Source organism: Cryptomeria japonica, chromosome 1 (assembly GCF_030272615.1).
Source record: "Cryptomeria japonica chromosome 1, Sugi_1.0, whole genome shotgun sequence".
Taxonomy (NCBI): domain Eukaryota; kingdom Viridiplantae; phylum Streptophyta; class Pinopsida; order Cupressales; family Cupressaceae; genus Cryptomeria; species Cryptomeria japonica.
The window spans coordinates 80,603,705-80,675,793 of record NC_081405.1 but is presented as its reverse complement, the minus strand read 5'-3'; the positions used below and the strand labels follow the sequence as shown (position 1 = coordinate 80,675,793).

Here is a 72,089-nt window from a genome sequence, read left to right as displayed (position 1 = left end):
TTTCATGTCGGTCCAATAGGATTACATTACAATTTCCTAGGTTCAATTAACCTGGACATACTTGGTAACACGACCCAAAAAGCACCGTTAAGGTGTCAGCACCATCAAACAATCGGTGGATGGTAACTCATCACAAAATGTCGGTTGGTAACTCATCACAGAGTATTACCCGTTCATACAAAATGCCGGTTGTCGGTTTGACAAAAATGAAGACTGGTAAAAATGTGTTATGTCGCTTTAATCCCTCGTACTGCTTGGGATCCACAAACCGCTTGGGGTCAACATGCCGCTTCAGACCGGGAAACACATTCTGCAAAACACCAATAGTCTAAAGACTATAATACAACATACCGGTTGTGCTCTAACTCATACATATAAAGGGGATCTCAATGCAAGTGTGTGTCCATCAATGAAAATCACAACATAAACATAAAAAATGCCAACAATCTCCCCCTTTGGCATTGATGGCAACACTTAGGAAAATAAAATTTTGACATCTAAGTGTTTTACAACAAAATCATGCCATTAGCAAAATTGCTCCCCCTAAGCATATACACTATCCCTTTGACAATACAATGTATAACAATTTTGCATATAGAGCAAAAACATTGAGATATTCAAAGCATATATCAAAATTTTGATTACCAGATACTTCTCTCAAATAGAATTCTTCTCCCCCTTTTCCAACAATGACAAAGTACAACTAAGCAACCCTGTTTTCATTTGATATTAAAATAATTAAATTTAATGACAATAAGGAATAATACTTGTCAAAAATAGATTTAAAGTCCTGCAAGAATTGTTTCATCGATAAAGACTAGGACTCAAGTAGGGAGGTGGCTACTTCTTTCTCTGTCTGCATCTGGGAGACCTGTTCTTCCATGGCATCAATTGTGCTCATCTCCTATGTCACTGTTAAGGCATCCAGGTTTAGATAGCACTTCTGAAGAATTTGCAATCGTGGGAGTAGAACCAATTGTAGCTCCTGCAAATCTCTAGATCGGGTGTTGATCTCTTGCTCCATTTTTGTTGACTGGATGTGAAACCAATGAACGGTTTGTCCATAAGTTGTAAAGGAATCATAAGGTGGCTTGAATGTGCTCATGTAGGACTGCAAGTCTGTTTGAAGCTTTTGCTTCTGAGGTAGCACATCATCATAGAACAGATGGGGTTAGCAGATCTTGTTGAGTAGCAGATTCCCCTCATCCAGGGTTTCCTTCATCATCAAATGCTTCATCCGGTTTTGTTATTACCGGTTCTTGCTCAGTCTTCCGGTTGGCTTCAGCCACTCGATGCATTTTCAGAGCTTCTAGAGCAAGGGTGTGTGTGTTCTTGAGTACTTCTTTACCCTTCCCTTCAAGTAACAAGAGTCTTCTTCTTCTCATGAAGAAGAGGCCTTTGTATTTGTTCATCACTTCGAACAGTTCCGAATTTGATACGTCCGGAAAATGTTCAACAAAATTTTTTTCTCTCATTTCCTATTCTTGCTCTATGGCAATGCACCATTTATTGTCTAAGGATTTATACAAAGAATCTAGTGTCTTAGATCTAATTTCTGAAGGCGACCGGTCATTAACACATAAATATTGAATTATTTATTTTTCCACCGCTTCCTTTTCATCATCATTAAAGTTGTCAAAACAATCAATTAAATCATTCAATACTTTTCTCCTAATGTTTTTGATAGTTCTTTGACAATGTGTGAAAGGTTTGTAGGAGGAGATATCAATATTTACCGGTGCTGATGATGTCGGTTCATTCTTTGTCTTTCTCTTTGCTTGACGTGTTTTCTTTGGTTTTTCCTCAAACACAGTTTCTTGTGAGTCTGGAGAGGTATTCCTTGTCTTCCTCTTTCTCTCGAACACTTTAGCCAGTGCCGCTTCAGGTTTCTTCTTAGCCGGTGACCGCTTGGTCACTGCAGGATTGGCTGTAGTAGTTGGTGCCGATGCTAAAGGCACTGATTTTGCCTTCTTCACTAAAGGTTCTTTTCCTTTCTTCGTTGGTGGTTCCTCAACCGGTGTTATCCTTTCTAGGTAGGTGCCAGTTCTTTTTGCCTTTGGATCAATCGGTGAGGCAATAAGGGTAGAGGCATATCCTTCCAGCATATCATTCATTACCTTATAGCCCATAGGCTCCACCTTCCTCCTGTCTAGGCTCAATAGCCTCCATTATGCATTGATCCACTTTGATGGTAAAACAAATATCATCTTCATATTTCTTGACAATATCACCTGATATTATCACTCTTTGGCTCATTTTCCGTCTGAACTCATCAAAATACTTGTTCAGAACTTCAGGGTAACCGGTTCCCACTGCTTGCAAACTTTCCTTTATCTGTTTGGTAACCGGTTGGTCCACGGACCACTGAATGTCACCCACTCCTAGGAAGTATCATTGAAAGTAAAAGAACAACCCAACCAATAGTTGTCCAAAATTGAACCTTAAAGCATTATCCTATTTGATAGATTTTAGATTCAATAGGAGTTGCCTTTGCATACTGGTGCATAGGTCAAATGATGCATCCTCCTTGATCATCCGGTAAGCAGCATTTACCGCTGCAGTAGATACAGAGTTAATTCTGCTGGCTGAGAATGTCCGGTATCGAATCACCATACATGCATACTTCACCAGATCATCCTTGATAGAATTGACGGTCATACCTCATGAGTCACTCACTGAACAGGTGAGCTTGGACATTTCAGTTTTGCTTACCGTCCTTAGGGCTGGCACATCCCCTATATTGCAGAAACCGGTGACGACATGAATTGCTTGTGGTGTTATATCATGCGTTCTTTCCAAGTACATCTTGTCACCATGAACTCTGCTCAGAATGATCCTAATGTGATCATCTGTGAAATCCTCTAGGAAATAAATAGCATTGTGGAGCTTCTTCTTCTCCAAGATACTATACTCTGATTTGATCTTTTTATCTTGTCCACAGAACAAACCTAGCTGGGAGTGGATAGCAAGAGACCCTAGGTCTTCGAGTTTACAATCAATATAATATGAGATTCCCTCTTCTACTATAACACCAGCCGGTACTTAAGACAAGGCATTATACTTAGACTTGCGTTGAATAAAACTTGCAAACTCGACAAATGCACTAGAACTGGTATGAGATGTGGAAGCCATGATAGAAACTTAAAAACTCAAGAAATACCTTTTGAAACACGTGAAATTAGGACTTTCAGATTCTTCTTCACCTTGCACTCTGTTGGTTGCAGAATCATCGCTTTGCGTTCTTCACTTAACCATTTGCAATTTGAACTTGAATCCCCTTCAAGGTTTCTTAAATTCTCAGAATCGCAGCACAAATCACTTTGTCATCATTCTGCACTCGAAAACCTCCTTCGCTTCGAAAACTGGTAGTGAGAAATGATTTGAAAAATCCTTTTAAGCATATTCCTCACCTACCGCAATTAATGCTCCTCCATTAGGGCGTAAACCCTAATTTGCCTTTCACCATTTCCGGTCTTCCGCCAACTGACAGGTATCACATGCCGGTTAAGGTCTTTTACTGGGGGTTCAAAACATTTCGTCGTTTACTCCCCCTAAGCTTTTCTAAAGCTTACTTTGCTGGTTCCGTGATTTCCAGACTAGGTGCAGAAACCGGTTCCTCTTGTAACACCATTGGTTTCTTCTTCCAGGTTTTGTTCATGTCCACTTGAATAGTGTCAACATCAATGTTTCCTTCCAGAGTGACCAGTATATCATCAGATATGTTCTTTCTTGATCTACAAAATCTGGCAATGTGACCCGGTTTGTTGCAGTGATAGCATACCAATCCAGGTGCTCTCCAAGGTCCATTGTTCATGTTTCCATTCTTCCTTCTGCATGTTGCAGCAGTGTGACCATGACCATGATAGGCCATACAGTTTGCTCTCCATCCGGTTGCCACTTGATAGCCACCACTTCTTGGTTGATGATTGAAGGCATTAAACTGGTTGTGATTCCGGTTCACAAAAGGTTCAGGACCAACTCCTTGGGTCCTCTGAGGATATCTTCTAGTGTTATTCATAACAAACCTGCATTTAGGTGCTTTATGCCCATACTTGTTGCGTGCATAACAGTTACCATCAAATCTATAGGATCTAGGCTTATCATTTAGGAAATAAGGAAAATTGTTGTAAGCCTTACTCCTACACACATTTGCAGTATGTCCTTCTTTAAGACAGTTAAAGCAAACAGGTTTAAACTTTTGCTTACCTTTATCCTTTAATGTTCCAACATTTGTACCAGAGGTCTCACCTTCCTCATGACCGGAATAACCAAGTCCATTGGTATTCTTAACTGGTTTGGCAGATTTAAGCTTTTTCTCTAGCTTGACAGTACTCTTGTTGAACTTAGCGAGTATTTCCTTTGACTCGGAGAGTTCTTTGGAAATAGCAGCATTTGTTTCCAATGAGTTTTTATTCTCAGAGATGGCAATGTTCAGTTCTCCTTGCATGAATTCCTTTTCCACTTTGCTTGCATGGAGTTGAGCAGTTAGGGCACTGATCTCTTGTTTCAGCTTGGAGATCTCATGATCTCTTTCTTTCACCAGATCTTCATCTTTCCTCCGGTTCTCAAGCTCTTGACACATTCGGATAGTCAGTCCTTCCAACTCCTTTCTCAGGTTGGAGTTTGATTCATTCAACTTATTTACTTCTACAATTAGGGCTTCCATGTCTGCTTCATCTGAAGAACTATTTTCAGATAGCTCCATCAGCTTTTCAGCATGTTCTCTCCTTTTTTCTTGAGATGCCTTGTATTTGACCATAAGATCATCATAGGCTTGCTCAGACTGAGTGAGCCGATGAGTAAGTTCCCTTATAGAGTATTCCCCCATATCTCTTTCCGAGTGGTTAAACTTATAGAAAGGTAGGCTCTAATACCAATTGATGAATACTAAGAGGGGGGGTGAATTAGTATGCCAAAAATCTTTGCACTTAAACACTTTACAAGACTGACAGTAAACCAGCAAACTAGTTTAGCAGACAAACCGATTAGCACACATGCAAACCAAATAGCAAATAATGCATTCACCCACAAAAGCACAAACACCATAACACATGAGATTTTGACATGGAAACCCAAATGGGAAAAAAACCACAATGAGATGGAACTCGCAAGTAACTATCTGCAGAATAGGAACCAAACCGATTAAGGTTAGACCGGTTAAGGTCTTACAATGTTCTTTACCAGAATAGATCCTATTAGGAATCTCAATCTTTGTTAGGAGATAAGTTTGAATAAAGACTACCTTGCTAGAGGATTTTAAATCCATAGATGTGAACCACCTTGTTAGAGGATTTACAAAAGGCTTTTGGGCCTACCCGGTTAAGCGCTATAGACTTGTCAAAGATGTGAGTAATCAACAAGTGTTTGATCTAGCTAATAGCACAAACTGCTTGGTTAGATCCTTGATAGGTCGTTCCTAATGCATTCCAGCATTACTTTAGTCTTCTGCACATTCATATTCTCTCCAACTCCTCAACCACCTTAAACCCTAGCAACAACATAAACTTTCGCTACAACCACATCAACAACCTAAAACCCTAGACATGATGTCCTTATAAAGGAATATGATTTCATGTCGGTCCAATAGGATTACATTACAATTTCCTAGGTTCAATGAACCTGGACATACTTGGTAACATGACACAAAAAGCACCGTTAAGGTGTCAGCACCGTCAAACAATCGGTGGATGGTAACTCATCAAAAAATTCCGGTTGGTAACTCATCACAGAGTATTACTGGTTCATACAAAATGTCAGTTGTCGGTTTGACAAAAATAAAGACTGGTAAAAATGTGTTATGCCACTTTAATCCCTCATACCGCTTGGGATCCACGAACCGCTTGGGGTCAACATGTCGCTTCAGACCGGGAAACACATTCTGCAAAACACTAATATTCTAAAGACTATAATACAACATACCGGTTGGAACAAATATTGGTTGTGCTCTAACTCATACATATAAAGGGGATCTCAATGCAAGTGTGTGTCCATCAATGACAATCACAACATAAACATAAAAAATGCCAACAGCTCCATCTACCGTGTTTGAATTTGATCCTATTGCATATTGTCCACCTTCCCAAAATAATGTTGAGCAAGATTGGGAGGCAGATGATGTCATAGATTCTCTCTCTCTCTCTCTCTCTCTCTCTCTCTCTCTCTCTCTCTCTCTCTCTCTCTCTCTCTCTCTCTCTCTCCTCTTTTGCTTGTTCATAACCTTCTTCTATTTTTTTCTCAATTCTTTTATTTGGTGTCCTTGGCGTTGTCTACTTGGGGATGATGCAAAGTGTTGAGATCTCTTTTGGTCTCTCCCATGTTAACTTACAAGACATATGTGCCCTTCTTCCATTGTGGTTCTACTTTCTTTGGGGGATGAGGACAATTCAATATAAATATACTTTATGATATACATTATTTATCATAAGAGCATACTGACCCCAGAGTTAAGTAGAACGTGAGTAGAACCCTTATGTACTTTTTGTTTTGTGATCATTATCCTTTGATTTGTTCTCTCTTGGGGGCATATCGTTGTGATAATGTGTGTGTCTCTTGATTGAATTTATAATACCTTAAAGCAATTGCTCCCATTGTGGTGTACGCAATTGCTTTAACGTGGGGGCATATACTCTACTCAATGCTTCTCTCTTTGCATATCTCTATACTCAAGTTACTTTGTGAACTTAACCTTTTGATTGGTAATTTTGGTATTTTTATTTTCATGACTCATAGTAAGTGAATCTTACTAGTCTAAGTAGTCATGGTTCTCTTTTCTCTCTCTTTCTTATGATGTCCCTTTTATCTTGATCTTGAAGTAGTGAGATACCTAAAGTCCATTGGTGACTTGGTGTGTCTTGCCTCCTTAGCATCTTTATGGAAGCCTTCAATGTGAACCTTTGTACTTTATCAAGAGTATGCTTAGTCTCATACTCTCACTAAAGTGAGGGCTAAATATAGCATACTAAATTGTACTCCCTTACAATTTTGTCTGCGTTTGCATCCTCACCTTGGCGTTCGTGCTCCAAGGATTGAATGGGACCTGATTCCGCTCATACTATGCAAATTCGTCACCATTTTCATCATACTTCATCCTCCCCTTGATTCTTGGTTTCTGATTGGGTAGGACTAGAGCACACAGTGCCCTATTCCTCCCTATTAGGACCCAATTTTGGGCCCCTTAACGGTCATGTGATTTGAGCAGAAATTTTGGCTCTATGTCAGCTCATGTAGGAAAATTAAGTTGTTTTTCATTGAGCAAGTATAAAGGAGGTCCACCCCTCTCATTTTGACATACAATCGGAACCTGACAATAATATTTATCAATCAATTCAAGCAATCAAGCATTCAAATTCAAGTGAGCAAGCAATTAGTCTTCTTTCAAGCATTGGAGTAGAGATAAAGTCAAGATTCAAGCATTGGAGTTGACATTCATGTTCTATGTTATTGAAGACTTCATGAAACCCTAATTACATATGGAGACAAACAAAACTTCACAAGGAGGTATAGCATTTGTGTTCCAGTCATTATTCAACATCTCTCTCAAAAAGAGAACATTTTCATTGTTGCAATTCAATCATGTTTCATTTCTATTTCATGGTTAATTCCAAAAATGGGGTTTGACCTAAGAAAAAACTTTATTCCCAACCTATTCACTTCTCTACTGTGTGCAGGAATAGGTATGGAGCTGTGATATTCAAAATTGGATTTATTTATAGTGATGAATCATTCACCCATTGGAGTGTGAAAAGTGTGGAGGACCAAAGTGATCACCATCCTGATCCTGACAAATAAGGAGCTCCTTTTGGAAACAAATTCAAATACATTTACATTTCTCAAATCCGAGTTTGTGTCTCGATCTGACAACTATAGCTTACGATTCATTCATTTTTACATCAGTTACAACACATTTACCCTAATTTCAACATTTTCACAATTCAACTTAAAAGAGGGCAATTCAATTCACATTGTGGTAAACCCAATAAAATTCACAACCCTTATCTTTGTTGATTTGTGGCTAGATCCATTAGATTTACATCCCTCTTTTAATTTAATGGTCTCTAATTCTAAATATTAGCGCTTTTCATACATTTAATGGTGGAAACCCTCTTATTTTCACCATTACACTTATAAATTTGGTTTTTGGTCAAAATCTTAAAATAAGTTTTATTTGTGAAAGGATTGGACATGATGTTTAGAATTGTAGGTGCAACTCAATCGTAAAAATATTATCCAAAAATAATGTTTCTCAAAAGAAGTAATTTTAAAGTGGTAATACATGATATGATTAGAAGAACGAGCAACAACAACATGGCAATATTGCTAAAGAAGATGACTCCTGAGAAGAGGAGCATATTTCTACCCACACTTCTAAAGATAGTTCACAATCAAATTTTATTTGGTTCATGGACTTGGGTGCTACAATGCATATGACTAAAAATGAGGAGTGATTTATCACACTAAAATGCCATCATGGTAAAGTTTCTCTTGGATATGATGTACAACTTATGACATCTGAGGTATTGCTGAAATCTCCTTATAGTTTAACATACATTGTTGTAGGCTCATTGAAGTATTCTATATGTCGGGACTTACCAAATAACTTTTATTTGTCAATCAACATTTTTACCATAATTTGAGGAATGAATTTGAAAAAAGTGATGATAAAAAGGTATGCCTCATTGCAAAGATTGTCACAGTTACTTCTAAAATTGGTAAAATGTTAAGGCTTGATACAGATGACAATAACCAAACCTTGGTGACTAAGACTAATAATCTTGTTATGTTATGGCACCATCAATTTGATAACTTGCACACTATTTATTTTCTTGCTCTTAATAATAAAGGCATGGTCAAAGCACTTAGATCACACTTGAGAAGATGAGTGTTATTTTTCAGGTAGTTGTCTCACTAAAAACACATCAAGCACTTTTTTATACTAGTGAACATCAGGAAATCCAACCTTTGCAACCAATACATACTAAGCTATGCGAACCCATAACACCTATTCATAATGGTTTCAAATAATTTTAAATTTTTGTTGATGATTACACAAGAAAAATGTGTGTTTATTTCTTGTTGAACAAAGATGAAGCTTTTTCCTACGTCAAAAAGTTTTGAACCCTTGTGGAGATATAAACGAATTATAGTTTCATTTCCTCTATTTAGATTGAGGGGGGAATATACCATCATAGAATTCTCCACATGCTTGAAGGTAAATGGAATTTGTTGTCAACTAATTCCAACTTACACACCTCAACAAAATGGAGTTGTTGAACAATGTAACTACATCATCATTGAGATGGTAAATAGCATGTTGAAGTATTCTCCTTTGGGACATGCATATTGGTTTGAAGTTGTGCATGTAATAGTTTATCTTTTGAAATGTGCACCAACCAAAGTACTTGATGGCATCACACCAAAAGAATATTGGATGGGGGTTAAGTTGTCTATCTTTCATCTTCGTGTAATTTTTCATAGCATACATTCACATTCCGTGGAGTTATTTTTTAATTAACAATTGTATTTGCTTAATTTACCTAGAGACTTTTAAAAGAACTCTCATGCACCCAAATTAAGTTTAACCCTAATATAATTTAAATGTTCATATCGAATTTCCTTGCAATGAACTTTGAAGTCTGAAGGGACTTATGAAAAAATGAATCCATCAAAATTCTTTATCTTGGTCTAAATTTATTTTGTATCTAGAATTTAAAACTAGATAAATGGCAAATGACTTTGTCTTCAAATGAACTCTTAGTGACAATAGCTTGATGAGTTGGATTAGTCAAAATATGTCACTTGCAAAACTCACCTTAGACCCTATAACATTAACCCCAACTACCTTGATGACATGGCTAAAATTGATTGATCCTTAGGCTAATGATCCACTATATTGTATCCCTTGATTTCATGCCACAAAGGATTGCTCTTAAGAATTAGATGGTGCCTAATTTTCATGAATTTATCAAGTGATAAACTCAATACAAAAGAATCAACCCAAGAAAATAAGCGTAAATTATAGCTTGTTGATTATTTTCATATTGATAGGGATGTATTTATTATTAATCAGATTACAAGTTAGAGGAATTCAATGGATTTTACTCAATATATGGTATTTCATGAAACTAACATTTGATGATTTTATAAATCTAGCCATTATAATAAAATCTAAGGTTGGATAGAAGAATCAAATTACTGAAGCAACAATGTCCACCTCTAGGAATTGATTATTTTTATTGTGTACAAGATTTTGAAATCTAGGAAATTCTGATTAGATTCCATTGATAGGGGAACTCATCCTCAAAAGTAATATCAACTTTCAATTATTGATTGTTAAGAAAGATCATGGTGAACAACTAGAATTTTTACTCCAGTGATCATTTTGGAGCTCAAGGACATTATTGTTCACTAAGATTGCAAATGAATTCATATAATGAGTCAACTTCTTTAAGAATCAATAAGAGGATCACTTATACCAAAGTAGGAGAACGAGGTGACAAGACTACCAAGTTGCAATAAATATTTAAATAAAATCAAGGTCATCAAGTGCAAGCCAACAAGGTAGCTTTGGAGGTGGCCCATTACTAGACTTTGCTAGATCATTGAGGCAACACACATCATAAAGTTACTCATATTTCATACCTTGCCACTTTATGTTTACCCTATTGATAGTTGTCCATATAGGGGTTAAAGGTGAGGTTGCAACAACTCTTCTCATTGTACTCTTATAGCCATGTAGGGTGGTCTCGTCTATTCAAATTCCATCCTTCTTTTGTGTCTTCTCAACAATGTGGTCGAGCTCATCCAAATGTGTTAGACAAATATCCATTCCTCACTTTTACTATTTCAACTTGTTAAGGCAATGACCAACAACCTATGAAAAAAAATGAATGAATCAATGTGAATAAAAGTTGTAAACTCATTCCAAACTAGATAACCATGATCCACCATCTACTACTTCTTATTAAAAAAATTAATAATAAATTTTTTAAACAATTGATCTTTTGAATCTCATCAACCACTTACTATTTCAAACTAATTATTTATTATAAACTATATATTTAAAAAGTATACTTAACCATTTCACGTCCCAAATTCAAACCAACAAAATAAAGTCAAATAAACTACTTATTTTCTTAAACTTAATCTAGGGGAAGGGGTCCAATTATCATCTATGTTCCATTAATCGTTCACTCCTTGCTCACCCAACCCCCCAATGACTAACATTAAAGAAATCAAAACAATGATAATTAAAAGCTCACTAAAATATTTCACATGTACCAATAGTCGCTAACTTGTAACCTCAGAAGTCAAAATTTTTATTATTTATTTGGAGGAGTTGTGCAACTGTATGGGTACCCATAGCACATGATTACTGGGGCACTTGTGGATAAATATAGGTAAAAAATAGTTATTAGAGGAAAATGTATTGGTTCTGAAAGGAAAATGCATTGGATTAGTTGTGCAAATTTTTGAAGTGGTTGTAGTGCACAGTTATTGGGGTATCTTTAAGTAGGTATTAGACGACACTTTGAAATGACCACTTTTTGGCTCTTGTGTACATAAAGGATTCTAAAACGTCCGACTTTACTACCCAAAGGCCAGAATAGTAGCTATAAACAGTTAAGTCATATACGAAGACAGTCAAAAAAATCAATTGAAATTCGATTTAATATTTAAGAACTTAAGATATATGAAATTAACTATAATAACTATTGGTGATCTTCCCCTACAAAACTTTGAGATAGAATCCATATTATCCATTCCTATGTTCATAAAAAGCAACAGTACCATGCACACATACACATAACACTCAAAGCGTACCCCCACACTCATTAGAGGTCCCCTCATTTTGTATTCATTATTCATCATTTTTTACAAGAGACATGCACTATATTACACGATTTACTAATCTATATGATTTCATTCTCGTTATCATTATCTAATTAAAATCCCTTGAGAATATGGTAAAATGACAATGATTCATACATATAATAGGAAATGTACTACACAATAACAAGTGCAAATTGCTTTCACATTGGAAAACCATATAAATAGTAATAATAATAAAAACTATTGATTAGGATGACATTACACGGGACTGCAAAACCATTATTTAATGCAATACTTAAATGTAAATTATTTTTCAAGGCTTATGGGGTAATTTTGTTCACTAAACCTTAAATTTTAGTTATTTTTTACATCTACTTCATTGGGTTTATATTAGAGAAAAAAAAAAGCAAATAAGATATATTAATTTATATATATTTTTTAATGTTAAAGAAATTTTGTAATGATAATGAAGTATAAGATAATATATTTGTTTAAATTTATAAAAGATATTTTGTTATGGGTAATAAATTTGGTTTTTGGGTAACATCTTTCTTTTTATTTCAACCATCTCTCAACCTGATGTTTATTTTACTCCACTGCATATTTATTTTATATAAATGCAAAACTAATCATCCAACAATTTAGATAATATTATAAACATGAATTTAAATAAGTTATAAATTATTTATATCAATGTTCAGTTATAATTAAAATATAATATAAAATTAGTGAGATTCTTTTTTATTTCGTAATTAATTTGAAATTTGGATAGAATAGTTTTTGCATGTAGATTGATACATACACACAACATCTTTTAATTTTTTATTGCTAATCTTTCTATTTCAAGATATAATACTCCAAATTCTTCATGCCAGAAGTTCACTAAATTTTATTGGTTGTTTGTTAAGTGCAACTTTTCACCTATTTTTTACTTAAAATAGAATCTACTCTCGTCATTAGATCTTTTGTTTGTTAGGATTTTTACAAGAAAACATTCTAGAGATCTAAATGCTCGAACTTAATATGTAATTGTTGAATTCACTTCAAGAATTCTCATACCTTTGACTTGAAAAAATACATGATTTTCAAATCATGTGTAGGATGTAATGAAATAATACAACATAGTGTAAGAATAAGGAATCATTGTATAATGTGTTGTTTTTGTGTTTCAAACTAGTTGAAACCTTAATGGGTTGTACCACTACCTTTTATCTCCTCTGCAACTACAATATACGCCAAATGAAATATAAAAAAAAAAAACATGATTCAAATCTCAAAGAATTCATTTCTAGAGCTTTGTTGGCCTTCTTATGATATGAAACAAAGCAATCTTGCAAAATGATAACCAATTACTAAGATAATATATATTCATAGAAATTCAAAAATGTTTATATAAAAGATAACTTGTTGCATATAACAAGCTTGGTCTTAAAAGCTCTCAACAATTTTTATTTTATCTCAACTATCCCTCAACCACAAACATGTTCTACTTAAATGTAAAATTAATCATCCAACAACTTAAACACCATATAAACATATTAAATCATTTGCATTGCCAAACAAATACTATGTTATAATATATTTATATTATTATATAGTATTTACATGAAAAAATTATGGTAAAGTGGTGTACTTCATTTTGGAGGTTGTATGTGAAGGAGGATTATGATTTCAATGAAGAATATATAAAGGGATTAAAAATGGCATCTCATAATGGAATATTTATATAAGAAGCTATTATACACCAACACAAGGTGTAGTAATAAACATTATTAAATAGTATGTAAGGTGTATAATGGAGATCTTATGCATACAATAAAGTAAAATTGTATAATATTCATGAATATTATATAATTAGCTAATAGGCATTTTGTTTGAGTTTCAAGTCCAAAAAATTATTAGTCTTGTGTATTGGTCAATGTTGAAAAAAGAATAAAAAAAAAACATAAAAGTTGAACTTCACATATGAAATAGTATGTTATAGTTTCACTTTTGCATGCAACAAATATCTCACTTTTGTTGCTCCTTAAATACAATAAATATATCGCATGCATGCACTCTTATATTCTATCACAAATATTTTATGACATTTTAGATAGTATAGGCTTTTTGCTTGCAAGTATAGTTATTGTTAACTATTAACACCTTTTACCTAGTTATATGAATATGAAATGGAAAGAAAAATGATTTAAAAAATCCCAATAATTTTTTTAAAATACGATAATAAAATTTTAAAATAAAAGACAATATTTAAAAATATACATTTATATCAAAATTATATTAGTTTTAATAAAGATTGCTATAATCATAACAAGCAAAGGTATGCCAAAAAAAATTTAAAGTGTAATTGGCATCAAATAGTGTTGCTCACTTTTTCCCACTTTGTTTGAGTTAGACATTGATAGCCTAGAAGATTGGCTAAACCAAGTCTTTTGTGGCAGACATTCAACTTGTTTGGTATGTTGTTGAGTAACTCATATGCTAACAATCCCATCCTTTTCAAAAAATAACTCACAATTGAGAGAAAACCATTTAAGGCTTTGCAATTCTTATGTTAGCATGTTAGTATGCAAATGAACACTAACAAAACAAAAGCCATGATCTTTTCTCCAAGAAGAAAAAAATAACTTAACTTTATTTTCTAAGGAATCCTAGTAAAAATAGTAAAAGAGTACAAGTACACATCAAGCATGTTTGAAAGACATGCAAATAAAAATAATATAACGATGAAAAAAATTATAATCACTACAAAACAAGCTCAATAATGTCAAATTTTGTGACTAGAAAACCCCCCAAAAAACTTTTCAACTAACTAGTCACACATACAGTCCTTTATAAGTGTGAAGTTTAGGGTGCCAATATGTCAAATCACAAATGAATGTAAATATAAAGAATCCATAAGAATTGATCATAAGAAACTTCAAAAATAAAACTCTGGTTTCATATAATTGCAAGTTAAAAGGGGCAAATGTAGTCACATAAATCTGTCCACTTAATTAAATGAATACTTAGTATTTATTTGATTATTTAACCATCAATTAATGAATTAATTAAATTAATATTTAATTAATTCATCTTAACCCTCTTCTCCTATTAATTAAATAAATTATTCAATTTATTTGATTTAATTCACTTAACCAAATTTAGACCATTAATTAAATAAATAAATCATATTTGTTTAATTAAATCTTCTCTCACATTTAAATAAATCAATATTTATTTAAATCCCCCAAAATCCCACCTCTCACATTTAAATAAATTAACATTTATTTAAATCACCTTTATCCTCTACCCACTTGCATTTTCCTACAAATGCAAGTTGCACAACTATTTTAAATAAATCATTTATTTAAATCACCTTTATCCTCCACCCACTTGCATTTTCCTACAAATGCAAGTTGCACAACTATTTTAAATAAATAATTTATTTAAATCACCTTTATCCTCCACCCACTTGTATTTTCCTACAAAAGCAAGTTGCACAACTATTTTAAATAAATTATTTATTTAAAATCCTATTTATCCTCACCCACTTGAAACCTTTAATAGTTTCCCTTAAAGTATTCAAACTTGATGGCTTTAAAGTCTTCAAACTTGATGGCTTCCTTCTATAGTCTTCTTAAGACTTTAATGGTTTTCCTTAAAGTCTTCAAGCCTTTAATGGTTTCCCTCAAAGTCTTCAAGCATTTTAATGCTTTATCTTCATTTTTCTCATTTAAATAAATTAATATTTATTTGAATATTTATCCAAATGCAAATTACACCATTTAATTGAAATAAATGATTTTATTTTAATTGAAAATACCAAAATTTCTCCCACTTGCATTTTCCTACAAAATCCACTTGCATGCCTAAACCCCTTCTAGAATTTTCTAATCACTTCTAAATAACCTAACCCCTTCTCTAAACTTTGTCACATTCTTAAGCAAAAGGGAAGTCACTTCTCAAACCCTCAAAGTCTTTGATAACCATTAAAGGCTTTCAACCTTCAACCACTAAATGGCTCAAAGTCTTTGATAACCATTGAAGGCTTTCAACCTTCAACCACTTAATCCCCAAAGTCTCCAATAACCATTAATGGTTACCTCAAACCCTCCCACATGGTTAAAACATTTGTTTTGACTCAACCTCTACCCAACCCAAAGGTCTCATCAGGCCATTAATGCTTTGACCATGATTATCTCTTAAACATTTGCACAAAGGTTTATCCTTGGATTAACTCTTAATCCAGTGGGTAATCTTAATTTGGACTTGACCCTTAGCCTCTAGATAACCATGAGGTCTTCTCAGGCCTTTAATGCCTCCAACCTCTTCTCTCAACCCAATCCTATGTTGACACTTGTCACCATTTTATTGGTGCCAATTGTGCACATGGATCCCCAACTTTCAAACTTGGCCCTTGATTAAACCATTCAATCTTAACCCTTCATTTCCCCATTTCTTCTATAAATAGAACCCTTCTCCTCAAGCAAAAAGAAAGAAGCATTAGAGTATTGTTGTTATACTGGTATTAGCATAGAGCTTTCTCATAGCATCACTATCTACACTTGCATAGCATTTGCTTATCATATTCAACCATCTTAAATCTCCATATGGCATCCATGGCTAGTGCTAAAAGCTGAGAGCTACACTCATTTGGGACTTGGAGAGGAGAGGAACAAGGGAGGAGCAACTATGAGCATCTTGATTAGCTATTTTATTCTATGTTTATATGCTTTCTATTTCATGCTTAATATCTCTCTTGATATGCCTGTTTAGGATAATCTTTTGTTGATAACACTAACGTTTGTTTCTTGTGCTCTTGTGTGTGTTGCCATCAAACAGATTTTCTAATCCTTTTTGCAGAGCATCAGATACTTTTCCATTGGAAGCATTTATGATGGCTCAAAGGTTAAGTTACCTAAAAAACTCAAAATATAGAGACTCGTTGTTGGCCCAAAATGGTGTTAGATGAGGAACTAAGGAAGAAATTATGGATGAATCAAAATAATATATGTATGAGTAGATGAGATTTTATCTTGCACGAGTGCTTAAACACTGGTGAGGAAATAAAGAAGCATATAAGAAAAATTAGGATTATATTTGAATAAAAAAAATTGGCTAGAAGAAATAACACCATGTCAAAGAGTTTAATTCTATATGGTAACATGATGAAAAATCCTATATAGAGGAAAACATTACGGGGAACCTTGATGAAGATACTAATTTCCTAGTTGAGAATAATATTGTATCATCTCAGATGCAAGACTAATAGATGGGCTATACCTTAAAAAGTTTTGAAATGTGAACCTTCTTGTTTTGCAATAAGGGGTGGTAGAGATAGAATGTCCTTGATCGTGGTGTACAACATGTTATGACATTCATATCAAGTGCAAATACAAATTTAAAGTGAATGATCTAACCACCTTATTTAAGGAGGTAACAATAAGAAAAACAATAAGATTTTTTTTATTAAGATCTACAATAAAATATCTAACATTGAAAATGGGTTAAAAATTGTGTATGTATTTCCCTTTCTTTGCTAGAGTTCTTGGTCCCATAGACTATTGTGTCTCATTGATACTATTTAAATATTTCATTCATTCATTTGTGCTTAAATAAGCTCAATTATTTTGTTAGATATTTTATAGAGGATAGTGTAAATGCACTTCAAACTATGCGGGATGGAATCAAAGCTTTATGGAATGAATATGCACTTTACATGTATATGAATTTGAGATCCTTTTGTGAACATTGAGCTAGCTATTACATCCTCTTTTATTTGACATAACTTTTTTTTGTTTTGATCTTTTCTTTTTTAGAGGAGAATTGGTAGCTTCAAATTTTAAAAGGCTACCTTCATAACTCTTCACTACCTTAGTAAATTCAATTAGATTGTCTACAAACGACACCCAATTAGATGTAAGTACTCATTTTCCCCTTGTTTACAATCTTTATTATGACATTTCATACTATTTATTAATGTATTTATTCTAGCCAGTGGAATGGTTGGAAGTGTAGAACACAGGATAAAACTTGGCAATGAAAATATACTATATATTCTAAGTGTCTAAGTAAATAGATAGTGATAAATCAGAGATGCACAAAAAAATAATTACAAAAATATATGCAAACCATAACTCAAGAATTACATGGAGAAACCCTTGCGAGAAATAACTCAACACCCAAAGAAATCCAAGGCTCAAAATCCTTCAAATGAACTTTACACCAATACAAATTCTCTCTCTAAATCTATACAACACTTCATTACTTCACCAACATGCAAAATAACTTATATTTTCTTTAACTCAAGAACTTAAAATAAAGGTACAAGAAAAACCAAAAATCGTAAATGGTTTCTAAAACCATGTGATATAATCCATTAGTTAATTTAGGAATGCTTATCCATGCACAAATTACAATACCTAAATTAGGTTTAGTTAAATAAAAAAATTCTTGTTCCGACTTGTGATTTTATCCACCTTTTTGGTAGTGCAAATGTGAACTAAAATATCTTTCTTGTCTTCTTCAATTTCACATTTCAATTCCCCCTTTTAAGCTCTTTCTAACTCAATGACTAAAAAGAAACTTACAAGTTGTCGTAGTTGTATTTAGCAACTGTCATGACAACTTTAAGTGATAATTACAATTCCTAAAATACACTTAACTACAAATATGGAAAACGTAGGCCTCATATTTTTTTATTAGTATTTGCCCACTTGTTGAGCACCTGGCAAGAGCGTATGAGGAAACTAAAAGAATAAATTAAGCTCTATTCAAGGTAAGGTTCATGGCCTATTTGCACCAACTAAACTTATTTATGCTTATTGACTTGGTGAGAGATATATAGCATCATTCAAAGTGTCCACTTTATATAACATGACTCTACCACTCTCAATCATTTCTTGAGCAAAGTGATATTAAATATCTATGTGATTTGTGCTTAAGCATGATACATTGGGTTTTATCCAAATAGGTGGCACTCTAACAATCGCATCTAATTTTTATTTTTTTTACACTAAAGTCTAATACTTGGACATAATCTATCTACCTCACTACCTCCCTAGAAGAATGCATTGCATCAATGTGCTATGATTCATTGGGTTTCAACCAAATAGGGGGCACTCTAACTGTCACATCTAGTTCTAAAATTTTTACAAGCATATGTTGTACCCATATCATATGATTATGTAGTGGACAATGTAGTTGTCAGTTATCTTTTTCTCATCCACCTAATTGGTCCTCCAAATAAAGTAAAGACATAACCACTCGTGGACCTCCTACAATAAAGATCACCAACCCAATTTGAATCCACAAATCCTTGCAAATCAATCATACTACTCACATCATTAAATTCATGATAACAAATGCAATGGTTAGAAGTCCCACATAGACATCTAAAAACTCTTTTTACATAATTCCAGTGTTCTTTAGTAGGATTTGTCATAAATCTACTAAAAACTCTTGCTACTTGGGCAATATCAAGTCTTGTACAAACCACGACATACATAAAAGCATCCTATAGTACTAGCTATAATAATTTATACATATCTTCAAGTTTATTATCCATGTTAAGATATTGTACTAGAAATGGTGTATTACCAACCAAGAAAGGAATATTAACTAGTTTAAAATCATGCTTGGCAAAAGGCTACAAAAAATTGTTAGCATATATTTAACCATAATTTTATGTTGGTTTGATCCCTATTGATTTTCATACCCAATAAATATATTGCATCCTCTAAATATTTCATGTCAAATGTACTAGATAATCAACCCTTATGTTTCCTACTCATTCTAATATTATTTCCAATAAATAACATATAACCAACATATAGGAAAATATTTGTAAACAATCCTAAATTTATTTAAAATAAACACAATGATCTTCTTCACTTATAATAACTTCATCATTAAATGCAAAAACATCAAATTATGATACCAAATTCTTGGTGATTGCTTAAAACCGTACAAATATCTCTTTAACTTGCAAGCCAATTATTTTCATCCCTTCATAATAAAATTATCAAGTTGTTTCATAAATATTTCCTTATCAAGATCCCACTAAAAAAAAGCTTCTTTAAGATCCATTTGATCTACTTCTAAACCTCAAAAATAGTAGCAATAGATAAAAGGGATCTAATAGAGATTAGCTTACTCATAGACGAAAAAATCTCATCAAAATCCACTCCCTCAACCTAGGAGTAACCTTTCTCCATTGAACAAGCCTCATAGAGCTCCAACTTAGAATTTTCTTTAAATTTATTTTAAATACCCATTTGTATCTAATGGCTTTCATCCCCTCAAGCAGATTAACTAGATCACATGTGTCACATTTGTTCAAAGCCTTTATTGCATCTTTGATAGCCTTTAACCAAGACTTGTTCTTATTTGAAGACAACATCTCTTTCATAGATCTAAGTTCAATGCTAATAACAAGATAAAACAAAAAAGCAATAATATTAGATGGACTGTTTTCACACTTATCAATGGTTTTATGTTGTCGAGTGAATCTTCTTATAGATGTAACAATATTCTCTAGTTGCCCTCTTCAAAAATATCTTCTAGGCCTCTTTTTCCTCTTCATGCCCATCATGTTGTTGTTCTACATTTGCATCTTTTTGTGGTTGTTCTACATGTGGATTTTTTGTGGTTCAACCTTAATGTCAAAATGCACTATTCTATTAGGCTTTATATGAGGTTGTTCATCGTTTTTAAATTGCCTAAGCTCCCGGAGAATAACATCCTTATAATATAACATTTTCATTTCTACAAGATCTAAAATATTATAACCATTAATGTTCTAGCCATAACCAACAAAAACACATCTATTAGCCCTTAGGTCAAGATGAGAACAATTTTCTTTAGGAACATGAACATATGTCTCACTATCAAAACTCTAAATGAGAAATCAATGGTTGTTCACTTGTTCGTACCTCATTGGGAATTTTTATCAACAAGAGTAGATGTATGTGACCTATTAACCAAATAACAAGAAATGTGAACTACTTTGACCCAAAAATGTTGTTCAAACTTTACACTATTCAAGATGCTTCTAGCTCTATTCATTAAAGTTTTATTCATCCTCTTTGCCACTCGATTTTTTTGTGGGGCATATGGAGTCATTTTTTGTCTAACAATTCTTGCATGTCAATAGTAGTCATCAAAGGCCCTAGAGAAAAACTCACCAACATTATCCATTCTTTAAAAAAAAATAAAAATTATCTATCTATTTCTCAACAATTCTTTTAAATTATTTAAACACAAAAAATGTACAACAAACTTTCCTTTAGAAAATAAGATCATCAATATCTAGATTAGTCATCAATAAAGGAGGCATAGTAGGGAAACTTTCCAATAGAAAGCACATCAACATGACTAAAAACATCACTACGAATAGCCTCTAAAAAAAATCAGCCCTAGTATTTCCTTATTTATGATACTTTGTGTTGTTTTTCATGCACATGGTGTTCACAAAATCAAAATTGTCAAAATAACTAGACAAAATATCAACCATAGTTTTATCTGTGTGCGTTTTGAGACCCTTCTCACAACCATCTTATATTTCCATGGGTCACAAGATATGTCGTTATAAGTTATATTAACAAAGTCACAAAATGTAGATTCATTAAGACTAAACAAGGTGCCACACATAGTGCCCCTAACTAACACTAAATTCTTGTTGATTAACCTAGAACTATTCTTCTCAAAAGTAAAGTACAATCATTCATTTTAGAAACAAAAAATAAATTCCTAGCTAAACCAAGGATATGCAATACATTTTTAAGAGTTTTAACCCTTTATCACTAAAAACAATTTTACCTCCCCACAACTTACAATTTTTTGTGTATTGTTGTCCTCAAGGAAAACTTCTTGACCATCATAAGTTGAATGTGCTTAAAACCACTACTTATGAGGAAGCATGTGGTAGGATGAAATTGAACCTATCAACCAAGAGTTATCAAAATTCATGTTAGTCGAAATAATAAAAGCCTCAGTAGCTTCATTATTAGAGGATTTATCTATAGAATAATCATCACAACACCTAAATCAAGAATAGTTGAAAAAGAAACTTCCTCTTTAAAATTGTGATTTTACTCGCATTTTTGGCAACATGCAAATGCAAACTAAAGATCTTCCTTATCCTCTCCAAGTTCACATTTAACTTTCCCTTTTCACACTCTTTCTATTATGACGATGAAAGAACAACTTACAATTTGTCATAATTGCATTTAACAACTTTCATGACAACTAAGTGATAATTACAAATTTTCAAAATACATATATGGAAAAAAAAAACAAGCTTGAGAGATTTAAATGTGGGGAAAAGAGTATAAATAAATAAATAAACTTTACTTGGGTCAGTGAAAGAGTCCACAAAAGTACAATTTAGTAGAATATATATTTATTTGATAGATAGTCTTTTGATAAAACTTAATATACTAGCAATTGCACCTTAGTGTGCAATGGGTATGCTGAAGAGGTGTGGAAAGTCAATTAGGGCTAAATTTGTGTAGTATATGAGATCAATTGGTAGGCCAAATTTAGAAAATAATGTTGCTTGTGAAAGAAAGGTCTCAATGGAGAAGTGATAGTTTCAAATCCACTTTGCATCCTCTTACAAGGTTCCAGTTATAACTGAAACAAAACTTTTCAATTAGGAAGATAATCAAGTTCCATAACCAACAAGCTCATGTTATGTTTGCAATCAAGTGAGAAGAAGAGAGAGTTAGAGGGGAGGAAAGCAAGATATATATATATATATATGGAGAGAGAGAGAGGGGGGAAGGAGAGAGAAGATATAGGATTAGATACGTGTGGAAGCTTAAAAATAGTTTTTGTGTGTGTGTGTGTGTGTGTGTGAGAGAGAGAGAGAGAGAGAGAGAGAGAGAGAGAGAGAGAGAGAGAGAGAGATGGATATATAGAGGGAGACATGTATATAGATAGAGGGAGGAGAGAAATATAGAGGTCGAACGGAAGATAGAGTGAGAGAGGAAGAGAATAAAATAGATAGAGATATAAAGAGATGTAGAGTGAGAGATAAAGATATTAAGATAGGGAGATAAAGAGGTTTGTAGAGGAATATGGAGAGATAAAGAGATATATAGATTGAGAGAGAGAGAGAGAGAGAGAGAGAGAGAGAGAGAGAGAGAGAGAGAGAGAGAGAGAGAGAGAGAGAGAGAGAGAGATTGATAAATAGATATATAGATAGAACTAGAGCTAGACAAATAGATATGAAGGGCGAGGGAGAGAAATATGGGGTGATAGAGGAAGAGATAGACATATATTGGAAGAGGAGCAAGAGATAGATATATACAAGAAGAGAAAGGGAGAGAGAGGTAATGATAAAGAGAGAGATAGTGGGATATAGAGGGAATGAGGGAGGGAGAGATAGGGAGAAATAGAGAGAGAGGGAGAGATATAGATAGAGAGAAATATAAAGAAATAAAGACGGATAGGGAGAGAGATAGAGATAGAGAAAATGAGAGAGAAACAAGGAGTGTGTTTTATGAGTTAGAGAGAGAATAAGTAGAGAAAGATATAAAAACTAAAAATTTAAAGATAATTAAATTCTACAAAATTAAAATTTAAAAAGACAAATGTATAAATTAAATTAATTCCAATATCTTTTAAAATTATTATTTGTAACTTCATAAGACAAAAATAATTAAAATTAAATTTTAACTTAATGTAAATTAAACCTTAAAAGAAGAAGATAATGATTACAATAATTTAATAAAAAATAAGATAGAATATCCTAATAAAAGAAGATAAACTAAACTATATTCTTATCAAAGGAAGATAGAAATAAAGGATAGATTTCTAATTCAAATAATAAGTATTCTACAATAATTAAAATTTTAATAGGACAAATAACTATAAATTAAATGAATTCTAATAATTTGGAATTATTATCTGGAATTTCATCAAAAATAAAAAATAATTAAAATAAGATTTTTATTTTTTTTATCGGTAAATTTTTTTCATTCTATTGATTCAGAGATTCCAAAATACAAAAATTGCAGTCATTCACCATGCATAAACACAGACATAGAGAAATCCATACTGCCCACAGTCCAAACTTGTAAATTATCCTACCCTACAACTTGTAGCAGTAAATGAAAAAACCAGTCCGTTGCTGGTTATCCAAAACAAATGTTCCAGCAGTGATAAAAGTTTTAGAATTAAAAACTAACAGTTGAAATCATTTGGAAGCAAATTAAAAAAACACTGGCCGATAGGCCGCTCACTCACTATCCCCTTGGGTCGCCTCCTCCCTTCCCTCCTCGGAGGTCGATGCTTTCTCTTTTGTCGCTTCAACTTTCATTTTTGGAATGCAGTCTAGGCACCTGAAGTCGAGATGGCCCTCCAAGCTAGCAATTCCTCCTGGTCATCCCCTTCCTTAATTTGAATGCCAACTCACGACACCACCCACTCCAAGATTGAGTCCAGGTTAATCAAAAAATCCCCATCTATCAATTTGACCAATGTGAGTTTCACCTTTTTCACCTCCAGTTCGAATTCACAGGCCCACCCCAGAATCAGAGAGTATACCTCCATGTTAGTTCAATATCGGTGACGGATATGTGCCACCTCCTTCGCAAGCATCAAACGAGTTCCCACCCACAACTTCTCCTCCTTAAACCGAAACAATCCTTGCATTCGTTTATCCGATACTTTGCCCAAAAAGGGCATTGACTTCTTGTCTGTTTGTAGCATGAAATTGGCCTCCATGGTCACCTGCAATTTCAAAAAACACTTCCTGCAAAACAATGTCATACAGAAGCTACAAGATACAAATTTGTTCTTCTTCAAAATAAACCCTGGCACGTAGATCAAAAGGTAATAAATTCTGCCTCCATCGTATAGGACGAGTAATGAGTGTGGAGGATAAGGCATTAATGCCATGAGATCAAGAAAAGGATTTCCTGCCATCCTCCCCTCCCTCCGTTCGTGTGACCTACCACAGACAACTGCTTCTGCAACAAACAGTCGCCACCTTGGCAGTTGTACTTGCCAAATTTACTCGCTTAACAAGTTGAGGACTGCACATTTTGTAAAAGACTACACTTAGTACCACTCCCACATGCGACCATTGCCTTTCCACCATTTGGTCGCGCAACTATCCAATTCACTTCCAATGTTTGACAACACATTTGCCACTGCATTTGCTCCCCTCCTAATATGTGTGACACGGAACTCCACGAATGTGTTGAGTTTCTCTCGGATCATCGCCACCCACCTGTTTAGCTTCCAACATGACGTGTTGCCTTTAGCTATTGCATTAATCACTATCTAAGAGTCCCCTTCTAAGTGAAGCCTTTGGACTTTCATGTTTGAGGCTAGTTATGTTGCTAGAAAGGCCGCCTGGACCTCTGCTTCATTGTTGGTGTCATCCTACAATTGTTGAGCTCCTTTGAATAGGATAAATCCATTATCGTCTCTCGCCACCACCCCCGCACCTGAGGTTCCCGGGTTTCCTTTTGATGCACCATCGAAATTGATCTTTATCCATTGTTGGCTCAGTGGTTCCCATTTAACCTTCTCTATAGAAAGAGTTGGATCAACCCCCGAAGACCCATTAACAGGTTATTAAAATAAGATTTTCACTTAATGAAAAAGTAATCATTTAAAAAAGTAGGAAAAATAGGCAATTCTTTCTTTTTTAATAATTTTGTCTTCTCTACTTTTAAAACTTAAAAAAAAAAATGGAATATTCAAATAAAAGAAGATATTATTACTAAAAACAGAAAATAATAGATTTTTCTTTTGTACACATTCTTTTTCTAAATAATCATATTAAAATATGTTTTTTTGGTTTTTTATCATTTAAAAAAAAAATTAATAGTAATGTAAACATACGATTGAGATCAATTCAATTGTCTTGCATCCTTCTAGTCAATTTTGAACCATTGATTTCAATAAGTAAGTTCAAAACTTCATATAGGGTATGCCTTCGCCTTCGGCATAATAATTCAACTCCACCAAATATATTCCTTACCGTAGCTTGTCTTAGAAGTTTTGTGACAATCATGATGAGGGGTGAAGAGGGATTACCAATTGAATATTTTTGTTTTTATTTTAATTGACAAAATCTCATATACAAGAAGAAAAAAGATAGACATGAAAAACGCAAATTCAAACTAACAATTCATATGATGACCATACTAAAAACCAATGCAAATAAAATAGATATTACATTTGACTCAAAATCAAAATATTCACTTCAAAATCCTAGATTTAAAACATTAACACAAAAACTTTGACCTAACAACACTTACTTCTAGAACTATTTAACATAGCTTTCTTCATGGGACAAACCCATTGCACCTTCTAGAGGTACAAAGTGCTACCTACTAATAGGACAAATAGAAAAACATTCCCCAACACCACCAATGACCACATAAAAAGCTCCATGTATCACTTTATTATTAAATTAAACATTATTATACTATTAATTTATTTAAATGTCTTCCAATTTATGTTGTGACTATACTAGCATATATATATATACAATGCACCAAGAGATTTTAAAAATAGGCACCTCGAGAAAGATATCTCTCAATGTGATAGGACAAATACAAAAACAATCCCCAACACCAACAATGCTCACATAAAAAGCTCCATACATCACTTTTTCAAGTTTACATTAAATGGCTCCAAATGAGCCCACCACATATCAACAAGTCTTGTTGGGTGCAAAGCTCCGATATCACAAGTCACGATCGTGCCCTATCGAATTTCGCGGAATGAATATCTCCAATCATTAGCTCTTAATCAAAGAGGTTTTAGTCTATAGGCTCGTGCCCCATATTGGATGAGTGAAGGCCCTTGCTGAACTTATGTGCTCGTGAATTTCGTGTCCTTGCTAGACTGTCGTGCTCGCAAATCTAAACCTCCATAAAAAAAAAGCACATTAAATTAAACATATAATACACAACAAAACCAATAAGAATCCATCTGACCAGCTGTATACCTCAACAATGGCAGCCCAATAAAACACACATAAAAAACCAGCACTTCAAAAAGTTCCAAACAAACCAATTGCTTTGTGTTGTTCTTCGAAAAACTTTCCCTTCCCGCCTGATTCTTTTCAGAAAATCATATAAACTACAATGAATTCTTTCTACTTCCCGCCATTAACATAAAAATTTTGTTGGGTAGTGCAGACTGAAGAACAAATCCCCATGATTATATCATAAATAAGCCTGGTTTTTTCAGATAATACATGTTTGGAATTTGGACCCTGAAACTCTCAACTGAATAAGACACATAAATGCAATAAAACAAGAAATCAAACTATCCCATAAAGAAAAGCTGCCGGCCTTTAATTAAAAAAAAACGCTGATATTTTTCATGAAAAGAGCAAAACACGGACAACAATACAGGACAAAACAGAAAAAAAAAAACAGTTGTACAGGACAAGTTTTAGGAGGAGTTGTCGGCGGTACGCCGTTGACTCAGTCAACGGTGCACTGTTGACTCGGTCAACTTGCTGTCGGTCTCTTGACGGAGTCTGGTTTCCCGGCGGGATTCACGGGCCGGTTTTTTCATTGGCGGGCGCGGTGAAAATAATCCCGGCGCGGTCAAAATTGAATTTTGCCGGGAATGGTAAACAGTTCAAAAGTGAAAAACTTTTTGCCTTGAACTTTGGTTTGAAAAGAGGAGCCCTTATTTCGAAGGATTCGTGTGCGTAAAGCGCCCCCCTCAAGATAGAGGTTGAAATGTCTATTTTGTTTTTAGTATTTTGTTGATGTTTTTTAATATTTGAGATTATTTTTTTTAATTTATGTTTTCGTGTATGATATGATGAATAAGTATATATGTTTAAATTCGAAGAATTTTTAATTGTGATAGCAAATGTTTTTAAGGATGATGGTATTATTGGATGCAGATTACAATACTACGAGTAAGCATATATATACATCAAAGGAATTTTTAATTATAATAAAAAGTATTTTTATTTTTGATGTTATTGTCATGTGCGGATTACAATATGATGGGTAAGCATATATATACATCAAAAGAATTTTTAGTTATAATAAAAAATATTTTTAAAGATGTTATTGTCAGATGCGGATTACAATATGATGAGTAGGGGTGCATATAAATCAAAAGACTGTTAAGTTATTATATAAAATATTTTATATATGATGTCACTTGATAGATACTTTCACCAAATTTGTCTATATGTTTTTGTATGTTTTTGTTTTATATATTTAAATAATTGAGTTTGGCAATGTTCATGACTTTTATTTTTATTTTTTTAAATGGATTATTATTACATTTAGACTTTGTATTAATGGTTGAAATTAATAGCTAATACAAGTCAAGAATAACAAGTTATTAATCATACATGAGATAGAATAAGAAGATAACCCATTTCTCAATAATTCATGTGGAATATTCCAAGTTTCTCTTGATTGTAATCCTTTGCATTGTTTAATGTATATTAAATATGTATTGGATGCTTGTTCGATTTGTCTTTCCTTCATCTTTAATTTGTTTGGTGTTAATAACAATGTGCTATTTTAGTTTGTTATTTTTATATTCAATTAATTTAATATGCTTTTTGTTAATGGTTGAAATTAATATGTAATATAAGTCAAAATTAGCAACAAATTTATTATAATATGAGATGGAATAAGAAGACCAAATATTTGTCAATATCTCATGTGAAATATTCCATATTTCTCTTGATAGTAATCATTTAAATTGTTTAATGTATATTAAATATGCATTGGATGCTTGTTTGGTTGATCTTTCCTTCATCCTTAATTTGTTTGGTGTTAATGGCAGTGCGATTCCTGATCATTTATGAAAATAATAATGTACTTCTATTTTAATTGCTCTTTGTTAGGACTTGTCATTCAAAAGTAATTTAGATGTGTAGACAAGAAATGCATACATTCTAACACTATTATAGTCTTGTTCCATGTCATTTCTTATTGATGTTTTCAATTTGTGATTCTTGTGTATAATTTAATTATTTTGGTTCACTCACTAACTCAAGGCCCGTTCCTAAACTCAAACATTCCACAATTCTCTATTCAAAACCTATTTGACTCGATTCCTAGGAATTGAATCACCTTAGACATGATTGCATTAGTCTTCTTATCCCTTAGATAGGATCATTGGTGCAATATCATCTCTTGCTCTCATTTTCTTATATTTTAAGATTGACATTCTTGATCTACCTAACCATTACCCATTATTGCGGGCACCAAATTTTGCAATCATGTGTCTAGGGTTATGTGTTTAAAGACACCATTCTAGATCATATGCACATTAGAGGATCATTGAATAAGCATGTTCAAATGCATACTTTTGTAGGTATTTTAGTCATTGACATTTTTCTCTATTAAGCATATGCAAAATTAATTTTTTCCACACGTTCAATCAAGTAACATTCATGTCAAAGTACACTCTAAGGACACTTGTTGAGACAATTGCTTATAGATTTGCATCAATAAATCATAAAATCAGCAATCAACACAACTTATTCATAAACCACGGGGTTGATAATCCTAATGGTGCATCAATCAAGGATTCCTAAGTTAACTCCTTCAATATATCTCTCAAACCTACTCCGTTATTTTAATCTACTTGTAGCAATATGAAAATTTATAGAAAAAGCATGGAAATAATTAAACAAAAGAATACATCAAACATTACACAAGACATGGTGTTTCATCTAGCTCAAAAATTTGAAAAGGTGAAAAATAGAAGAAGGTAATGCTAATAATTATTACTTGCATACCATTTTAATGGTCTATTGGATATGTATAAAAACATTACCATCTCCCTTCTCCCCCACTCCACTTTTGTTATTACAATAACTCTAATACAACTTATTTATGTTTATGAATGTACAATGAGAACCTTTTAAACCCAAGCCAACTAAATTCTAGAATGACTTAACATTTATCTTTTATCCCCTCTTTAGCTACACCACACGAGGGGAAGATGGGCAATTGCATTGGAATGTGATTAACTATACATTTACAATAATCCAACTACTAATTACCCTTGTTTCTACCCAAAATACCAACCAACAACAAGAGACAAAAATAATCACCGAAGGCCTTCTACCCTGGTGTCATCTACCATGTAGAATCAACCAAAATTAAATTGAAACAAACATTGAATGAATAATCATCCCCAAGACTCCATGTTGTATTTCTTTCAATTGCCAAGATGCCATCAAACCTATAAACTATAACCACTTTTTTATTGTCCACATTTTTACATGCAAAAATTACTTAGAAAGTAATATAGATTATTCAACTAATGACCCAAGAAAAATATTAACTCTAAATAAATTGTAACATGTTACTAATTCAATTGCAACAATATTAAAGATATTCTTCTTTGTTGCAAGTGAACTTATAACAATATAAAATACTCTTTAAGTCACCACAAGTGATATTCCTTTTGTTGCAAGTGTGCTTGTAGAATGTCCTAGATTATAGAACCAACTTGATCTAACTATTCAAACCAAAATTTGGATCAACAATATTTATTACTACTTGACATTGATGTTCATTTCCACCCAATCATCTCTTTTACTTTTATTGTTAGTTCAAATGTGCAAGTAAGTCTCATCCTTCAACACTTACATAGCAATTTCCATGGTCCTTTTTAGCACCAACCTTACTTTTGGTACTTAAAATATTATCAGAAAACATCCCTTGTATGTGTTGAATACCATTTCTATAAAGGATAAGATCATAGCTTATAAAGGATAATTCTTGTGGTTATGTCACAAACACTTAAATTCTCAAGATTTAGTCATCTCATCCTTCTACTCAATAATCAATTTATGTCATATGTATTTTGTTGTGCTACAATTGGTACCATATAGGTTCAACACATAGGTTCATCATGTCTACATGTAAATAATGCCATACACATGTAACACATGTTATCATATTATTGAAAACCTCACTGATAGTCTATTTGCATAAATATTTGCATTATACAAGGTGCATGTAGAGAAGAACTTTAAACTAATAACTCTATTGCATACATTTCATTATAAATATATTCTCCTATATAATATATTTATCTTTAAAGTATTTCAAACCTATCAGATGTTCATTTTCATTCTAGGTCAAGGTTTCATTTGCATATTCTACAATGTTAATATATTGCTAGTTGATTTGTATTTTCACTTATCTACATAGGAATTTGATCATTGGTATTAAAGTGTAATTTTTTTTCTTTCTAGCCTAGAGGTGCTATTTGATCATTCATGTAGGCACCATGAAAAAAAAAAAAGAAAAAAAAATGCACCCACCTATTTAGCAGATGTTCAACACATAATAAATTTAGTCTTAGAAACACAATACCAAGAAATATTTATCTCAATCCACAATCTCGTGATTCAACTTGGTCTATTATCATCACATCTCAATTACCAAGCTATAACACATCACCACAATACCTTTACAATTTAGTTCAAATTTGACATTCTATTATTTAAAGAAAATATTGCCAATTCAATTGGTACTTCTTTGTCAAAAAATGCATTGATATTGAGAAGATTTATTGGTGACAAACATTTAACACGTGATGTAGTGAATAGAAATAGTTAGTCAAGACTTAGAATATAAATATTAGTGCCCTACATAATGAATATTATTCCATCAAACCATATAAGAATGAGCATATTAAAATCTAACAATTGCACCACAAAGAGAAAACCTTATAATCTTGAAGACCAATGACTTTCATGACTACTCATCAAACTTATAGGAGGATAGGCCTACATACTTCTAATTCCTTAAATATATTAATAAACACTCTTCTCTTATTCAAGTTAAAATGGAAATCATTAAGCAAGATATTTTGGGCCAATAATTTTTCATGCATTAAAAGTTCAGGTCAAGACAAAGAAAATTTAGTATATTTATTAGTATGAGAGAAAACCCACGTAGGGGAAAAACTTATTGCCTTATATGTCATTCCAAAATGCGCCAACATAAAACCACAAAAAAATAGCTACCTTAACCAAACTCCAAGTTCCCCAAAATGTTTGCACCAAACATGGTCAAAGGGAAGTGAACTATAGTGCAACCTTCACCACTTTATCTCTCATAGAGATGTTGACTACCACACTCAAATAAATCTTATCACATTAACACCATTAGATCTTGATGACAACGGGGAGAATAATTAAGAAGGATCATTCCTCTATACAAATACTCTAATAAATATTTCAAGAGAACATGAATAATTCTTGCACATAAAATGTTGGGTTTATAAAAAGTTTGCAATGTCATCATTGACAATGATAGAAATATTATAATATCATTGTAAAAAATACAATGTAAACACTTGGGATTATCCATCAACATACATTGAACTCCATAGTATTTAGGATGGCTACAAGAAGGAAAACACATTCAAGTAAGTTTCTAACATGTAATTTCAACTATATTGTTAAACCTAGATGCACAACATAATCACTTTTGAACATAACCATCTTAGATATATATGACATATTGATTGGTAGACCCTTTGTATATGATCATAAAGGTATCTACAATGCAAAATCACAATGTCAGAATTCATGGTAATAACAAGTACTTCAACCTATGTGAAAATTTGTCATAATCAAAACTTACTCTACTTTAAACAAAACAATGTCATTAAATATTTGTGCACCCTCAAAATATCATTTATAATTATAATGGTTTTTGTAGACACACATACATAATTGAAAAAGAATGCTCTAAAAACACTTGATTTCTTGCATAGTCTATCACCACATTGTTAACTCAACACTATAATTTGCCAATATGATGAAGTCTTTATTTATCATGTGGGGCTTCTAACACAATACACAATATACAATATTAAAATTAACATGGTTTAAAAACACCCCTTCCTCATGGTACCCTATTTCAAATGTCCATTTGGAAGAATGATGAAATTTGATGCTAACTATAATATTTTCTTAATCAAGAAATTATTAGACCAAGTTCTTCTCCTTGTGGTAATTCAATTATTCCAACACCTAAGTAATATGGAACCTAGTGACCCTACATTGATAACCACACACTCAATAAGATCTTTATGGTAATAGGTGTCCTTTATCACATATTGATGACAAATTGGATCAATTCGTCTTAGGTTGAGATATCATCAAGTTCTAGTGCAATATATAGAGATTTGCAAAATGCATATAAAACATAGGAAGGACCCTACAAGTGGATATTTATGGTTTTAATAATGACCAATTCTCTTACAACATTTATATGATTGATGAATCAAATCCTACACGCATTCACCAATTTCATCATCTTATACTTATATTGCATATTCACATTTAGCCAGACCTAAGAGGAGCATGTGTAGCATATTTCTTAAGTGCTAGATAGTTTGCACCGGCACAAGCCAAAAGTCAACCTTGGCAAGTTTACTTTTGGATCTATGTAAATCCATAACCTTATCTATGTCATCCAAACATCCATGTTGATTCAAAATAGATAAAGGTGATTTACAAATAATCCATTAAATGTAACCTCACAGTTGTGTAGCTTTCTCAAATTCATTAATTTATAGTAAAGCTTTTCTCTTTGGTTCTTATATTACTTGGCCCCTAAACTAGATTATGCATTCCAAATCAATATTCTAATGGAATCCCACATAGTTGTTTACCTTTAACAAGCTCAAAGATACATTGGAAAATATCATCTCATAAAACTCTTTAAAATGTAAATCAACACTTGTTTCTTGATCTAGGACATCATATGCTTCATGGTACTTGTTCATGCCTTCTAAAATGTGAGGCTTCATACCTATCTCTTTATTAATTGTATCTTATTCCTCTCTTTGAAAGAATTTGGCTTGAAACGTCTTTTCAAGTGGTCAAATGGAAACCCTCTCATTGGCTAAATTACTCCCTTTACCTACTATATTTTAAATTTTATTGGATGAACTCAAATAATTCTTTAACTACCTCAATGTTTTATCCATATCTTAACATGGCTCACCTCTCATAGAACTTTGGATCTCTCTAGTTAAATGCTTGGTGCTTTAGTCAATGATCTCTTGAATATTCATCTCATCTCTCTATTCACCCATGGTTTCCTCTTTCCTTCTTTCCGTCTACTAATATCTCATTTTTCTTTCACTGTCTTGCATCAGATTCACATCACAAATTTATATTTGGATAAGTTGGCAATATTTATTGCTCTAATAGAACTATAATGTCCCCTATTTGGGTAAAAGCACAAAACTGTGTCACGTTTCAGGCCAACTTATCAACACAAGTAAATTTAAGAAATTTTAACTAAAAAATAATTTTAGTCAAACATATGGTCTAGAGAGATTCATTATAGCTGTATTATATATGGGCCACAACTTTTCCAATTAGAATTGTCTACTAAATGCATATTTTATACCACTTTGGGTCTAATTACCAATTTATTTATTTTCTTTTGAAAAACTCGATGTTTCAACAACTCCCACTCTTATAAATATTTTTTTTTTTTAAATGTAAAACTACCCTTTTGTAGATATATAAGTGACTTTTCAAAAATATATATCTTTTAATATTTTAATTAGTTTTTTATATTTTATATTTTATTTTTATTGAAATTAGGTCATTAGCACTAAAATATAAGGTTGATTATCTTGTAAAGGAAAAATACTAAAATTTATTTAAATTTTTTGAAAAAAAAAATGCATTGGAGAAAAGAGTCTATGTCAAGATGATATAATTTTTTCTAATTTGGATAAATAATTAAGAAAAAAGGTGACACCAAATGGAAAGAGTTGTATTTCAATACACACAACTTTTTCAAATTTATTGAAAAATATATATACATAAAAAATAGTTAAAAAAATATTTTTGCACTAACGTTTCAAGTTTCAAGTTATCAATATACACAAAAAAATTGAAGAAAAAAATGTCAAATTTACTATATAAAGTGTTACACCTCGTGTACCTTCGATTTCAACATTTTATCAGCAACTAAATTATAGTGTTTACTTTATAAGAAAGTATATACGAATAATTTTTTAATTTTTTTAAAAAAATACAAACATAAAATACACAAAAAAAAATATACATTTTATTAGTTTACATCATTTCAAAATTCAAAACATATATTTCACTTTCTATTGATTCAATTTAAAATGTTGAATCAACATTGGCCATTTCCTTTATAAAAGTGTGACACAACTTTTTGCTTTTACCTATTTACGAAAACCCTAATTTTTCTTTCTAACTTTTTGATAATACTAGAATATAACAACCACTACTTAATTATTAAATGTAATTTTCTAATTTTCAAAACTAAACCCTAGTTGTTACAAATTAAATTCAAACCCTAGGTGGGCAAAAAATTACTTAAAACCCTTTAAAATACTTGATTTATTTCTAGAAAAATTAGACTAGCTTTTTACAATATCAATATGCAATTTTTAGAAAAATTTAATTTATTGCACTCATTGTAGGATCCATATAACTATATAGGTAGGGTTATTTTTATTATATGAATGAATATGAATGCTCAAACCACTATTTGACTATTATAAAATTAATTATAATGTCTCCTTGCTAATATTTAAACCCTAGACAATGTAGTTTTATAAAAGTTCTCTTGTTTAAACTGTATGACACTTGTCAAGTATGTTGTCCACCCACTTGGGAAAGAGTATGGTAAGTTGGAAATATTCAAATTTGAATATTTGGTGCCCTCCTTGTTGGTTAGTATGATTTAGACAACACTAGAGTACTTGATGAAGCATACATACTATTTTTTCCCCTTTCCAGATGGAGTGACTACTTTGTGATGAGAAGCTAGCTCTAATCTTCCCCTATTATGGTTTACAAAATTCACAAATTATCCAAGGAATTATTCTTGAAGTCCTTAATGATATGTTGATATCCAAAAGATGGAATTATGGTTGCAACTCACACTAGGTCACTACCAAAATATGCTTGAAACCATATATTACAACAACCCAAATTAGAAACAAGGGTTTTTATTCTTGATCTAATAAGATGAAATTCTAAGAGGGCTTTTGCCCTCTAGAATTTGAATACAAGAAGGATTTTATTCTTGTATGCCCTAGATTGAAAAATTGCTCAAATCTAAAAGTGGTAAGCAAATGATAGCTTAAACAATCCTAAAACGAGGAACCAAACACTCCTTTTGTAGTTGCATTTTTAGGGCCCTCAATTTCTTCTATTTTTTTAATTTTAATTTTATTTTCTCTCCAATTATTTAACTTTTTTTATATTCAAGTGTTTAAAAAATACTTTTAATTTTTTATTAAATAATATTATTAAGTCATCCTCAAATTAAAATTGGGTGGATCCAACTTAAAATAATATTAAAATTTATTTCCCTTGCACAATCTTTTAGCTTATGAGAAATGGGGATACCTAAAACTCTTCTCCATGATGGAAATTCAAAAAGCATATGATATTCTCATATCTACTAGTCCCAAAATCAATATCTCAAAATCATTATATTAATTCCAATCAATAGACAAGTGGAAATGTGATATATTTTCACTTTTAATTGTAGTACCCATACCTTACTTCTTATTCATTAAATTTTTAAGCTATTTAGGTCATAACCTTTTTCTTGGCATATGACTCTTTTAGGGGATCGGCCTTGCATCTCTAAAAATTTTACTCAAAATTGACATACTTTCAGTTTGAAGATTCTATTTAGCACATGAAAAGAGAGATTTTATTTTTATTTTTTAAATTCAATTATTTTTTATGTTTCATCATTTTTCAGTCTATGCTAAAGCTATGTTGTATTCTAATTTGTTACTATACATTCAAGATCATGGTAATAAATTTATACTTGAGGTGATTCACTTATAGGTGTTGCTAGATTACAAAGGTAGTTCTCCTTTTGTTATCAATATAGTTCCATTAGATCTCCCTCCTCTTGAGGCCACTCCCTTAATTGAGAGCGTTGCCATGGGCACAACCTTCTTACCTACAACAAATAGGAAAATGACTCATATGTTTCTTCCTATAATAAAATATCATTTTCAATAAGGCTAGTTGTGGCTCACTCTTTAGTGCTCCACATGTTTGCCACCTATAGGAGGACATTCTTGATGGCCTATGGGAGGTACCACTAAATGGTTTGACTCTTGAACTCCCTAGAGCAACTCTTAATATTTATCTTGTTCATGCAAATAGTTGATAAACATAAGATGATCAAGATAAGGAAAGGGATAAGCATGGTTGGGACCTTGACACTCCAAACCTCATTGATGTATGGATAATATCAGTTGATTGAGATCCTTCTATTCCCTCTATTCTAGCTCTTGTTATGTAGCAACTTTGTTTTATGTTTTTATGTTGTGGGTTACTAACCCAATTAGACTTTAGGGGTGTGATTATTTCCACCCACTTTTTTGTAAACATGTGTAACACTATTTTATAAATAGTAATATAAACACTTATTCATTAATAAAAATTATACATTAAATTATTTTAAAGGACCCATAAAATGTTTATGTTTTTTATTTTTTTGACTAAAAAAATTGTTAAGCCTAGAACCTAATGTCCCTTTGATTCCTTGGTTTCAAACCATGATTATTTAAAAGAGACACGATTAGGACAATTTGACATAAACATGAAAAATTAGGCAATGTATGGGGTAAATGAAAAGAGAGAAGATGCAAGTTCCTACATTTAGATCTTTAAGCTTGTGCATGACACATGGATCTCAATTACTTCATAATGTTTACAGCGCTTGAGTGACAAATACACTGAATGTGACCACCACATCTAGATCACTCAAATATAAATGAAAACATCAAATTTTCTCTTTCACAAGGAAGGTCTTAATGAATATCAACACACATCTCAACCAACAAAAACATGACACATAATCCTGATGTGCTTAAAAAATTTAAAGTATTCTTTATTCCTTTCAAGACTCATAACCAAAAGGCTTGAGATCTATTGTGTAGATTTAAATAAATAAAATCACACTAAGCAATTAACAAAATCAAAGGCTTGGTATGAACACTATACACACACGACCAAGGGTTTCATAAGAGAAGTGACACATGCTAAACAAGTATATAATAATGGTAAAAAAAATGTGAATATATAAAAAATAATTATTCAATACCAAAAATAGTGTTACAAAATGGGTTTAAGAATCTACATAATTTGGAAAATTGCTACGCAATAATGGGAAGAGACTACACAATGCCACTCAATAGGAATTAATGTTAGAAAAAATATAAAAATGATTAAAAAAATGGGATAGTGCCTTGTAAGTGCAACAACTCATACCCATGCAAAATCTAATGTAGCAATATGGAATGTTACAAAATGAAAAAATGTTATAAGTTACAAATGATTATTATGTAATGTTTATAATTTTATTTTGTTAACAAATGGAGACAAAATAAGAAAAATCTATTATCCAATGGAGAAATGTCTTAATATAGTTAGAAGTATTAACCAAGTGAAATATAATATAAATTGTAAAGCAAATTGATAATTAATTATAAGATTACTGCATCTCACTAGGAATTGGAGATTGAAGTTGAGTTCAATTTTTATTTTTGATTTGTTTGCCAACTTTAAAAAAAGTACCTTCATGTTTGATAGTTGATAGATCAAATACAAATTTAGAATGTGAGAAACAAATAAAATTAATGTATAATGAATAAATGGAGAGAACATTTTGGTCTAAAAAAGAATTCACGCTATTTTTTTGGTCATGTAGCCCACAAAAACATAGTAATTTTACATGGTTGATTGCATACATTAGTCTAAGTTAATTATAAATACATGAGCAATTACACATAATTGTCCTAAATTAGTTATATATGTATGCACAATGATACACATTTATCTCAAATTAGTCATAATTGCATGCATGATTGCACGTGTTTTCTTTATAACTTATAATTGCCTTGACAATTAAACATATTTATTGTAAATCACTTATAATTGGTGATCACGTACACTCACCCTAAATTAGTGGTAATCATAGGGATGATGTCATTAAATTAGAAGATAATTAATTTAATTATTGGGGTTGATCGAACCATAATTTTTTTAAATGTAAATGCTAATGTTATTTAACTGTAGCTAGATTAAAAATTAGCTTGATCATATATGGGCGATTGAGCCCAAACTGGAATAAACATTTGACAATTAGAGTCTATTTTTAGAAACTAAAATGTCTATATTCAGGTAAATGCAAGCTAACTATAGGAAAACTCTAACAAATTTGGGTAAACAAAATAGTTGTAAAATGTGTATGTTCACTATTTTCAAGACACCAAAATGAAAACATTTAAGAAGGAAACTAAACTAAAAGTTAACACCTTCTAGGGGTAAACAAGTTAGCCCCAAACTAGAATTTGGATTTTGAAATAAAGGATTATTCTCATGATTGTGGAAGTGATTGAGACCACTTCCATAATTGTAGATCTATTATTGGGCAAGAAGGAAAAATGTAAGAATAGGACTAGTTCTTGGGAATGCGTACAAATTGGAGAAAATAAATATTAGGTAAAGCATCCTATTTCAATTAAAAACATGTCACTTATGCACTTATTATTCATTAATACCAATCTAATTGAATTGAGCCAAAAATAAAGGAAAAAGGCGCGGGTATGCAATTTTCACTATTATAAATATCATTAACAATTTTCATTTGAATTTTTTTTATCAGTAAGATGCAAGCATGCCAATTTAGAATGGGGATGCTAACAAGACAACTAACTTGGAGACTTTGAGTCCAAAATCATAACACTTTTGAATATAGAGTGGGGATGCTAATAGGGCAACTAACTTAGAGACTTTAAATCCAAAATCATGATCTTGAATTTAGAATGAGGATGCTAACAAGACAACTAACTTGGAGACTTTAAGCTCAAAATCATAACTTTTATTCAACAAAGTTATTAATAAAGATAAGGATTCATAAACCATATTTTCTCATAATTGTTGCACAAATAGAATTATTAGTACATAATCAAACACAAAAAAAAAAAGATATTAAAACAATTGTAAGTGATTTTAACACAATTTTAAAAATTAAATACTACAAATAATTTTAAAAATTCTTTAATAATATTATTAAGAAAAAGACTAACAAAACAATCTCAACTTTGTTTTATGTTAGGCTGTGGGTAAGTTTTATTGAACAATGTTTTGGATCACACTGTGTGATCCATCATCAAGATGAAAGAGAGCTAACATATACATCTTGATGATTGTGATCCAAAACGTTGTTCAAAAAAACTTGCACTAGAAATAGCATAAAACGAATTATGAATTTTGGAAATCTTATATCATTAATCTCAACTTTCAACTTTCATTTTGAAATTTCCATTACTTCTAAATTTATTCGTAATGTTGATGTAAAAAATTGTCACACAATCTAATTCACAAATAACATTGAACAAATCTATGAATTGTGGAAATCTAATATCATTAATTATTACAACAAAATTCTAATTTTGACCCAAACAAAAAAAAAAAGAAAGAAAGAAAGAAAAGGAAATAATATTAGGACAATCCTCCTAAATCAGATGCAATTTCACCTAAAAATGTACATCCAATGTGACATCCATTGAAGCCTTCTGGTAGGCTGTTCTGACTAAGTATTTGTGTGTTTGATCAAATCAAATACCTGGTTATAAAGCATGAGGTCCCTTTACCAGTTGTGGACTAGTCCTTGTAGATACAAATTCACTTCAGATCACAACTATTTCATGCTATTAAATTTTGTGGTCCCTCAAACTATTTGGAATGGTCGCTCAATAAAATCATTTATTCCATGGCATAAATATTACATACCTTCTAAGGAAGGCCGACTCTTCCCTTTTCTGACCCACCATATCTTTTGATTTGCTTTGCTGGTGGGTTACTTAGTATGCGCTCTTTTACCTGATTTAACACCAACCCATTGCTTCCCTTTCGCCCCAAGTTAGCTATATTCACTCTTCTTTCATGTTGGTGGCATATCCATTCAACTTACATTAAAAAATTCAATCCATAGTAGAGGAGATTGAATTCGATTAGGATAATGCTCCATGCTTTAGCCAAGCCCGAGTCATGTGATCTACATATGGCAAATATTTAAGCTGTTTATGAATTTGTCATGGGTGCTCTTAGATTCATAGAGCCTTGAGAAAAAACAAGTCCCAAAAGCTTTGGCAACATGGATGGTTCCTTGTTTTGTTATGGATGGCAGGAACTTGGAAGAACTGAACTGTTTTGGGTGTTAATATGAAAGGGAATACTGCTTGGAGTTATTCAGTTTGAAGATGCCAAGATTCAGGGGATTGCACAAAGATAAAGGTTTTGATGTGGGTCGATGTATTTCTGTGTTTTTGTTTACTTCCATGGAGAGGTGTGATCAATTCTACTAAAAATAGGAGTTCAAAGTGCTTCAGGTACCTTTCATAACTGTCCATCCGAACAGAAAAACTGTAGGAATCCTTGATTATTTGCCCACCTGAACAGAAAAACTGTTGGAATCCTGTTAGGATCAGTATTTTCTTGTTAGGAGGTTAGAAATGCTAGAAGTTGGAGTTATGTTCATTTCGATTACAGACATGAAAATAAAACAGGCCTAAATGGAGTCTGTGATAGTAAAGCCACGAGATTGTTTGCTGGATTGATAGAGCTAATTGGTATTGTGTGTTTGTTATTCTGCATATGATGAAACTTTTTTGCTTTTTTTTTCAGGATCATCAGAGAACGAATGGTGCTCTGTAAAACATTGATATTGTGTACCAATGAGGCCTCAACCTGTATTATTGTAGCAGATCAAGTTCAAGATAAGCATGGTTTTGAAGCCACAAAAGGGTAGTTTGACTGCACAATGCAGTGTTGCACTGGTCGCACGAAGCCCAGCTAGTCTTAGGTACTCAAAATATATCTTTGTAAGAAAATCAGTTTTAATATCTGTTATTTAACTGAATCAATATATTTTACTGGCTGTTCCATTTGTTGGGTATGCTAGCTCATCTCAAGTTGGGGAGAAAACACCCATGATTTCTCGCACAAATAGCTTCTCCCAGTCTGCAAAAAATTCTCCAAATAATGGAAAAGTAGGTGTTTCCATATCCCTTTCAAGTAAACATTTTATTTCAACAGAGCCAGTTTATGCTCTTCTTATATCCAATAGCTGGGTATGTTTTTTTAATTTTTGTTTTCACTTTTTGGATATAATACCCAGGGCACTAGCAGAGAACTTCAAAGAAGCAATATAGAAAGTGTTTCTTCTCGGAGATTTTCACAAATGCAAAGAAGATTGGACCTTGAACAAGATGTATGAAATTTGTTCTTGTCTGTAATTTTTTTGCTTTCTGATCAAAATTGTCCTTTAGAGCTACACTAGGCCAGTTTTCATCATGGCCCAATATAACCATTTATATATAATCTGTATGGATGCATGGAGAATTTTGTTTTTTGAATCATCATATCATATCCTCAGCTTGTTCAAATTCGGGTTCCTCTGGCTAAATTTTTGTATCTAATGAACTGGGTCTTTCCTTCAATTTGCAGGTTGATAAGCTACGCAAAAAGCTAAGGCATGAAGAGGATTTACATAAAGCTTTGGAAAGAGCCTTTAGAAGACCACGAGGGGCTCGCCCTCGTTTCTCTCCATCTATATCTCCGAAGGTAAGCATATATCTCTTGAACAGGTCAAGCTTTAGAAAATAGGGACTAATATGCATTTTACAGGCGAACCAGTTCAATAATAGATTGATTTCCCTCCATTTGTGTGGAGGCATAGGAAAAATCAGTTTTCCACAGCAAACTGTTCTAGATTGATAATCAGAGCTTATTCCTGTAATTGTAGACCCTCATTAACATTCATTTGGTCTAGGGTTGGTCGGGCGTAATGAGTGCATCTAGAAACTATGTGTGAACTCTTATTTGGAAGAACTGATTTCTTGATTACCCTGTTCAGACACAGGAACTTCTTGCAGAAGTAGCTGTGCTTGAGGAAGAAGTTGTCCGTCTTGAGGAAAAAATTGTGCAGTTGAAACAAAATCTGTATCAGAAGGGAGTGCAATTCCCACCATCTCCCAAGCAAAAAGAACCTGCTGTAAATTCTGAGCAATTGAAAGCGAGGCCACCATTTGGCAGGGTTCCTTCATCTGAGTCTTTATCTAGTCAATCTACCCAACAGCGAAAAAGAGATCTTGTTGTAAGAAGTTTGCTGGATGGCATACCTATAAAACAGGATACGACTTTGGGAACAAAAGGTTTACATAGAAAACATATATCTTTGGGCTCTCCATCAGAAATCAACGGCTTGTTTTTCTTAACTCAGGCTATAGATGGCAATTGTCCTATTTACATGGAACTTGAAGAAGCAAAAGCATTAAAACTACCAAAGATACAGAAAAAGAAATCAGTGACAACATATATTAGCCAAGAGAAAGAGAACAAATTGCATATAGAAGATAAGAGTCTGCAGACTTTATTTCCAGGCTCAAAGAGGAAAATCGGAGTCCAGAAACCCTCACTCATGCAGAAGACAGTGGGGACACTGCCCCCAACACACAAAGAAAAGGTATTACATTTGGAAACGCATACTATGGCAAATAACTTTTGTAGTAAGATCATATCTCCCACCATTAAGAATACTTGATAGTTTAGCTCATATAGAGACCTAAATATGTTAAGCAGAAATTAGTAAATATTGAATCAAGGATAAATTTTTTTTGTCATCTGTCAGACAGGACATACTGCGGCGGCTATTTGTTTTGGACCAAGAACGTCACCAACCCTGAGGATTTTTGATGATGACAAAAATGCACAACCCAATAAACTTTCTGAAGAGATTGTTAAAATCTTGTTAAGTATTTTTTCAAGGTTATCAAGGTCATCTTTGGCAATTGAGAATGACACAGCATCAGTAATTTCTCGGTCAACTTTTTCAAGTTTGAGTTTAAGAAGCTATGGTTCTAGAAGCAGTTTAAGTTTTAAAACGCCTATGGATCGATCTGAAGAAATATTCTTCCGAGATCCTTATGGGGTTTGTTCCGAATCTGTGCCAAGAGATATTGGTCCATACAAACATTTTCAAGATATTACTGCAAGTTCATTTGACTTGAATCGGATTCCAGGCCTTGCTTCTTTATTGAGAAGAGTAAGGTATTTTTGATTTTTATACAGGATTGGAGATTTACCAATGTTCATTTAGTAGCCTTTTCATACACTATTTAGTTTATTTTAGTTTTGTTCTTTAAACAGATTAACGAAGATTCAAGAAATTTATAAATCATTGTTAGAGCTTAGAAACCTGTACAAGGTTGTCATTTCCATAAGAGAATTTTGGCTTCGATCTGATTAGAACCCTGTGCTTTTCAGAATTCTTGTGAACAAGCTATGTTCTACAAACTTAAAGGGCTTGAAACATCAGCAGAAGCTGGCCTTCTGGATCAACATATATAATGCCTGTATGATGCATGTATGGTTTTTACAGATACTCTGATCTACACAAATAGTTTTTCTTTATGGCTTTCTAAACTGTCTTGTTCTAATCAGAGCTACTGTTTTTGGATGTCACTTTTAAAACATCTATCTCTTTTAGGATGCATATCTCTGCCACTAATACATTTTAACATTAGAGTATTTCAGGCCTTCCTTGAACATGGAATACCAAGCACACCTGAGAAGGTTGTTGCACTGATGCGCAAGGTATGATTCCCTTGAAAAATGTAACTGTTTTATACTGCAGATTATTACCTACTAGTAGGTTGTGCTGTTATTTTCTGTGGAAATAATGATGAAGAACAAGATCCTAGTATTTCCTGCTTCCATTGTTTGGCAGTCATTTAAATTTGTAACTCATGGTGGGAGGGTTACAGGCAAACTTTAACGTGGGAGGGTACTTTATGAGTGCGTTGGCTATTGAACATTTCATACTTCGACCACCATTTCACTCACAGGATGTAAGCTTCTCTCTGTTCAAATTTTCATTTGCAGGAAAAAAAAATTTAAACTTAATGGTTTCTTCATTTGACCCATCTTTCTGTGTTGATTGACTGCCAGGCCTATTGGAAAAAGGGAAAAGCTGGCGAGGAGGCTAGAATACGTAGTGTTTTTGGACTAGGGTGGTCTGAACCGATGGTTACCTTTGCATTGTGTTGTGGAAGTCGATCTTCTCCTGCTGTAAGTAGTTTCTTTGTGCCTGCACTAAAGTGGGGGTTTTATCTTGCAAATGCCAAATAATGAATGACCTGTTCCTCTGTATGTCCTCAGATAGTTAACGGCCCTACTTAAATTTGAGTAGATGTATACATTTACGTGTTCCTCAAAGAATGCTCTGAATCTTTCAAACAAACCATTGGGTACTATGAAATTCAGAGTCCTCTAAATGGGGAAACTTTGAATAGCATGAAATCTGCATTTATTGAAAACTTGCTTTCAAGCAAGTATTACTTATGGATATTGCCTTAGAGAGATCTCAAAAGACAGCTATTCACATATCTGAACTGGTTTCTTTTGTGAATTGACAGGTACGTGTATATACAGCTGATGAGGTGGAATCAGAGTTAGAAGTAGCCAAAAAGGAGTATCTGCAAGCTTCCATTGGTTTCACTACTAAGAAGGTGCTGATTCCAAAGTTACTAGATTGGTACATGCGGGATTTCGCAAAGGATTTGGAATCCTTGTTAGAGTGGATATGTGAGCAATTGCCTACCTCTTTAAAAACAGCAGTTGAGAAATGTCTGCAAGGGAATAGAGATGGATTTATTTCTCAGGCAGTGGAAGTAATGCCATATGACTTTGAATTCCGATATCTTTTACCATAGTCTGGGAAAATGATATGCTTTCTATAATCTTACAGAGAACCAAACAGTGCAGGGCAACAATGTGCTTTAAACTTGTCAATGTTGTGTGCTAAAATTAGTTATAGTGGCAGACATGAGCAGCTGTTTATGGGAATTGTATTATACCACAATAAACTTCTAAAGGTCTTTTATCTGTATTTTTTATGAATCAAGGACTGCCACAAAAGCCTCGAAGCATACAGAGTCTGCATGTTAGTTACAAATCTTTTAGAAAAATTGTTAGTAGTGATTCAATATATTCTTTAATTCCTGTTATACAAGCAGTTCCCACAATCCTGCTGGGGCCTAACTACCATTTTTCCAGCAAGGCTGGGATTTGTGTTAAAAATTGTAAAAGTTGTTATGAGATGAAATCAAGGATTGTCCTATTGTACAGTGTAGCACAATCCTTTGGGAATATTTTATGATTCAGATTTCATGTTGGAAATTATTTAAATGTAATGAAATGGGGAAGGTTCCTTTTCAACCTCAGGTTTGAGCAATTTGAAGGAAAGCTGCGTTAATTGTATGTTGATGTTCTGATCCATGCACAAATCTTCATCTGTAAAGTTTGGAGCTGGAGGAGCATTGCCATAAGTTGCTTGTTATATATCCTCCACAAGTTTCAATAAGTCATTCATTCATTACTTAAGACATGGCACATTGTCTTTAAAAGATAAAAAGATTAACAGTAGTTTAGGGTTTCCAATCTGAAATCTTCAGTGGGTCATGAAGGCAAGAGTTAGCTCTCAAGATATATAAATATAGAAGCTGATCTTTGCTTTTACTTTACATATCCAGATGATAATGCAGGCCAAAAGTGTCCATCTATTGATGTAATTCTATCATAATATTGGCATAACCCATTTTTTAATGATGTCATGTACTACTTGCAAGTTACGTCCAAAATGGGAGTAAGCAGATTGTGTCAAAAGCAACAACTAAGAAAGCAAGTTACGTTAAAAAGTAGAGCAGTTACAATGGAAGCCTTATCCTTTGGTGATTTTCTCAAGCTTGGTTCCATACAATCCTTATCAGCAAATTGTGAAAGCACAGCGTAAACATTGTATAGCATCCTTATTTTCCAATGTAGACTACGCCTATGAACAGTGTATTTGATCGTCAGAATCCTTGGTTTTGATTGTATCTGTTTAAAAATATTAAAATTTGTTAATTGAGTGTCTTGGATTACACAAGTTATATTAATTTAAAGATGAAATTTGATTGATTGGGTGTTTCAGAGTAAAACATTCTGCATAAGTTTAAACTGATTGAATCAATCCATGAATATCAGAATTAGTTAATTGGGTGTTTCATATCACTGTCTTTATAATAGTTTAAAATTGAAATTGTTTGATTCAGATCCATTTAAAATTATTAGAAAGGTTAATGGGGTTTCTTGGATTACGCAAGTTTTATTAATTTAAATATCAGATTGATTGATTGGGAGTTTCAGATTAAAACATTCTTTCTTATTTAAAATTTGAATTGAATCTATCTATAAATATCAGAATGAGTTAACTGGGTGTTTCATATCACTGCCTTTTGAATAATTTAAAATTGGATTTGTTTGATTGGTTCTTTTGGATAATAAGAGTTTCAGTAATTTAAGCAATTGCTATTGAATCTGTCTAAGAATGTGACGATTGATTGATTGGGTATTTAACATGACAATAGTTTTAGTAGTATAAAAATCATGTGGAAGGACCAGGATCTTGTCAAATTTATTGGGATATATTATATTTATATATCTGAAAAAGACAGAGAAATCTCCAAAACACAAAAAAAAAAAAAGGTCTCCAGGTAACTCATGGAACATTGAAGTCAAGACCCAGTTGCCTGTATAGGTTAAATTTTGAATAATTCGATGACCCTTCTCCAAGTCATAAAATTCCAATTGAAATTGTTCTTGGCATTTATTCTATGGTGAGATTATCTCAGCGTCACAAGTCAAAATCATGAAATATAAATATTTTACAATGCATACAAGACCGATTTAACATGATAGAGAAATTATTGCGCGAATCCAATTTATCCTACCAAAAACATGTGCATAAGATATTAAGCTGAGCATGCAAATCCCATGGGTATTATTCCTTGTCAAATTCAAAATGAATGGGAGCAAGGGTCCCATTATGTTTGCTAATAGTTTCCAGATAGTTGCATCTATGTAGGACCCCTTTTCTGATAACAGTTGCAAGAATACGTAGGATCCAATTGATTATGTTCCAATAAAGAACCCTAGTTATATTCAACTAGGACATTTACCAATTATTTGGAAAATAGACAGAATCAAATGTGGGACCCAATAGATACATTGCAATTAAAGGTAGCAGTCACTGATCATAAACAGAAAAAAGAAAGACTGTCAAGCATTCAATTTGCAGGACTCAACCAGTAAGCAGAGCTTAGCCAGTATAAAAAAGTTGTAAAAATGCAACTTGCTTATGTCCTACGTTCAGTGGAGTTGGCTTGGGTCGTGAGATTGCTGCCCATTGATCTCGGGTTCAATTCTGAGGGACAGGTTTAACCGGTATTTGTTGGTTGTGGGTTCCAACACCATCTCCAAGGGACTAGTCTTGCCTCCACTCGCCCCTTCCTAAACTTCATCTTGGCAATATGTAAGGTCAAGGTAAGAAGATTGGACGCTGGGCTAGGTTGCGGGGAATTCAACTCTGTTACTATAAACCATATATAGACCGCCTGATACCTAGACTATAAAAGAATATTTCTTTCTTTTCTTTCTGTCTGATTTTCTATTCTTATTTTTTCAATTAATTTTCTTTCAAAAAGTTTTGAAAATCTTTTGTGCAAAATAACGTAGTGGAAGACAAACACTTCAGGCCTTAAAAACGTCCCCCTGACCATGCCGAAAGAAGACAAATTCTAGCATTTATTTAAGATTTAATGAATAGAGTTACCATCATGTCATAAAAAGACAAACTTTCAGCATATTTAAAAAGTGTACTATAAACTTCCAGATTTGTGAAAGAAACACATGGACAACCGTAGAATCTTCCCTCTAAGAAGTTAGAATATTTCCATTGTTCCTTAGTACTGTTAGCGTGGGCCCAAGCGACCATATGGTTTTGGACCCAAAAAAAATCCATTCAAGTAAATATAAAAGTAGTGGCTGTTCAATTTTTCCCCTATCTTATGTTTAAAGTAGTTGTTCTTTTCTAAATTTATTTGTGTTAGATATTGAGAGCGCCCCCCCCAAAAGGTCATATGAAGTTTGGATTTCAGTAATCAATTTGTTCACTGGATTCAATTTGATTTTAGTATGATATTTTCGAACCCTAAACTAATCTTCCTCGTCGATTAATCAGCCTTTTTAGAATAGTGGGGCGGCTGCACCATCTATGTCTCAATCCCCCTACTCTTATAATAAGGAAACCCCCATCTCCCGCTTCCTGCTTTTCGGATCAAATATAGACCTTTTCAAAGGGAAGAGGTGATTGTCCTATCATAATTTAAAAAAATATATGATAATTATTATTGTCACTTGAAATATCATATTGGAATTAGAAATCAAAAGATTAATATTATGAAAAAAAAAAAAAAAAAAGATTATATTTATATAATTTAATACATTCATCTATCTCTTGTAGAAAAAGCCTCAAATCAAAAATTTAGATCAGACAATAAAAAGAGATTGAGGAAAAATTATTATTCCTAGAAAAAAATAAATGAATGTATGAGGTCAACAAATGTGGGGGATGGAGCAAATTCCATAGACTCATTTGTGGTTTAAGGAACATATTAACATTTGCATTTCTTATATTCCTCCATGGACCCAATAGATAGAATTTTCACTAGAACACTCCCATTGTCATTATCATAGTAGCATATAGGAACATTAAAAGCAACTTCACCAAAGAGATTTGCCTTTAATGCATGCACCAACCTTGCGATTGATAGGTGAGTCCTCTAGATATATTGGGTGAAGTTGTAGAAGTGTCCTAATTGATAATTAAAAATTATGTTTGCATGATTTTCCACTCCTTCAATGCTATCCATCATTCAACAAAAAGTAGTAAATGATCATGGAGCGTAGGGAGACAACTTAAAAATTGTGTAGCACCAAAAACATTTTGCCTACCCACTAATTGGTTAGGGTTCAAAAGGAGTTCTAACATTACTACCTTTATACATACACTCGAGCCATCTATATTCTTTGCGAGGTCCCATATTTTTAGAACCCATGTCCTTAGGTTTGGTTTTGCTATTTTCTTTTCTAGTTATGTCACAAAGTCCCCCAAGATTTCCTCACATTCAATTCTCTCCTTTCTTCTTCAACCATCCAAACCATAATTGTCCACCTCATTGTATCACCCTATGTTTGCCTTTGCCAACACTAGAGGAGGAAGCCATCACTCTTCCCAACTTTGTCTAAAAGAGCCAACACCAAAATTTTGCATTCCAAAACTTAGCAAGCAAATAAAACCTCTTCTCCACTCCCAATTCCATTTGCTTTTTCATAATCGTTGCTTCAAATGTATGAAATGATGACCCCAACTTCCTTCAACAGAAACAATATTACTTACATATTTATGATGTCCTAGTACCATCAACATAACAAAAACTAAAAAAATTACAACAAAAGTTAGTAGTGATATTATTCAACATATAGAAATACTCTATATTTAACATAGTACATTTTATATAGCCTTAAGAGGCACAACAAATTCCTACAAAATTGGATCTAAACTTGACAACTAACTTAAACTAATTTGACACTTAATTAAATAAACTTGGACACCTCTAATACTCCTACTGCCAACACTATAACTATGACATGTTTAATTCTTTGAATTCATGACATCACACTTGCAAATGTGGACATTGGATGTGCAATTATCTTTAACAACCTCCCCACAACCAAACATCCACTAAACTATCAAATGAGTACACCACTACCCCTTTGAGACCTAAAGCACCTCTCTCCTCCAACACCCAAATGGAAGCATGTGAAGGAACCTATATTTCCTTTAATAACCTTTTTAAATATGCTTTGATGACCTTAACACATCTAATGGTCATTCAAATAGTTCGATGCTTTGTTAATAGTAACAACTCCCTCTTTGCTCTCCCAAATAGAGCACATGGTTGTAAAAACCTTTTCCTTTTAACAAATCTAAAGAACTCCAATATTTTGACACTCAACAAATTAAGTCATGTATATATGTGTACTCTCTCTCTCTCTCTCCCTCTCTACATGCACATTCACTTTGTAAAACAACACTTTCATATTTGATGCTTTAAAGCCTTTTCTTTCAACAACAAAAAAAAGTCATTTTTTTGAGTGGATCTCTCTTCTTCTTTTGAAGGCTTCAACACACTTGAGCTCTTAAACCAGCAAGCCACTTCTATGCTATTTGCTCCACAACAAACTTTATCTATTCTAATATCCTCCATTTTAGGAGAATCAAACCTTAAAACACTCTCACTTACTTGGGTACTCCCATGAACTTGGATCCAAACTTGACAACTAACAGAAACTAATTTGACACTTCACAATTTCACTTGGACACCTCTAAGTCCCACTCCTATTACCAGCACTAACACATGTTTAATTATGTAAATTCATGACATCACACAAGAAACACATGTGCCCTTATCTTTATTAATCATCTTCAATAAGAGTTACTTCCAAACGAAACATCATGTATAACATACTGCAATATTTAGCCAGAGTTTTCCACAACCCATTAAGTAGATGCATGTAAGTTGCTAGTTTAAACTGTATATGTTTGAACTAGAAAAAAACATACACAATTTAAACCAAAAATATACATGCATTATACTGTACAACTACTTACACAGCCAGACATAATTTTAAGATGAATGAATGAAATATTTTAATGATATCCATGAGACTAAACAGTCTGTAAGACCAGGAAAACATCCTTAATTTATCTTCATGCTCTTTTCCATGTTGAACCTCCTATCTTGAAATGAACGTCAAATTTAAGTAATGCTGAAAACTTTTCCAAGAGCCAAAATGGCACGCTTCACCACACGTGGGAGGTGACCAGCTTGTGATGAAAAGGCAATAGGCAGGCACGAGGGATTGTTACCTTTCGGTTTGAAAAAATCTGTTTATCTCGCCTGCCACACGTTTCCATTAATCGTACAAACCCTAAAAAACCTTATGACATGCTGTGCCTTTTCTTGTCGTTTGGAACAGTACCTTAAAGTGGAACTACCGTAAAAATCTAATAAGCAACATTTGTAAACTGCAGTAGGAAAAAGCAAGAAAGTGGAAATTTATCACCAACAGAAAAGCTTTGCAATTATGTGCCCTGAATCCATCAATTACACCATACCCACTTCAAGACAGACTTGAAGTACATGCTGTACTCTTTTCATAGCAAATGCTTGCTGCATTAATTTTCTCTGCTGTATGGAGTTGTGAAAGGTCTAAGAATTGCAGAGATAATTTTCATTGTTCAGGATATGGGTATGAATTGTTTTTGAATTTAAAAGTGTAAGTTTTTTTGATGTTACAAAGATCAGAACAAAAAGGTAGGAGGAGAGAAATGAATTTGAAATGTAAACTCTTAAAGATTGGTTTGGCTTAAACACCACACTCTAAGTTTTGTTTGTTAAGGTGGCTCATCTGAAATCACACGTATAAATAAATTCGGTTGAAGAAGCTAATAAGTGGCTCATTTTAATTCATGCTAATAAATGACTCATTTGAAATCACGTTAATAAGTAAAAACTATTAAAAACAGTAATGTAATTTCAGATGAATCACTTAAACAAATTAAAAAAAAATCATAAATCCACCTTTCAGTTTGATGTACAATACTTAAAAAAAAAAAAGATGAAAGGACAACACAGAAGACAAACTGAAACCAACGGTCAATTATCTAGCTTATCTGTAGAAATATCACCTGGATTTAATAATGAGTGACTACTCATCATCAGAATTCACTGCAGAGAGGACATCCAATGGCTGCAAACTTGATTAACCCAAATACCCATTTCACTCAACAACTTCCTTAGCATGCCTGCTATTATTCTGCGGTTAAAGCATCTTTTACAATTGTTCTGTTTCATCCTTAGCGTGTATTCTTCCACAACAAATGATTTGCAGCCTGAAAGAGAGACGGGTGTTGTTTTATTTCACGTGTGGTGTTGTGGAGATAAGAGATAAGGAGAAGACCCTCTCCTTATCTTTCCTTACTCAAAGCTTGTTTATCCTTGCTAGGCTCAAGGCACATTCTTATAAGGATGAGGAAGTGTTTGCAATGAATGAATGAACGATTTATAATCTACAAAATCTATTGGATAGCCAGCAAAACAGATCTTATGAATGAATGAATGTATGTTAATGATGGAATTGTGGTTCTATCATGTTTCGGATCACAGCTCCAAGCACACCCAGCGAGATCTTTTTTATTTTTTATTAAGAATAGATTAGTATAAATTTTATGTTGTTAGAATTGTTTATTTATTTATTTTTTATATTAGGACATGATGATCTTATGTTTTGTAACAAATATGAACATATACAAAGAAATAATCTATCATGTAGTTCACTTATATATTACATCACCATAATTTATGATGATATATATTTTGTGTGTCATGTAAACCTTATCTCTATAGATTCAGAGATACTTCACATGATTTACCTTCTTTTATACATGATGATAAAGTATAGTGATGATCATGTTTCTAGATCTTATGAGGTGATTATGGATTATTACGATTTTCTCCCATCTTTCTGCAAGGTGAGTGCACCATATTGAGGGATGAAAAAGAATCCAAAAGTATCACTTTTACTTGAACATGTATGTGTTTTTTTTTTTAAATAGACATTATAACGTGTGCATATTGCATTTATCATAACAAAAAAATAACATAGGCCACATGTTTCTCATAACTATGACCTCAAAAGTTTTCAATAATGTATAGTTTGTGTTATTTTTTGCGTGTGCTTTGGTTCATGATCATAGCAATATGATTATTAGCAATTTTGTTTAAAAGTATAATATCATTTATGTAATGGGCTAACTACTGTCGTGATTACTAAGTTGGATATAGATTCCACCTTGCCCTCCAGAAAGGAGAGTGAGAGTATCACTAGTGAGAGGATTATAGACTTTGTGAATGGACAAGAAATACCATCAAGTTCCTTCACACACCATCACGTAGATTTCATGTCCCAAATGGTAAGTGGTGGAATCTATCTTTTTGAAATACCTTGTAACTCCACAAGTGTAATGCTGCTTTGACCTACGTCAATCTAAGTTTGTGTAGTATTGTCTTGACCTATGTCAATCTAAGTTTGTGTGAGGGTTCATTCTGGGAATCATTTTCCCTTTGCCATTAGTATCTTCTTGGACAGTACTATAAGGAGATTATTATTATGTTTTAGGATTATTTTATAATCTTCTAAGCGTATGCAAAGGCTTATGGAGAGTATTGTCTTTGTCTAAGAGCTTTTCATTATTATTTTAAGCATAGAGAAAGCTTATCCTCTCTCTTTTTCTGGAGCTGAGTAAGGAGTAGACCTTTATGCAAACTATTTTCATGCGAGTGGAGAAGTCTTTCAATACTTTTAGTTGGCACAATGAAGAAAGGTAGTGCGAGAGAGGAGTGGTAGATTTATTGTGGCATCGTGAGAGCCTTTTGGTCTGTCTAACAAGATGAGTGGAGAGTTACTTTTGGTAGTGCGAGAGAAGTGAATTTTTCATTGTTCTAGAAACTATGAGAATTCTTTGGTGGCTGTAGATAGTGAGAAGTTGTGCACAGACATCAATTTTTTTCTAACCAGTGCATATAGTTGCTTGGTCTACAATTTGCAGGCATGCATTATATTACAATAAACTTATAAATGTCTTTTATTTGTACTTTTTATGAATCAAGGACTGCCACTAAAGTTTGGAAGCATACAGAGTCTGCATGTTAGTTACAAATCTTCCAGAAAGATTGTTATTGGTAGTGATTCAATATATTATTTAATTCCTGTTATACAAGCAATCCCACAATCCTGCTGGGGCCTAACAACCATTTTTCCAACTAAGGCTAGGATTTGTGTTAAAAATTGTAAAAGTTGTTATGAGATGAAATCAAGGATTGCCCTATTGTACAGTGTATCACAATCCTTTGGGAATATTTTATGATTCAGATTTCATGCTGGAAATTATTTGAATGTAATGAAATGAGGAAGATTCCTTTTCAACCTCAGGGTTTGAGCAATTTGAAGGAAAGATGGGTTAATTGTATGTTGATGTTCTGATCCTTGCACAAATCTTCATCTGTAAAGTTTGGTTCACTTAAAATGTGCACTAGTTGGAAGATCATTGCCATAAGTTGCTTGTTATATATCTATCCTCTACAAGTTTTAATAAGTCATTCATTAATTCATCACTTAAGACATGGCACATTGCCTATAAAAGTTAAAAAGGTTAACAATAGTTTAGGGTTTCCAATCTGAAATCTTCAATGGATCATGAAGGCAAGAGTTGGCTCTCAAGATACATAAATAGAAGCTGATATTTTCTTTTACTTTACATATCCAGATGATAAGGCAAGCCAAAAGCGTCCATCTATTGATGCAATTTTCAACATTGCTACTTTATACATACACACGTTGAGTCATCTATATTCTTTGTGAGCTCTCATATTTTTAGAACCCATGTCCTTAAGTTTGGGTTTGTTGTATCCTTCCCTAAATATGTCACAAAATCCCCCAAGATTGCCTCACTTTCAACTCTCTCCTTTCTCCTTCAACCATCCAAATCCAAATTGCCCACCCCCCTATATCACCCTATGTTTGTTTTGTCAATATTGGAAGAGAAAACCATTCAACATCAAAGGAGGAAGTCATCATTCTGCCCAACATCGTCTCAAAGCACCAACACCAAAAATTTGCATTCCAAAAATTAATGAGCAAATCAAACCTCTTTTTTGTACTCCTAATTCCATTCGCTTGTTCATAATTGCTGGTTCAAATGTATGGGATGATGACCCTGACTTCCTCCAATAGAAACACTATTACTTACACATTTATGATGTCTTGATACTATTAGCATGATAAAAACTAAGAAAATTACAACAAAAGTAGTGTAGTAGTGATATTATTCAACCTAAAATATTACTCTATATTTAACAAAGAAAATTTTATATAGTCTTAAGAGGCACAACAAATTCCTACAAACTTGGATCTAAACTTGACAACTAACTTAAACCAATTTGACATTTAGTTATATAACTTGGACACCTCTAAGTCTCCTATTGCCAACACTATAACTATGACATGTTCAATTCTTCAAATTCATGACACTACATTAGTAAATATGGATATTGGATGTAGAGTTGTCTTTAACAACCTCCCTACAACCAAATATCCACTAAATTATCAAATGAGTACACCACTACCCCTTTGAGACCTCAAGCACCTCTCCTCCTCCAATGCCCAAATGGAAGCATGTTTTTTAAATTATACTTTGATGATCCCAACACATATAATGACCATTCAAATAGTTAGATGATTTGTTTAGTGCCCTCATCAACAGTAACAACTCCCTATTTGCTCTCTTCCAAATAGAACATATTGTTGTATAAACCTTTTCCTTTCAACAAATATAAAAAACTCTCATATTTTGGCACTCAACAAATTAAATACCGTTTTTTTAATTTATTTTCACTACCAAAATCTTACCCTCCCTTCAAATAGGTACATTTGCAAAAGTACATTCACTTTGTGAAATGACACTTTCATCTTTGATGCTTCAAAGCCTTTTCTTCCAACAACAAAAAATAGTCCTTTTTCAATTAGATCTCTCTTTTTCTTTTGAAAAATTTAACACTCGTGAGCTTTTAAACCAGCAAGCCCCTCCTTGCTAGTCACTCTTCAACAAACTTTATCTTTTCTACTCTACTCCTATTTTAGGAGAATCAACCTTTAAGATGCTCTCATTTACTTGGGCACACCCATGATGGAGTCATCCAAATCTAACTAAGGAATTTGTAGCAAAAGTAATATAGTGGAGATATTATTCAACCAAAAAGTTACTTTATATTTAACAAAGGGAGATTATATTTTATAGTCTTATGTGACACAACCACTTCCTAAAAACTTGGATCTAAACTTGACAACTAACTGAAATTAATTTGACACTTCACAATTTCATTTGGACCCCTATAAGACTCACTCCTATTGCCAACAATATAGCTAACACATGTTTAATTCTATAAATTCATGACATCACACAGCAAACACGTGTGAGCTTATCTTTATTAATTGTCTTCAATAAGAATTACTTCCAAACTAAACACCATGTATAACATATTACAATACTTAATATGAGTTTTCCACAACCCATTAAGTAGATGCATCTATGTTACTAGTTTAAACTGTCATGTGTGATCCAAAACGAGTACAACTACTTACACAATGAGACAGAATTTTAAGATGAATGAACATATGAATGAAAGATTTTAATGATGTCTAGAGACCAAACAGCCTATAAGACCACGGAAAACCAATCTTGAAATGAACGTCAAATTTAAGTAGTGGTCAACACTTTGCCAAGAGCCAAAATGGCACGCTTCACCACACGTGGGAGGTGACCAGCTTGTTATGAAAAGGCAATAGGCAGGCACGAAGGATTGCTGCCTTTCGGTTTGGAAAAATCTGTTTATCTCATCTGCCACACGTTTCCATTAATCGTACAAACCCTGAAAAGCCTTATGACATGCTGTGCGTTTTGTCATTCACTTGAACAGTACCTTAAAGTGGAAATTTATCACCAACAGAAAAGCTTTGCAATTATATGCCCTGAATCCATCGATTACGCCATACCCACTTAAATACAGACTTGAATTACGTGCTCTACTCCTTTCACAGCAATACTTACTGGATTAGTTTTCTCTGTTGTATGGAGTTGTGAAAGGTCTAAGAATTACAGACATAATTTTCATAGATCATGATATGGATATGGATTTTATTTGATTTTAAAGGTGTGAGTTTTATTTCGATGTTTCAAATCGAATTTTATAATTCATTATCAGAATCAAAAAGTAGGAAGGAAGGAATGAATCTGAAATGTTAAAGAAAAACTCTTAAGAGTTAATTTGGCTTAAATAAAACACTCTAAGTTTTGATTTATTTAGACGGCTTATCTGAAATCACATTAATAAGTAAATTATATTGAAAAAGTTAATAGATGATTTATCTTAAATCATGCACGTTAATAAATAAATTTTATTAAAAACGTTAATGTAATTTAAGATGAACCGCTTAACCAAATAAAAAAATTTCATTTTCCATTCCATTCACCTCCAGACTTCAATCCACCTTTCAATTTGCTGTACAATACTAATGAGAGGATGAAAGGCCAACACAGAAAACATACTGAAACCAACGGTCAATTATCCAGCTCATCTGTAGAAATATCACCTGGATTTAATACTGACTACTCATCACCAGAATTCACTGCAGAGAGGACAGCCACTGGCTGCAAACTTGATTAACCCAACTACCCAGTTCACTCAACGACTTCCTTAGCATGCCTGCTATTATTCTGCGGTTAAATCATCTTCTACAATTGTTCTGTTTCATCCTTAGTGTGTATTCTTCCACAACAAATTATAGGCGGCCTGAAAGAGAGACGGGTGTTGTTTTATCCCACATGTGTGGTGTTGGGGAAATAAGGGATAAGGAGAAGACCCTCTCCTTATCTTTCCCAACAAAAAGCTTGTTTATCCTTGCTAGGCTTAAGGCACATTCTTATAAGGATGAACGTTTTTTAAAATGTTCACAAGACGAATAATCTATGGAATTCAGGGATAGTCAACAAAACAGATCTTATGAATGAATGAATGTTTTCTATGGAGGATGGAATTGTGGTTCTATCATGTTTTATCTGTTTTTTTTTGTTTTTTTTAAAGTTGATTAATGTAAATTTTATACTGTTAAAAATGTTTATTTATTATTTTTTTATATAAAAATATGATGATTTTATATCTTGTAACAATTATGAGCATATACAAAGAAATAATCTATAATGTAGTTCATTTATATATGGCATTTCGATAACTTGTCATGATATATATTTTGTGTCACGTTAATCCTTTCTTCATAGATTCATATGCTTCACATGATTTACCTTCTTTTATGCACAATGATAAAGTATATTGATGATCATTTTTCTAGATGGCATATGACGATTATGGATGATTACATTTTTTATCTCCACCTTTCTACAAGGTGAGTGGACCATGTTGAGAGACAAAAAAGAGTCCTCAAAAGTATCACTTTTACCTAAATGTGCATGTGGTTTTTTAAAAAACACATTATAATATATGTGTATATTACATGATCATGACAAATAAATAACATAGGTCATATGTTTGCCATAACTATGAGCTTAAAATTCTTCAATAATATGGTTTGTGTTATTTTTTGCGCGTGTTTTGGTTCATGATTATAGCATTATGATTATCAACAATTTTGTTTAAAAGTTTATATTATCACGTATGTAATGAGCTAACTATTGTCATGATTACTAAGTTGGATGTAGAATCCACCTTGCCCTCCAGGAAGGAGAGGGAGAGTATCACTGAAGAGAGGATTATAGACTTCATGAATGAACAAATAATGTCATCTGAATTCCATCACACACCATCACTTAGATTTCATTTCACAAATGAAAAGTGGTCCAGTCTATTTTTTTCAAGAGTACCTTGTAACTCCTCAATGTAATGTTGTCTTGAGCTATGTCAATCTAAATTTGTCTAAGTTTGTCTAGTGTTGTCTTGACTTATGTCAATCTAAATTTGTGTGGGGGTTCATTCTGAGAATCATTTTCCCATTGAAAAGCCATTAATATCTTCTTCGACAGTACAATAAGGAGATTCTTATTATGTTTTAGTATTATTTTCTAATCTTCTAAGCGTATGCAAAGGCTTTTGGAGAGTATTGTCTTTGTTTCTAAGAGGTTTTCATTATCATTTTAAGAATAGAGAAAGCTTATCCTCTGTCTTACAAGATGAGTGGAGAGTTGCTTCTGGTAGTGCGAGAAAAGTGAACTTTCATTGTTCTAGAAACTATGAGAAGTCTTTGGTGGCTGTAGATAGTGAGAAGTTGTGCGCAGGCATCATTTTTTTTTTAAAGCAGTGCATACAGTTGCTTGGTCTACAATTTGCAGGCATGTATTATACTACAATAAACTTATAAAGATCTTTTATCTGTACTTTTTATGAATCAAGGACTGCCACAAAAGCCTGGAAGCACACAGAGTCTGAATGTTAGTGACAAATCTTTCAGAAAAATCGTTACTGGTAGTGATTCAACATATTCTTTAATTCCTGTTATACAAGCAGTCCCACAATCCTGCTGGGGCGTAACTACCATTTTTCCAGTTAAGGCTGGGATTTGTGTTAAAAGTTGTAAAAGTAGTTATGAGATGAAATCAAGGATTGCCCTATTGTACAGTGTAGCACAACCCTTTGGGAATATTTTATGATTCAGATTTCATGCTGGATGCAATGAAATGGGGAGGTTCCTTTTCAACCTCAGGTTTGAGCAGTTTCAAGGAAAGCATGGTTAATTGTATGTTGATGTTCCGATCCTTGCACAAATCTTCATCTGTAAAGTTTGGTTCACTTAAAAATATGAACCAGCTGGAAGAGCTTTGCCATAAGTTGCTTGTCATATATCTTCTACAAGTTTCAATAAGTCATTCACTCACGCATTACTTAAAACGTCACATTGCCCATAAAAGTTAAATTCCTTGTTATATATTCCCTACAAGTTTCAATAAGTCAGTCATTCATTCATTGCCTATAAAAGTTAAAAAGGTTAACAGTAGTTTAGGGTTTCCGATCTGAAATCTTCAGGGGATCATGAAGGCTAGAGTTGGCTCTCAACTCTCAAGATACATGATATATAGAAGCTGATCTTTGCTTTTACTTCACATATCCAGATGATAATGCAGGGCAAAAGTGTCCATCTATTGATGCAATTCTATCATAATATTAGCATCACCCAGTTTTTTAATGATGTCATGTACTACTTGCAAGTTACGTCCAAAAATGGATGTAAGCAAAATTGTGTCAAAAGCAACAACTAAGAAAGGAAGTTACGTTTAAAAGTAGAACAGTGACAATGTAGACTACGCCTATGAACAGTGTATTTGATCGACAGAATCCTTGGTTTTGATTGTGTCTGTTTGAAATTATTAGAATTGGTTACTTTGGTGTCTTGGATCACACTAGTTTTATTAATTTGAAGAAACAAAATTGATTGATTGGGTGTTTCAGATTAAGACATTCTGTATAATTTAAAAGTTTTATTGAATCTATCTATGAATATCAGAATTAGTTACCTTTATATAACAATTCAAAACTGAATTTGTCTGATTTAGATCAATTTAAAATTATTAGAAAGGTTAATGGGGTTTCTTGGATTACACAAGTTTTATTAATTTTAATATCAGAATTCATTGATTGGGAGTTTCAGATTAACGCATTCTTTCTTATTTAAAATTTTGATTGAATCTATCTATAAATACCAGAATTAGTTAATTGGGTATCTCATATCATTGCCTTTTTAATAATTTAAATTTGGATTTGTTTGATTGGTTCTTTGGGATAATAAGAGTTTTAGTAATTTAAGCAATTGCTATTGAATCTGTCTAAGAATGTGACGATTGATTGATTAGGTATTTAATATTACAGTAGTTTTAGTAGTATAAAAATCATGTGGGAGGGCCAGGATCTTGTCAGATTTATTGGGATATATTATATTTATGTATCTGAAAAAGACAGAGAAATCTCCAAAATACACAACAAAAGGTCTCCAGGTAACTCATGGAACATTAAAGTCAAGACCCAGTTGCTTTTATAGGTTAAATTTGAATAACTTGATGGCTCTTCTCCAAGTCATATTAAATTCCAATTGAAATTGTTCTTGGCTTTTATTCTATGGTGAGATTATCTCAGCCTCACAGGTCAAAATCATGAAATATATATCTTGTATAATGCATACTGGACCGATTTAACATGATAACGAAATTGTTGGGCAAATCCAATTTCTGCTACAAAAACAAGGGCATAAGATATTAAGCTGAGCATGCAAATCCAATGGGTATTATTCTTTGTCAAATTCAAAATGAATTGGAGGAAGGGTACCATTATGTTTGCTAATAGTTTCCAGATAATTGCATCTATGTAGGACCCCTTTTTCTGGTAACAGTTGCAGAATACGTAGGATCCAATTGATTATATTCCAATAAAGAACCCTAGTTATATTCATCTAGGACATTTATCAATAATTTGGAAAATACTCAGAATCAAATGTGGGACCCAATAGATACATTGTAATTAAAGGTAGCAGTCACTGATCATAAACAGGAAAAAGAAAGACTGTCAAGGACTCAAGGTTCAGAAGGACTCAACCAGTAAGCAGCACTTAATCAGGGATGCGTCTATTCTGGCTCCAAAACGGCAGTACGGATTGACTAACCCGCGTGTTAGTTGCGCATTTTACACCGTCGATTTTGCAATAAATGGTTGCGATTGACTAACATGTTGCTATCACACTGTACGAAAGGTCCGTTTTGGAGCCAGAATAGCCGCGGCCCTTAGCCAGTATCAAAAAATAAAAATGTAACTTGTTTAACTCAGAAAGGAATTAAAAAACATACTATTGGTGGTTTACGGAGAACTTGTATTCTCGAAAGAGATCACAAGTTCAAATTTCAGAAAAGTAATCATTTGTAACATAATTACGTGCCTCCTACAAAAAGTACAAGATAATCCTATATTATTATTAACCATTTATAAATCCAAATCTCTCTTTATTTTCTTTCTTTGGATTTAATTTTCTCCTCATTCTTTTATTTTATTTCCGTTCAAGATGTTTTGAAAATCTATTATGCAAAATAACGTACCTAGTGGAAGACAAACACTTCAGTCCTTAAAAAGGTTCCGCTGAGCATGCTGAAAGAAGACAAATTCTGGCATTTATTTAAGATATGATGGATAGATTTGCCATCATATCATAAAAACACAAACTTTTAGCAAATTTAAAAAATGTACTACGGACTTCCAGGTTTGTGAAAGAAACACATGGATAACCATAGAATCTTCCCTCTAAAAAGTTAGAATATTTCCATTGTTCCCTAGTACTGTTTGCATGGGCCCAGGCGACCATATGGTATTGGACAGGAGTTCTAAAATATATCCATTCACGTAAATATAAAAGTAGAGGCTGTTCAATTTTTTTTCCTATCTTCTGTTTAAAGTGGCTGGTCTTTCTTTTCTAAATTTATTTGTGTTAGATATTCAGAGCCCCCAAAAAATCATAAAGTTTGGATTCCAGTAATCAATTTGTTCACTGGATTCAATCTGATTTCAGTATGGTATTTCATTATATTCATATTTGAAAAGTCGAGACTATCACATGAAAGAGATGTTTATCATACTTAAATTTGAAACATCATATTAGAATTACAAATCAAAAGCTTAACATTATGTTAAAATAGATTGAATTTATATGGTTTTATACATTCATCTATCTCTTATCACAAATAATCTTAAACTGAAAAATTAAATGAGACAATAAAAAGAGAGTTGAAGCAAATTACTACAACTATCTTTAGATGAAAGAAATGAATGTATAAATTCAACAAATGTGAGGGAGGGAGAAAATTTCATAGGCTCATCCATGGTCTAAGGAACACAAATTAACATTTGCATCTCTTACATTCCTCCATAGACCCAATAGGTGGAATTTCCACTAGATCATCCCCATCACTCCACATTGGAGGAGGAAACCATCACTCCGCCCAACTTTGTCTCAAAGCACCAACACCAAAAATTTGCATTCCAAAAATTAGTGAGCAAATAAAACCTTTTCTTTGGACTCCTAACTCCATTTGCTTGATCATAATTGCTAGTTCGAATGTATGGAATGATGACCCTATTTCCTCCAATAAAAACACTATTACTACACATTTATGATATCTTGGTACTGCTAGCAAGACAAAAACTAAGAAAATTACAAAAAAAGTAACTTACTAGTGATATTATTCAACCTAAAAAAATTACTCTATGTTTAACAAAAGAAATTTTATATTGCCTTAAGAAGCACAACAAATTCCTACAAACTTGGATCTAAACTTGACAACTAACTTAAATTAATTTGACATTTAATTATATAACTTGGAAGCCTCTAAGACTCCTATTGCTAGCACTATAACTATGACATGTTTAATTCTTTAAATTCGCCACATTACATTAGTAAATGTGGATATTGGATGTGGAGTTGTCTTTAACAACCTCCCTACAACCAAATATCCACTAAACTATCAAATGAGTACACCACTACCCCTTTGAGACCTCAAGCACCTCTCCTCCTCCAAAACCCAAATGGAAACATGTTTTATAAACAATGCTTTGATGATCCCAACACATCCAATGGTCATTCAAATAATTAGATGATTTGTTCAATGGCCTCGTCAATAGTAATGAAAACTCCCTATTTGCTAAATCCCAAATAGAAAACACTAGTTGTAAAAACCTTTTCCTTTCAACAAATCTAAAGAACTCTAATATTTTGGCACTCAACACATTAAGTTATGTTTTTTTTAATTTATATTTAGTACCAAAATGTTTGCCCTCCCTTCAAATACGCACATTCACTTTGCAAAACAACACATACATCTCTAATGCTTTAAAGTCTTTCCTTTCAACAACAAAATAGTCCATTTTCAATTGGATCTCTCTTTTTCTTTTGAAGACTTCAACACACGTGAGCTCTTAAACCAACAAGCCACTTCTATGTTACTCACTTTACAACAAACTTTATCGATTTTACTCTTCTCTTATTTTAGGAGAATGAACCTTTAAGATGCTCTCATTTACTTGGGCACTCCCACGATAGAGTCACGTGAAATCTAACTAAGGAATTTGTAGCAAAATTAATATAGTGGAGATATTATTCAACCAAAAAGCTACTTTATATTTAACAAAGGAAGATTATATTTTGTAGTCTTACATGACACAACCACTTCCTAAAAACTTGGATCTAAACTTGACAACTAACTGAAACTAATTTGACACTTCACAATTTCACTTGGACACCTCCTATTGCCAACACATAACTAACATGTGTTTAATTTTGCAAATTCATGACATCACACAACAAACACATGCAACCTATTAATCATCTTCAATAGAAATAACTTCCAAGCTAAACATCATGTATAGCATACTGCAATATTTAGTATGAGTTTTTCACAATTTTCATTAAGTAGATGCATCTAAGTTGCTAGTTTAAACTGTATATGTTTGATCCCAAATGTCAAGAAAAACATACACAATTTAAACCAAAAATTTGTATGCATCTAATATACAAGCAGAATATAACTTTAAGATGAACATCAAACTTAACTTGTGTTGAGCGCTTTGCCAAGAGCCAAAATGATGCACTTCACCACACATGGGAGGTGACCGGCTTGCTATGAAAAGGCAATAGACAGACACAAATGATTGCTGCCTTTTGGTTTAAAAAAATGTTTATAAGTAGGAGATATTTTCCACAGCAAGTCAAATTATGATATTACTATCAGGATTCAACTGTGGAAATATTAGCACTCATTTATTAGCACTCGTTTGCTAAGTGGACCATTCATTCTCATGAAAGATGAGTTCTTGTGAACCTTACTCATGAAATATGAATCAATAAATTTGACTCAAAAAACTGCACAATTGAATTGTGATAATAATATCATAAAATCTGTTTATCTCATCTGACACACGTTTCCATTAATCGTACAGACCCTTAAAAACCTTATGACATGCTGTGCCTTTTTTTTTGGTCGTTTAGAACAGTACCTTAAAGTGGATCTACCGTAAAAATCTAATAAAGAACTTTTGTAAACTGCAGTAGGAAAAAGCAAGAAAGTGGAAATTTATCACCTATAGAAAAGTTTTGCAATTATACACCCTACGTCAGACCTGAATCCATCAATTATAGCATACCCACTTCAATACAGACTTGGAGTGCATGATGTACTCTTTTCACAGCAATAGTTACTGCATTGATTTTCTCTCTGTTGTATGGAGTTCTGAAAGGTCTAAGAATTGCAGACATATAATTTTCATAGATTGATTTTGAATTTGAAGATGTGAGTTTCATTTCTACGTTTCAAATCAAATTTTATGATTTATTATCGAAATCAAAAAGTAAGAGAAGAGAAATGAATCTGAAATTTGACTTAAACAACACACGCTAAGCTTTGACTTGTTTAAGTGGATCATCTGAAATCACACTAATAAGTGGCTTATTTGAAAGCACACTAATAGAAGCAATCACACTAATAAATGGCTCATTTGAAATCATGTTAATAAATGAAGCGTATTGAAAAAACTACTATAATTTCAGATGAGCCATCTAAACAAGTCAAAATGTTGTTTAAAAGTGACAGAAACAATTCATATCAAATCTAAAAATTGTTTGATGATTGCACAAATTTTAGAAGGATATATGACTGGAGTAGATGAAGACTGTTAGAAAATTGCATCCAGAATGTGAAGCCACTCCATTTCAGAGGGCCCTTGAGTGTCCAAGATAAATTTACAAAAACCTTTTTCTCCCCTGAAGCTGTTGCATTGCAGACTGAAACACAGCAGAAGCATTAGAAAACATTAAAAAGGCCTCATTGTGCATGCACCTTCAGAATTCAATTCACCTTTCAGTTTGCTGCACAATACTAAACAGATGAAAGATCAACACAAAAGAAATACTGAAACCAACTTTATCCAGCTCATCTGTAGAAATATCACCTGGATTTATTACTGACTGCTCATCACCAGAACTCACTGCAGAGAGGACAGCCAATTGTTGCAAACTTGATTAACCCAACTACCCAGTTCACTCAACAACTTCCTTAGCCTGCTTGCAATTATTTTGTCGTTAAATGATCTTCTGCAATTGTTCTGTTTCATCCTTAGAAATATTGAACCAATACAGAAGAAATATTGAAACCAGCTATCAATTATCCAGCTCAACAGAGGATGAAAGACCAACACAGAAGAAATATTGAAACCAACTGTCAATTATCAATGCTAAACAGAGGATGAAAGACCAACACAGAAGAAATATTGAAACCAACTGTCAATTATCCAGCTCATCTTTAGAAATATCACCTGGATTAATTACTGACTGCTCATCATCAGAACTCACTGCAAAGAGGACAGGCAATGGCTGCAAGCTTGATTAACCCAACTACCCACTCCACTCAACAACTTCCTTAGCATGCCTGCAATTATTCTGCCATTAAATCATCTTCTGCAATTGTTCTGTTTCATCCTTAGCCTGCCTTCTTCCACAACAAATGATTTGCGGCCTGAATGAGAGACCTGTGTGGGGGAAACAAGGGATAAGGAGAAGACACTCCCCTTATCTTTCCTTATACAGCTTGTTTATCCTTGCTAGGCTCAAGGCTCAAGCCAGGCTATGTTTTTAATGAATGAATGAATGTTTTTAAAAACGTTTACAAGGTCGAATAATTTATGGAATCTACGGATAACCAGTAAAATAGATCTTATGAATGAATGATGGAATTGTGGTTCTATCATGTGTAATTTTTAAAGAGTTGATTAATGTAAACTTTATGTTGTTAGAAATGTTAGCAATTATGAGCATATACAAAGAAATAATTTATCATGTAGTTCACTTATATATAACATTATCATAACTTGTGATGATATATATTTTGTGTCATGTTAACTCTTTTTTCATAGATTCAGATATTTACCTTCTTTTATACATATGATAAAGTATAGTGATGATCATTTTTCTAGGTCTTATGTGATGATTATGGATGATTATCTCCACCTTTCTACAAGGTGGGTGCACCATGTTGAGGGACAATAAAGAGTTCAAAAATATCACTTTTACTTGAATGTGTATGTGTTTTTGAAAAATACACATTATAACATGTGCATATTACATTATCATAACAAAAGAATAACATAGGTCATAGGTTTGTCTTAACTATGACTTCAAAAGTATTCAATAACATGGTTTGTGTTATTTTTTGCTTGTGTTTTGGTAAAGATCATTTGCAAGCTTCCTTTTTGCATTTTACATAATTCCACATTGAAGAGGCAAGTGATTTGTATTTTCAAGTTTTTAGATCAATTTTTAGTACAATATATTATATTGGTCTATAAGATGCAATATTTGATTAATAACAATATGATAAAGGTAACTATAGACACCTAAATCTGCACACTTAATTAAATGAATTTTATTTGTTTAATTATCATTTATCCACCTATTAATTAAACTAAGGTTTGATTAATATCTCTTTAAACTATACAACCATTAATTAAATTCAATATTAGATTAATTCCCCTTTCTTCCATTAATTGAATAAATTCCCTCTCTACCATTTAATTAAAATCATTTCTTGCATATAAATAAATTAAATTTATTTATAAACCCCTCCCCCCCCTCTTGCATTTTCCTACAAATGCAAGTTGCATCCATTTTGGTTGAAATAAAACTTTTTATTTTATTTAAAATCCCTATTTCTCCCACTTGCATCCTTCTACAAAATCCACTTGCATCCTAAGCATTCTTCTAGAACATCTCAAATCACACTTAACTAAACTTAATTTTTTTAATCATGTCACATCCCTAAATTTGGGGAAGTCACTTCTCCAGATTTGGAAGAAAGTCTTCTAAATGCATCAAGACTTTATCCTTTTCAACAAGTTAACTTGTTGAGTTCCCCAAATTTGTAAGGCTCTTACAAATTAAACTCCAAAGTCTTCCAGACCATTAAAGGCAATTGCAAAATCCTTGAAGGTTTCTCCCTTCACACAAGCTAAACCTCCAAATTCTTCAAAGAGCTTTTAAGGCTCTTACAAGACATCATCCCTTCAACACATCAACCCATAATGGCTTGTGCCTTTGACCATCTTTCAACTTTGCACAAGAGTTGAACCAATGGATAAAAGTCTGCATCCTTGGATAAAAGCTTTATCCAACAAGCTTGCCCACATGGGGTTAACCATTAAATCTTCCCAGTCATTTAAGGTTTCCTTCCTCTCCTCTCAAGCAATCTCATGGTGACACTTGTCAACATGAGATTGAGTTGAAAATCTCACATGGATTGATAACTTCTAATCCTAGCCCTTGTCAACATTATTCAATCTTGGCCATCCATTTGACCAATTCTTCTATAAATAGAGCTCATTTTCTCATATCAAGGATCCCATCTTAGTTATTTGCATCCAAGTTATAGTTAAATTATCTTGTGCAAGTTATCAAGGAACTCCATTACCATCTTCAAGCATTTTAGATCATTTTAGTTGCATTATAACATAGATTTCATCATGTTTAGTATATCATGCTAGTTTCAATTTCATGCTAGTTCCATATCATCTTCATATCACTCTCATGCTAGCTTAATATCACACCAATCTTGTTATTTTGCACCATATCATAGTTCCATATCAATAGCATTCACTAAGATCTTAGTTGCATAGCAGTTAGATCTTAGATTTACATATCTCTTGTTCTTTAGGCTGTCATCCTAGAGATCAAGCGCTCTTCCAAGCTGAGAGCCACCTTGAATTTGAAGGATCCTTGGAGATAGAGGACAATGAGACGATTTTGAGAGTTTTTAGTTGATTAACATGCTTTCTTCATTTAAATCCTCCCATATAATGTCTCATTGGTATGTTTGATGTGTGCTTGTTTGTTTTGCAGGTGATAACTCATTCTGGTGTATAGTAACTAGTGTTATTGATGGGAGAAATCATTTAGTGGCTCCTCCTATTTGAAAATTGATATCAATCCTTGTCTAGCTTGTCAATTTAATGATTGCATGGAGGAATTCTTGTTTAATTACTATATTCAATCAAAAGCTTATGCACATTTTAAATTCTCATTAAAAATGATAATTGACATTTTGAATGAAACTATGGGATGCATTATCTTGACTTTAGAGGTTGGTAAAAAATGGTACAAATTTTACGTCACATTAATCATTCTTTGAATATATTTGGTATATTATGTGGTAGACCATAACTAGATAAATGCAAAGGAATATCTTTTATTTACATCAATGCATCAAATTGTATAATAAATACCATTATTTTTTAACAAATTTCAAAAAACGAGTTTGATTAGAATATATGTGACTAGGGTAGTCGCATTAGCAAGGCCCCAACCAGACTACAAACCAAAAGATATCAACAATATTACTCATCATTAGTTTGTTCCTTCTTGGTAGCTTTAGTCCTACTAGCCTTAAAGGAATCAACACTAAGAATGGCTCTTGTAGACACCTAAAAATGTCTCATTGATCATGTACTAATTATTCCTCTAATTGATTAAATAATTCTTTAATTATTTAATTAAGTTAAGTAATTTTATTCTTCTAATTTCATATTTCCTCACCATCTTACTAATTATTCTATTTCCTATTCTATCATCATTTAATCATTTAACTATTTTCTAATGTTAATTAAATATTAAATATTTAATTAATTCTGATTAATTCTCCAATTTAAATAATCTTTATTATTTAAATTAATTAATTCTATTTTCAATTTCTATCTCTAATCATCTAATCATTCAACCCTTTTCTAAATATTAATTAAATATTTATTATTTAATTAGTTGTGATTTAATCCTTAATTTAAATAATCTTTATTATTTAATTAAAATCCATTTCTAAAATAATTAAATAGTTTCTTTAAATTATTTAATTAACTAATTAATTCTTCTAATTCCATTTCCAAATCCCCAAATTCTAATTTCATTTAATTTCAAATTCTTCTAATTTCTTCTAAATTCAAATACATGTGCATGATTTCAAAAACAAAATTGGAAATCAAAGTCAAGTTTTAAATATATTCAAATACCAAATTGAATTTAAAATAAATTCAATTATTTGAATAAATCTCATGCAAAGATTAAATTGAAAATCTAAGTCAAAGTGCAAGCACATGCTAAATTAATTAATTCAATCATTTATCTCTCCAATCTCTATTTCCATCTTCTAGTTAGCTTTGTCATCCTCTCAATTATCCTCCAATCATTCTTTTTCTTCCTTTAGTTAACTTTTTCTCAATCAGTTGACTTAATTAATTTATCCAATCTATCTTGTTCCACCTCCAAATCAACAGTTCAACCATCAATTTTCATGTGAGCTCACCTGAGTTCCACCTCTTGATCAATCTGTTCTACCTTTCAATCAATCTTCTCCAATAATCTATAAATTGAGCATTCAATCTCCATTTTCAACAACACGAACCTTGAATCTTTGTGTCACTTGCAGGTTGCAGCGCAATATCTGGGAGCCACCATACCACAAAGAGGAGAAGAACAATGGAAGCCATGATGCACAATAGGGAGTTTTATATTGTTTAATTTCATTCTTTTTTGCATCTATTTCATTGGTTTGTGTTTGAATTGCTTAGATAGTTAAGGGATTCATGATTTTCCTTATTTCCTATTTAGCAATGATGAATTTGAGCATAGCACATTTTGGTGAACCCGACGTGAAAAACAACTAATTAACCTTCTCTGTTTTCTGTGTTACTTTTACAGATTGTACAGATTTTTTCCTTTTTTGTAGCTTTTGCACGAATTTCAAAGCAAATCTCTTTGTCATGCATTCGTAGTTTCATCATTATGCAATCGCATAGACAGGGCTACGCAATCAAACAGACAGGGTTACACATTCGTGTGGAGCCCATCAGGCAAACGCCCTTACAGGATTACGTAATCGCCTACACAGAATCACGCAATCGCTCTGAATATTGTTATTATGATATTTTTGTTCTTATTTCTTTTCAAATCTCTGATCTGTGTAATTCTGCATGAAATTGGGTAAATCTAGAAACAAATTATTTTTATTGCATGTTTTTGTTATGACAGTTTATGGCATGTAAGGTACAATTCAAAATTTCAGGTGCCAGGAGGACAAAGGAGCAAAGAAGACAAGCAAGATGCCATTAGCAAATTCTCAAAGCGGAAAAGAAGATACAAGATATGGAAGACCAACGAACCATCGATAGATACAATAGCTTAGTTCTCTTATATCGGGTGAAATATGATTTGGTTAACATTGAATGGATGATGAGAGACCTTGCTAGAGCCTCACAATCTATTTTGCAGGTTTCTGATCAAAATTAGCTTCAGTTTTTTATTTTTTGTGTTGTCTGCCTGTGGATCATGCAATCGCCTTGTTAGCATTATGCAATCGATCTGTTAGAATCACGCAGTTGCTCTAACAGAATCACACAATTGCCTATGCAGGGTCACACAATCGTGCAGGTATCATAACGCATTCGTTTCTATTATATTTTAGCTCTCTATTTTCTGTTGGTTTTATCTGGTTACTAATCATCTCTTTGCAACCTGTGTCAAATTTACAAAGGAGATCAGATTAGCATTAGATCATAAACAT

At 32.7% G+C, this 72,089-nt stretch overlaps 1 protein-coding gene across 1 annotated transcript; it reads left to right on the top strand.

Annotated features, from left to right (window-relative positions):
- The first annotated feature begins 40,647 nt into the window (after positions 1 to 40,647).
- Positions 40,648 to 46,119, top strand: LOC131041933 (uncharacterized). The gene is made up of 12 exons (XM_057975201.2): positions 40,648 to 41,226; positions 41,522 to 41,699; positions 41,799 to 41,886; positions 42,015 to 42,107; positions 42,344 to 42,460; positions 42,753 to 43,361; positions 43,527 to 43,945; positions 44,162 to 44,261; positions 44,432 to 44,491; positions 44,662 to 44,745; positions 44,846 to 44,965; positions 45,313 to 46,119. The coding sequence occupies exons 2-12, from the start codon at positions 41,620 to 41,622 to the stop codon at positions 45,607 to 45,609; spliced, it is 2,067 nt and encodes a 688-aa protein (XP_057831184.2). The 5' UTR covers positions 40,648 to 41,226; positions 41,522 to 41,619; the 3' UTR covers positions 45,610 to 46,119.
- Positions 46,120 to 72,089: the final 25,970 nt, after the last annotated feature.

Coding starts and splice junctions, on each gene's coding strand:
- LOC131041933 (XM_057975201.2), top strand. CDS start 41,620: ATGGTTTTGAAGCCACAAAAGGGTAGTTTGACTGCACAATGCAGTGTT. Junction 41,887..42,014: donor ATTCTCCAAATAATGGAAAA/GTAGGTGTTTCC, acceptor TATAATACCCAG/GGCACTAGCAGAGAACTTCA. Junction 44,966..45,312: donor GAAGTCGATCTTCTCCTGCT/GTAAGTAGTTTC, acceptor GTGAATTGACAG/GTACGTGTATATACAGCTGA.